Here is a 72,089-nt window from a genome sequence, read left to right on the forward strand (position 1 = left end):
AGTAAAACACAAACCAGGTGCCTGCTGCACTTAGTAAAACAAATGCTCGCTGTGCAATAGAAACTTGCCCGTTTTCCCAATTGCGAAGCTACTGTGAAATACCATTGACATTACTATGGTTTGTGCTTACACCAACACAGTTTCATAGCAATTTCTTGCGTAATCTGACTTACAAAAGTTCTGAACTAGGAACCTGGTGCATATTTTGTATATTTCAGTTTTTTTTACTATCAGTACCTATAATAAAGATAGCAAATTATTATTTTAATTCCTGTTCCTTCAGAAGTTTTTTTTTTATTTCGTATAAATATCTTCAAAACTTGTCCGAGCAATTATTATTTCACTACATTCATTAAAAGCTTCTGAGACCAAGCTATAATTTTATTTATCGCATTCCCAAGGCCGCAGGCTGCGGCCTTGGGAACATCCTCTGCAGCTCCTCGCACACGATCGCTCTGATGGTCTCGCGCAAGTCGTAGGTGCCAAGTGCTTAAGCCTCGCACTTTGCCGTAACTATTTCGCGATCATATTTCCTGGTGCGCACTTCCAGTGTCCTTTCGATGGCGGTTACTCCGAGGAAGGTTAGGCGATGGTCTTGAGTATGTTTCGAATTATTCCAGCGAACAAGTATTGTTTCACAGCGCTCATCAGGAAACGAACTTTCTTCTGACATGACGAAACAGGCGGGTCATCTCTTCCGTGTAGATGACGACGTACTCTTTGGGCAGCTGCACTCCGGCCTCCAGCAGGGTTTCTTTCTTTGCCTTGAGGGCGACGCTCGTGGAGGTCTGCAGGAAACTGTTGAGAAAGATGTCGCTAGGGTGGACTCTCGACTGTCGAACCAGGTCCGATAGCGTCACCCAAAGAAGCGTAGAGATTGAGCAACACGTCCTCGCAGCTCCGGCTGTTGAGCGTCTTAATCCTCTCGTATATATCCAGCCAGCTCTCGGGATCTTCAAATCCACCTAAAGTTGGTGGGTACATAGGCTGTTTGAGAACGATGGCTGCAGGCAAAACTGGCTCAGTCATCGTAACGGCAGACTTGGCCTTTGGCTGGTCGGGTATTCTCCGTGCTCCGGCGGCCAGTTTCGTAGCTGCAATCTAGCTCGATGTTGCACAGCGACGCTGGTGTCCTCTTCTCGCTTTAGGGTTGGCTCATGGCTTGACAGGAGCGCAGAAGCCCTCAAGGCCAAGAGCTATGTAACAGGGGAGATATTGAAGTTTGTGCATTGACATACCAAGTAAACAACACATAAATGCAAAGAAAACGATTACCACCATGGTACGTATCAAAGTGCAGCTGCACTTTTGGTGTTCCTGCTAACAGAATGTTGTCTACTGCATCGCGAAGATGTCCGTTATTGCTGATGGTTATAATATCGGCGTCAAGGCGGTTCCGCTCTAGAGATGTGCGGAATAGGAATGAAAGAAAAGCAGGTGTCTTAACCCCTACATTATGAGCATGCTCAACGTACGATGATGAGATATAGTGCTGTTGAGGGAACAGATCATCATGTAGCATTGAATCGTGAAACAACTTATGAAATTGGTTAAATGGCCCATTTCTCCACGAGAGATAAGTTAGCCGTGTTAATGCTTATTGCTCTGATTAGGTTTCAACTCACGGCGCAAGTCTATTTAAACGCAATGAAAGTGGCAGGGTTATTCCTTTAATTTTACAAATGTTTATTAGTTTATTGTGTCTAGTGTACAATACTGAAGCAGCGCACTCATATTTACAGCGCGCTATAGTTTTATAAATTAATAGTTTCACGTAAGAAAGCTCGCTGGAGAAGTTACGACGTAAGTACATGGGGATAGCGTTGTTTTTTATGTAATTGGTGCGTACTGATTAAGGAATATGAGATGTCATATAATCATCTAAAAAATAAAACTGTAACGCTCTCTCATTCGAAATAGATACATGCGGTGCGAATATACTCGCCTTAACTGAAACCTGGTTGCCCACGCATGCGCTTGACTCGGAGATATTCCACGATGCACACCAGTTTACCGCTGCGACCGCACCGAGCGTATAGAGGAGGAGGCGTGCTTCTTGCGGTTTCAAAAGACATACCATCATCACCTATGCCAGTTAACAGCGCTCTAGAAATAACATGGGTTATATTAACCCTAGGTAACTCTAAATTGATTCTTGGCACGTGTTATCGACCACCTTCTTCACCATCCACATTTGTTAATGAACTGCATGACACTATCAACATAGTATATTCTCGTTTTCCTTCTCGTCCTTCGTTTTTGCTAGGAGATTTTAACTTTCCTAACATAATGTGGAATACCCTGCCATTACGTCTTTCCCCATTCTCGCAACAGGCTGATGAATTTCTTAATTTTATGTTCCGTTTTTTCCCTCACACAGTAATTTACTCAGGCCACCACACCCTCGACTTCATTCTTAAGACACATGCTGACCTTGCATCTCATATCACCTACTTACCAGGAATTAGTGACCACTTCTCGCTCAATTTCATAATTAACGCTCCTTTCCCTAAAAAGCCCAAACACCGAAATACCATACGCGACTATCGGAAAGCTAACTTCGTAGCAATAAACAATGAGTTGTCTCATTTCTATGATGATCTTATCGAAAAATTAGATGATCGTTCAGTTCGATCTAACTGACATTTCTTCACACGTACAGTTCACAGATTAACTGAGAAATACATCCCTAACCACACAATCAGTTCAAAAGCGCAAGCGCCATGGTAGTCCGGTCATCTAAGACGCTTATCGAACCGAAAAAAGCGCTTCTATCACTTAGCGAAATCATCCCCCCATCACGCGCGCTGGAAAACTTATCACGCGCGCTGGGCACCAATCATCACGCGCGCTGAGCCACTTATCAATCCGCCTTAGATAAGTGTATTATTTGTATAGCAGCTCTCAAAACTGCTAAAGACAACTACTTATCTAGCACACTACCTGAAATACCAAAAACAAAGCTTCACATGTTTTGGCAAATAGTAAACCCAACAAGTTACAATGCTATTTCATTAGAAGATTTATCTCGAAATGCTCTTCCTGAAAACATATGCGCGACCATTCTTAATGAATCATTTACAAGCCAATTTTCGTAAACTGGCAATGTAGAATTTCCTATCGCATACCAACACGAATACTTACCAATGGATCCTGTGATTTTTGAGGTACACGAAATTAATAAGTTAATAGATAGTTTACCGTATCATTCATCACCTGGCTATGACGGCATTAACAGTACCTTGCTTAAAAGCACTAGCCTATTTAGTTCCACGATACTAACAAAACCTTTCCGACAATCCTTTAACTCATGTGAGCTTTCAAAGGAATGGAAAATTGGGAAAGATGGTTACAATCTATAAATCTGGCCCCAGAAATTCACCTCTTAACTATCGCCCCATAACCCTTACAAGTAGCTGCTGTAAGTTATTAAAACATGTAGTTTTCATGAATCTGTCAAGCTTTCTAGAATCCAACTCATATTTCACTAACGCACAGCATGGTTTTCTAAAATCAAATTTCTGCGAAGCACAACTACTATCATTCACTCATGAACTGCAACGCATCTTCGATCACTCATCGTTCGCTGACTGTGTCTTCTTGAATTTTAGCAAAGCATTTGATAAAGTATGCCATAAACTACTACTTTTTAAACTAAGCTTGCTAAATATTGACCCTAACCTTCTAAAATGGATAGAGCATTTCCTTACTAACCACTTATGTCATATATTTCGCAACCGGGCGTAGTTTCTGTGCTGCTTAATATGAAAGCTAAATCCTTACCTGGGGCCCTATAACGTAAAACTATTCCAATATGTTTCTATTCCAATTTCCTGACGTCAAAATTGCGTAACCACCGACGCAAGCACCGGGCGGTCACCTACAGGGTTGTCTGAACAGACCAATCAAACGCTCTCCTCGTTCATAGGAGGTCACTTTTGTTTGCTTGAAAAACGAATAACATTGCCTACACTGAGCGGCTTGTCGTATCTAATTGGCTGACAAGAGGCGAGGAGAACGCTCAAGTGGAGAGGGATTCGATGGGGCTGAGCCACTGCACTGAAAGTCGATAACCGGATGAAGAGGGTGGTGCCGGCGGCTACGATTGGTCGGCTTTCCCTTACTTAGCTTGCGGTGGCTGGTCGAAAATCGCGGCGGCATGCAACGGAAGCTCAAGAATGACGCTAAAACGGACCCTCAGCAAATAAAAGTTGGCAGAATGAGGGGGTAAACGTGCCGAAAATGCTCGAAAACGTTACACGGCCACGCAAGAAGTGTTATTATACGCAAATACACCCATGCTCTCCGGCAGGCGCGAGTAGCCAGCGTCTGAGCGATCGGCGGCAGCCGTCTTCTATTCCTTTCGGAACGGGGCAGCCTGCGGCTATTCCGAAAAAATTCAGTTTTGTTCGGCATATTAATACATCTTTATCGCATACACGTCACTTTGACGCGGTGAGTTCTTGCGGTTTTGTGACGTCGCGTGACAGGCAGGTGAAGTGGGTGCAGCCCGAAAACTTTTTACCAATAGCTGAGGGCTAATGGCGAAAAGGGGTCGAATAAGAAATAACTGTTTTTCTTTCTTCTGTCAAATCATGCATAATCAGTGTGTACACATCATATCAGATGGGGAGGTATCGCGGTTTTCGTGACGTCGCGTGACAGACAGGTGAAGTGGGGGTGGTCGAAAAAAGTTTTTGACCAATCGTGGAGGGCTGATAGCAGAATTGGAATAGAAAAGTTTGGAATAGTTTTACGTTATAGCGCCCCTGGACCGGATGGTATACCAAATTTGTTCTTGCGCAGATATGCAGTAAAAGTATCCCACTTTTTAGTTATCACTTTTTATGCATCATAGTTCTTTGAAGTCCTCCTTCACCACTGGTTAAGGGTACCTGTTCTACCTGTGCCAAGGAAGGGTGATGCTGCACTTTTCACAAATTATTATCCGACATCCCTAACGTATTCTTGTTTCAAACTACTAGAACACATCATAGCCAAAGAGATTAAGAAATTCCTTACTGATTGAAATTTTCTCTCTAACGGCCAACATGGATTTTGTACACACTTTTCTACTCTTACCGAATTAACCACCATCGTGCACAACTTGGCAAATGCTCTGATAAATCTGGGCAAACCGATGTAATTTTCTTGGATTTCACTAAAGCATTTGATCGTGTTTCACACTCGCTGCTTATAAAAAAACTCGAACTGGTTCACCTGCCAGATTGATTGGATAACTGCGTACACAACTAACCGTAAGTAGTTCGGTAAAATTGACAGTAACTTTTCAAACGAGCTCCCTGTAACTTCAGCTGTCCCACAGGGCAGCGATTTAGGAACCTTATTCCTTCTAATATTTATTAATGACATCGCTAACATAACATAAATCAGACTGTTAGCGGATGACTGAGCGCTGTTTAATGAAATAAATTGCAGTGAGGACCTAATTGAACTTAATTCTAACCTTCAAAACATAGTATCGTGTTGTTGTAGGTGGAGTATGGAACTAAATGCTAACACATCACTTTTTATGAAAGTTAATAAAAAACTAACAATTTATCCTTTCCTTGCAGCATCGCTTCAAAGCCTCTCACAGATGTTAATGAATAGGAATATCTAAGTGTCACAATAACTAATAACTTATGCTGGAACACGCATGTTTCCAACATTTGTAAGTCAGCTTTTCAAGAACTTTGCTTTCTGAGAGCTAAATTGAAACAGTCTCCCCCTAACACTCGATTAACAGCTTATCACTCGCTCGCCTGTCCTAAACTTGAATATGCAAGCATTGTCAGCGGTCTTTTCACCAAAACTAACACTCACGCCTTGGAAACGATACAGCTCAATGTGGTAAGATTCATTTTTTTTAATGCCCCTAAAGTGACACTCCAACCTTCCTAATGCTAACACATAAGAATTAAACATTGCAATTACGACGAAAAATTAACAGAGAGAAATCCGTTTTCTCACTTAAAAACAACCATTTCTCGCTTAGCCCACACCCTTTTCTTAAGCCACTTGTAGCACGCCGTACAAGGCATGGACATGCTGATTCTTTAAAACCTTATCCTGCGAGCACTAAGTTTTTCAAGTATTCCTTCTTTCCCCGTACCATAACAGCCTGGAAGAACTTACCTGTAGCACATCTATTGAGCATTGGCGCTATTGAATAATTAAGATGTTAAATGTGTTGTGTCTTTTTTGTACGTTCCTGTCATACAGTATTTTAATGTGCTATTTTGTGCTATTCATGTGCTTAATGTGCTATTTTGCATTAGCATTGTTGCGCATTTGCAGTGTGGCTTCTTCTCTTAAGTTTTATCTGCTTATTTAGCGCTGTGTCGCACATCTTCTTGTTTAATTGTATTATTGTTCAATCCTGTTGCACATTTACTTTTGTATTTATGTATCTTGTCATTTTGTATGCAACCCACAACCCTCCTGCATGAGCTCCTACTGAAGCCTGCGGTACGTTATAAATAAAAATAAAATGGCGTTCGCATCCCCATGTCCAATCGTCAGAATCGATACATCTGCGCCGATACTATATCCGGTACTCGTTGACGTGCTACTTGTTTCATGCTTAATTATGGTGGATGCGAAACACTATGAAGCAAGAGTGCGCCCTGGAAGGGACACTGTTTATGTGTCTCAAAATATGTGCTCGCACCCTTTTTGTGCCTGGTGTCCGATATGCCTAAACCAGGCTCTCTTGAGGCAGAGCAGTGATACGATGTCAACCACGCAGGAGCCCACCGACACGGCCGCCGCCATCCTACCAGCCGCCTGCTGGACCACCGGCCAGGCCACCGTGAGTCCTGCGTAACACATCTATTAGCACTGTTCAGATACTGCAAGTTAAGCATCGAAAGTGCTCACGCATGTCATGCTGTCCAGAATTAGGCGGGCCCGAGAATAAACGAGAATTTCGCGCGAAACTAGTGCAGTTGCATGGCCCGAGATAAGCCGCATCACTTTTTGTTAACAAGCTTGAAAACTTTGGGCTAGCAAAGCGGCACATGCTGCTGGTGACGACAGGCGAGGCACGCGAAGCCAGATCCATTCTTGCTGCCGCTGCAACTATCTCAATGGGAATTACAATCGAGAACCGCCACATAAAAATCAGCTAAATATTCTGCAAGGAGACTAGTTGGAGTGTTGGAGCAGCAACATTTTCGCTGGCCATCCAGAAGACTACCCAAATGCCCAAAGTGCTCGTCAAATCTTACAACCAGAGTAACCTGTTTGAGGTCACCGGTGCAAGATACCTTGCTGTTGGAAACCTTTCCGGTGTGCGTCAACGTGGTTCACAAATATGGTGCGAGTTATCGATACCTGAACGACCCCTCGAAATCACCATGGTAACAAGTAGATTATGAGGGGCAGGTATTTCTGTTTTATATTTTTCACGCCTGTTTTGCACCCTACGTCATCCACCCTTTATCCCCCTAAACATTTCCACGCCTAAGCTAGCTACATTGTCCAAATGTCTGTGCTTACAAGATAGCGAGTCCGGCTAGTTAGTTTCAGTCATAATGAACGGCAGAATTCGCCAGTGCGAAAACATAACAATGCAACTATGTCCGTGTGTCGAAGAGCGAACGGCCACAGTTCGACGCCCTGCTGTAAATAAAGGCAGCTCGGGTGCTCCTATCTAAATACACGTAAAAGGAGAATTCGTTTTTCTCGGCAACCACTGCACCAAATTTGATGACGTGTTTTGCATTTAAAAGGAAAACTTCAAATCTAGTGACTGTTGGTTTCAAATTTTTGAGTTAGATCGTTAATATTTTGTTAAAAATTTTAAAAAATCGAAGATTTTTGAGAAACGAGATTATCAAGTTTACAACTCTGTAACTCAACAACGAGAAAAGATAATACAATTCTGTGAATTTCATCTAATAGTGCATCTAAAACGGACGAAATTGATATGTTAAACATGAATATCAAAACATTTAGTGATATGGAAATACAGCTTTTGCAGAACCCTTGTAAACAACGTAACAAATTCATGTAAGATGTAAAATGACGTATAGAATTTGTCCACTTTGAATGATCTAATGGATGTCTTTTACAGAACCGCGATATCTGTTCTTGATGCAGAGCTATGAACTTGTAAACTTCGTGTTTGTATTTTTTTCAAACTGTCGAATATTTGAAAATCTTTTTAACAAAACCAAAGCCCTAAATCGAAATTCCGCTTCCAACAGTCACTAGAATTTAACTTTCTCTTTAACTTAACGAAATGCAATAAATATCATTAAAATCGGTCTAGAGGTTATCTCATAAAAATTTTTTTGCGTTTTACATGTATTTGAATAGGCCGCGTAGGAGCTGGGCCCGAGCTAAAGCTTCCTCTTAAGTGCTGTGACTGCAGGTACTGTTGTCAAATGGCTTCTTTACGTTAGCGCCGCGCTTTGCAACGTAAGGTGTCCAGTACGTCGCTCGAGCCCCGAATTAGGCTCATTCTTGCTAAAACAGGTATTCAGGAGGCTGATACGTCCAGAAGAACGCGTTAAACTGTTGCTAACGTTTTTGTTACATCGAAATGTGACATTCTCTCTTTCTGAACAGATCACCACCTGCAAGGCCTCCCCCACCACCGTTCAGGCCACCGTGAGTTGTAGCGGCTAATATTATTCGCCTGTTGATTAACTGAAACGCGGGTTCCCTTGATCACAGGTTGTTTTATAAAATGCACGTCTACGCGATGCCAGCCTCTAGAAACCTTTTCTTCTGAGTGCGTTATTAACTGCATCCACTGCTTGGGTTAACCACCGTATCGTCTGCATCGGCGTGATAATCCGCAGCACCTTTTATCGCGGAGGCCCGTGTACGCATACGCGTCAGCCACACCACGCTCGGTAGGTGGTGTGTGCATAGACGTTCGTGTCGGACGCTAAGAAAAAGGGCAAAACTGGAACGATGGGTCGCATACAGGGAGGCTGAAGTTGCACGCTCAGGGCTCGACGTAAATACACAACAAATAAATGTATATGCTGTTGCAAAAACTAGTCTAATTATTTGGAGGAGATCACGGAAGGCTACATGTCAGAGGCGTGCAATAGGAATATAACACCAAAAAGAAAACAAACAAGGGTTCTATGCACATTTCTTAGAAGTCGTACTGGCTGAGAAAAAAAACTAACTTCTAAAGAAAACCTGTGTAATGCAATTATATGGCTTGCGTACTGTGGACGGTCCATAATAGCAGCCAAGCAAATTACAAGTTTGTACCTTTCTACATGAAGACATTTATTGTTTGAATATATTTAATTGAGGTATTTGTTACTTATGAGGCACACGAACCAATTCAGGTAGCTTTAATACATGAATGCACACATTGGAGACCATTGTAGGCGGACTGGATACTCTTGCTTAGTCTAAGCGCAACTTGGTGATGATCATGTCTAACGGTACGCGAAAACCGCGTGGCAATCCGGAAACATGCGTTATACTAGCATGTCCAAAGAAATGTGCAATAAGTTAGATAAACGATAATGGATGAATAGAAACGGGAGAATGCACCGCTCTAAATTTAACCAAACACAGCAAACATAGCCGAGTACACACGGTGCAGTGAACTGAAAGGGGATTGGTATTGCGGCGAACTTGACAGTGTCGTCATGCAAAAGTTAGAGAAAGAGAATTTCAAGCGGAGAGGACAACGAAAACCACGCAGTTGATGAAATACCACAAGTGCAGGCGCAATACATGAGTGGCTCCGGAGGACATAGAAGATCAAAAAAGGCAGAACCGTACAATGGTGGAGAACCTATTGCTGTAAGAAACTGGAAATCCAGATCCTGATGAAAAAAGAAATGCTTAAATAACCCCTGGCACTCAGAAATGCACGAGAAAAACAAAGCAGAGCAAAAAAAAAAAACGTCACATAGCTCGATACCAATAATGAAGCAGTCTAGTATGATATCCAGAATTCAGTCAGAAATGCGATGGAGGGCTAGGCGCACTGAATAACGCTAAATAATGTAGCCGAGTCCTTCCAAAATTGTAACGCGGCGATCCACCGTGAGCGTCACAAAACAAACATTACAAATGCACAAAAGAGATAGTGGTTATCAATTGGAGGAAGTTACAAGAAATGAACATAATTTGCAAGGCAAGGTCACTAGATATTTACCGTTGTAAGAATACTAAATTTGCTACATTATCCAAACTCTCCATAATACGAATATCAACCCATATTTTACTATTTACAGACTGAACTGTTTCACTTTTTCAAGCATTGATGCGCCAGTAAGAATAGTAAAATCTATCGAAGGGCACAATTTTTGTTAGTTACAACGATGTGAAGCAGACAGGCACTTATAGAGCATCAGTAAACAACTGCGAGGGAAATTAGACTTTTTGATATGACGGGTAGATGATCAAGTTTGACCTCGTTCGCAGCGCAAGATAGAATGGTGCTAAATCCTAATCCAAATAAATTAAATTCTTATAGAAACCCAAATGAACACTCAAAGTAACGGAAATCATAAACTATCTTTGAGATCAGTGACCTGAGCCAACCGTATAAGTTCCTTGCCACCTGCACGGCGTTAACCGCCTTTGGTGCAGCAACATCTATCCAGATGAGGCTTATAGAGCCCGAAAGGACGAGGACGTGGTACCCACACAGGCGCAGCAGCGCCTGTGCCCATGTCTTTTTGTGTCCTCGTCATTTCTTGGGCCTCGTCCTGTCACACCAAGACACCCAAAACGCTGCATTACTGATCTTTCCAGACTAGTGTGAGTTATTTGTTCGAACCTTATCTCAGGTTTGTTTTTTCTGCGGCATCTCAGGCCACTACGGACGCACTGTGACCGTAAAGCTCGCGTTTTATGTCAGCAGTAAAGAGTGAGAAATCAAGCGGCGGTCCACCAGACGGGTGTCCAGTTTGCCGCACTGTGACTGAGGAGTAATAGAAATGAGATAGAGTGACAGAAAGACTACATATGGTCACTGAGGCTGGTACAGTTGGGAAATTGCGGAGAATCAAGAGATTGTGGCTCACTGCTGATGCGTTTTTTTTTTCCCCTAGCCATGATTTTTTTTGTGCATTTTCCCGTCTAACATCCCCTTACAGCAATGTAGGTGTGTAAATAAATAAAAACAAGTAATTATGTGGTTGCGCTATGATCCGGTTTGTCCACCTGCAAACTGCTGCCAGCTTTCCCGAAGCATGCTTCCTTTCGCGCAGCCTCCTCGACCCATTCGGCAGCCTCCGTGAGTGTGCACAGCATATACCAGCTTACGTTTTGTGAAAGTTAGCCATTTCTTGAACGAAGAAACGCTTGCAGTGCCTACGCTACAATGGCATATTATAGTTGTCGAAGTCACAAACACGAAGTCTCTTTTTTTATTGGCATATAGTGGCGCTGAATTTTCAGGCCAGAAGATGCGGCCGTGAATTCTGTTCTGGATTAGTATTCACAAAACTTTTCTCGCGTAAGTGGGACTGGCCAGGCGATTATCTCGCCGTGTGGCTGACTGGTGCTCAAAATTCTTCGCCGTCCTGAATACGCGCCTTGCCTCTTTTACTGCTTGTGATATAGAAAACTGCAATCTCGCAATGTGGCCCGAAACAAGCATATTCCTTGGATTGTGCAACCAGTGGTGAAGTCGTTGCCTGCAAAGGCTTGTGGCGACGCTGTTCAATCGCAGGCCACCCGCCCGGCCTCCGACGCGACGGCCCCCTCCGGCATACACGCCACCAACGGCCGGACCTGCACCGCCTCCTCCTCCTCCTCCTCCTCCTCCTCCTGGGTACCAGCCACCTGTGTACCAGCCGCCCGTAGTGGTTGGCCCACCAGTGGTCGTCGGGCCACCAGCTGTGTACATCGGAACACCTATTGGAGTCGGACCACCGTACGGAATCCCTCAGGTTCCCACGCCTTCTCCGTGAGTGTCACACCGGGCGCTTTGGCTAATTCCTCTGCTTCTACTGTCTTACGACCAGCCTCCCCGAACCGCGGCAGCCAGGAGATGTATAGTGCTTCAACGAAGCTAATTGAAAAGACACTATGCGGATCTCACACAATGTCGTAATCAATCAATCAGTCAATCAAAACTGCGTTGCGTCCACAAGCCTGTTTCTTTTTGTGTGTGTGCCGAAGACGAGGGCTCAAAATAAAGTGCATCTATCCACGCGAGAAGCTTCAAGGCACCTTTTACATGGCATACAGGGAGAGCGTACAAACACTTTGTAAAATGTTTGTAGAACACTGTATGATGATGAATCACTCACGCATTCACGACAAGAAAAGACGTCATTCTTTGATACAATTCTAAGAAAGAATTAAAAAATCTAGAATAGGATTTCCCGTAATGTCTACAGCTCTCACGCAAAATGAATTCGTCAATCCCTTTCAACAAAAAATGATTCAATTGCACAGTTCCCAGTAGTTGTTAAATTGATTCCGTATTCGTGAATTTCGCTTAACAGTTTTTCAAATGTGTAACCAAGTATTTGTTAACATAAGGTGTGTAAAGGCCATTTTCCAGATATTTTTACTGCGCGAATTCCTTGTTACTTGTGTTAATCGTGAAAATATTCGCAGAAGACCATCTCAATCGCATATATACTTCCTGGCTATATTTAGTAAATGCAAGTTATGCACGTACAGGAGATTGTATTTTATAAATAGAGTATTTGTGTGCGCACTTTTTTCAATGCACGCCGTGTGACGCCTTCTGTTGCAATATAAGCAGCTGGTTCACGTTCGGTAAGGGGGTTAGGTCCCAGACTAGACAGCATTATTCTAAATGCATAAAAAATGGTTGCGTTATAGATATGCAGTTTTAGCAACTATTGGTAAGTGAAATTTGAATTTTGCTACAATTCGAACCGACTTTGCTATCTGCGTGGCAACATGGTTAACGTGGAGGTCGCAAGCGATATGCTTTCATCGACGATTACGATACTCCCTAACTATCGTTATTGAAATGACGAGCATATCCCAAAGGTGGCTACCTGAAACTACTAAGCTTCCATGATGTTGCCCCACTTGACATGAACGACAAATAAAAAACGTAAACGCCGGATGAATGCTCCGAGCTAGGCATGGCACATAAAGCGAAGAAACGGGAGTGAACGGGCATGCTGCGGAAGCAAAAAAAAAAATAGGAAAAGAAAAACGTCACACAGTACACTTGCGCTACTCGAAGCGAACTGTCAATAACAGAGAATGGCAGCCAGATAATGCTTCCCTCACTGGCAACGATGTCCTCGAGGCGTGCAACGCCAATGCCCAGCTCGACGAGCAGTTACTACAAGTGCAAAGTATTGCTTTTAACTTCACTGGCGCCAAGGTTTTTTTTTTCTTTTTTTCTTAAGTAAGCGTTACTCACAAAACACTACCAAACACTAAAGCGTGCACCACAAGCGAGACAGATTACTTCGTTCCCATGCCTTATAGAAACTGGCATTTGTGGACGCAGTAAGACTGGTCGAAAAATTTACTTTTTAGACTGTAGTCGTGCGGCTATTCTTATGCTGCTGAATATAGAATAAAAAAATTTACTGCATCTCCTTCCCTCAATGAGCCTAATTAAAACCCCAACAGTGCGAAAAACGAGGCGCTTTGAGGTATTAAAGGTTGATCGTTGTTGTTTGTTCATGGTTCTTGTACTGAAGCACTGAAAAGAAACGATTCCCTTATGAAGAGGGTTGAAACTCTTGCTTGCTTAACGAAAAAACATTTCAGAACGTACCCTCGCACTTGACGTAAACGGTGCTCTGTAGATGCTTCGCAAATTATTCAACAACGAGGTAATTTTAGCCGCCTTTCACAGCGCCAGGTGCGGAATATCCCTGATACTAAAAAAAGGGGTAAATAGATCACATAACTTTGTCTTTGAGTGCAGCCGCGGTTCTAGATTTTGTTTTTATCGCTCTTGATGTCGTTGATTGCTCGGAAGTCAGTGCTGGGAGTGCAATCTGCGATTGATACCAAGATACGGGAAGGCACGTGCTGCTGCTATGGCAGCAAGCATGATGGCGTGAGCGCAGTCACGAGAAGGCTGTCGTCTGCTCGAGCTTCGGCGCCCATCGAGCCGGGAAAAGAAACCCCTGCAGTGGGTGAAGTAACGTCGGTGCTTTTATTGTACAGGCACATTTTAGCCGTCAGCGTTGCCGTGATGTCCTGCATAAAGTGCGTAACATGGTGGATGCGTGCCGCATGCAGTGGGTGCGAGTGATGCCAGGTTGAGCCGAGGATGTTAGCTTCATGTTGCACGCGCAAGGGAGGAAAGCTGGGAGGGGGGTAGTACTTCTCCAGCGGCGGCTGCTTATGGCGCGGCTGAGTGCGGCCGCGCGGGCCCGCTCTTCGACAATAATATGGCATTAGTGTGGAATATAGGTGCGCCGACGGCTGATGGCTTCCTGTGTCTTGTCGCCGTTAAGTTTGCGTTGAAGTGAGAGGCAGTCCGAAGGCCAATTCGCTTGCTGCTGCTGCCGCTCTTCCTCACGCCAGCGTTTTCACAGCGAGCGCCCGCAGTCATCGAATGAGATGTGTTTATGTTTGCCTGTGCGTGCGCGACACCATGCTTGTTAATGCAATTACTTAGCGATTTTTTACATATTTATACGGCTGGCAGAACTACTGACCTTGCTTCGTATAGCTGTCCAATAATTTGCTATCACAATCGATGCTTCGCCTTTCATGCGAAACTGGGAATTATTTCTTGTTTGTAGATTCTTCGTTTGAACGCACTCTCTCGTACGATAATGGGCAGCGATGATCCAACGCAGACAGGAAGGGATGTGGACCAGATAAACAAACAATATTTATAGCCAAACGTTTGCATGTAACTACATGACAGGCTATGCAAATGAATTACCACTTAAACAATAGAGTAAGTGGTATCTCACCCTTCGACTATCTGAATGACTCTTACAACCCATACAACCGTACAGTGCCTCACTGGTTGATCGGCTAATCTTATTACAGACCAGACTCCTTTAAGCACACATAGCACGCAGCCTTACAGATCTATGGGTGATCCTGATTACAGCCCACACGGAGGAACAGGATATCATCCGGATCTTTATAGCTGAGAATAGACGAAAAAGAAGGGCGGCAGGGCCGTTGACGCGTCCCACGGATGCGATTGCGAATGAGAGTCAAAATTTCGATTGGGGAAGGGCCGAGTCTTATAAGTAAAGTTGTTGCAAAACAATACTGTTTGCTTTCTTTCTACAAGTTTGTTTTCTTTTTCCACGTAATTAGCCACGGTGTAACAAAGGAACGCTAGGCACGCACACTTTATCGACAAGCCGTTTCAAACCTCTCCGCGGCATCCCTAGCCAGCAAAACGTTCGGGAGACCGCTCCGCAACACCACGTGCACCAGTCTCACTTGAAGTTTGCTCGTGGCCGTGACGTGTGGCCGTCCACGGAATCCGAACTTGGCGTTTACAAGACCGCACCCGCGCTGCAGCCCGACGCCGCGCATGGCGGGTCGTCGCACCACGCGGGCTTTTCTTGGCACTCGGAAAGAGAATCCGAGCGGTTGCCGCGCGCAGGGGGGGAGTGAACCGTGCGCCACTCGCGACGCTGTGAAAGTATGCGGAAGAGGCACGCGACCTTACAGGTGGTACAACAATCGCTTACTCTTGGCCATGCTGGCTTAGAACATCCTTGCAGGTTCTTCAATTAACGTTGAGGAAGCTCATTACATCCATTGTATGTCATTAATTAGCCTCACTTATCATCCACTCTCGCCACTTGGGTAGTCTTTGAAGCTCTACAGAGAAAAGCAATTGTTTGTACTCTAAACGAGAATGATTTCGCGTGGTCACTGTTACGTACCACATACATGAGTACGCGGAAGTGTCGTGGCTGATACATGCATGCCCTGCAATTTACGTAATAAACTTAACACGTTGAGAACGTAAATGACTCAACAGCTCTAAAGAAACATCGTGACGATAGTGGGGGACGCTAAAAAACAATCAAATATTAATAGAATACGCTCCAGAGTGCTTCACAAGTGAAGTCGTTTGAATGTTCCACCATGGTACGGCAGCATCTTATTTCCCTCTCGTAATCCGAGTACAAATTTGCGTGATTTCCAAAGCGCTGACTAAATGAGATTTATATGTGCCATTGGCACAACGATTCGCATATCGATGCGAACGTGAAAAACGCCTCGAGCGGTCTACAACCGTCCTGGAACCAACGTGGAGCGCACTTTCAGGGCTGAAGCAACGAAGACAGGTTTTATCTACTCCCGAAAAACAGAACAGCCTCCGCGCGTCCGGCGTTATCAGTCTGGGTGTCAGTTGTAGCAAGGGACTTCCCTACGTGACGCATGCTGTTTCACCTGGAATGTCAGCCTAAATTTATCGCAACTGCGATTGGCCCAGCTTCAGTACCGCTGCTTTAACTTGTGAAAACCAATTAAACGCTTTGCTCTCAAGTATTGCGTGCTCGACGTTTCCGCGCACACAGGCGCTCGCGTTAGAAGCAGTGCCTGGGCGGGACACGCAGAGAGCGCAACAGTGTCCCCGTACACCGTTTCAGGGCACCGCCGAGGCCAGCAACCAGGCGGCCAGGTCCTGCTTACACTCCGCCCCCAGCAGCAGCGGGTCCCCCTGCTTACCAGCCCCCCTCTTTCCCTCCTGCCGCCCCCCCTCCTTCCTACGAGCCGTACCAGCCCCCTGCGGCAACGCCGGCACCGTAAGTAGACATGTGGGCTCGATTAATGTCTCTCTCGCGCGCCGCAATGCGCAACATCTTGTTCATTGTGTGCGTATATCCCAGCTAACGTTGGCCGAGCTCCTGAATATACGAGGACGCAATCAGTGGTGTTCTTTCTGCCAGCAGTGATGTACCACACCAGGAGGATTATATTTTTAACAATTGACCTATAGCAATAAATAAATGACAATAATTAACCAGCTTTTTCTCTACTGAATAAAGGGCCCATAGTTTGATAGAAAAGTAATAACTGCCTTTTAAAACTCCCGTTCGGTTGTCTTCAGCCATGGCTCGTGCCAGCGGCGCTATTCAGGACTTCGCGCAGTGCCCGCGGGCAGCAGGAGGAGGGCGCATCTGCGCGTTACGAGCGTCGGAAAAGAATATTTACGCGAGGCATGGCACGCTCGCAACAACTGAATCGTGCGTATTAAAACGCAATTATTAGTTTTCTATACAATTTCACGCCCGCAATTCGCTAACTGAAAAGTTTGTTAATTATTCTCATCTCATTATCGATAGTTACCTTATTTTCTTCAAAAATCGTCCAGTATGTTAATGGTGGCAGAATACTAGTGATCGCATCCTCGTATGTTCCATATTTTATTTTTAAGCCCTTGGCTGATCTCAGTTGGCACACCCTGTATATTTTGTCTTTTGGTACGGGTCAATTAGGCACAAGTCATGGTTCGATGATTACTGCTCTGCACAAGTTCATTGAAGCATCCGGAAGGTTACGCTGCTAGGGTGCCGACCGTGGGACATATTTTTATTTTTTATAATTGCTTAGTTTATTTTTATTCTTCATAATTGTTTAGTTTACCTTTAATTTTTTTAGTTTATGTATGGGTCCTCTGATTATCTGTGTTGTCAGCTGCCAAGTGCTTCGTTCTGAATGTTCGCCTTTACCCATTTTGGGTTTCAATCTGTCCAGTGTGGCCAATCCCCCTCGTGGGTATACGAGCCAAGTTTTGAGGCAATAAGAACAGGACGTTGGCGCGAGAGTCTCACTTAGCTGTTTGGAGGGCACAAGTTCGCTCAACGTAAATTAATTAAACTACCTTTACTCAACTGTGTGTTACAATGTGTGTACTTATGTGCGTATAGCAATCGGGTTGCTGTCTATGCACATGAAACGTACACTCGAATGTAGGCTTCTTTCTGTTCACAAAAAGCATTGGATGAAGAGCCGTTTCTTCGTTCCGTAAACGATTCTGCGAGGGTGAGAGTCCAATGAGGCTCGGCGACATGCACAGCTCTTGCCATCACTACGAACGCGCACCTGACTACGCACGCCATGCTGGCGCAGGCATGGGCAGTTGTCCGCGTTTGCTGCTACAAGACGCGAAGCAGAGAGTATCTTACGAAGCATCGCTATGAATGCCTTGCTACAGCGTAAGCGCAAGTGAACGTAATATCTGATACCTACAAAGACGCGTGATGTCAGCAATGGAAGCCACTTCCAGTAGAAATATATGCGCATTACGGAATCGGGAGAAAGTCTGTTGCTAGTACTACGCACGCTACTGTACCAGTGAAGTAGCAAACATTAGTTGAAAGCACATTGTCCTTCTTGTATAATGTAGCCAGGAGCTTCATGGCACCACTGATGCCTGGAGACCTTATCACCTTGCTGGTCAGCGCACCGCAACGTTGGATTTGGGGCGAGGGACGCGCAACCATGTCAAAAAAGAAGGACTGCACACGTGACAAACACACGAGGACGTGAAAGGACTTCTCCTGGGATTAACGCTATCATCCTGCAGCTCAGCTCTTTAACATTAAGCTTTAATACCACTAGCAGGAGTGTGCAATAGAAGTCGGTGGTAACTCCGTTAGACAGGATACCAGTAAGCTATGGCAGGAGACGAAAGATCTCATCAAGAAACGCCAATGTATGAAAGCCTCTAACCCTACAGCTAGAATAGAACTGGCAGAACTTTCGAAGTTAATGAAAAAGCGTAAGACAGCTGACATAAGGAACTATAATATGGATAGAATTGAACATGCTCTCACGAACGGGGGAAGCCTAAAAGCAATCAAGAAGAAACTAGGAATAGGCAAGATGTATGCGTTAAGAGACAAACCCGGCAATATCATTACTAATATGGATGAGATCGTTCAAGTGGCTTTACCAGATTAGTATGATTAGTAGATTAGTATGATTAGATTAGGATGAGATCGTTCAAGATTTATACAGTACCAGTGGCACCCACGACGATAATGGAAGAGAGAATAGCCTAGAGGAATTCGAAATCCCACAGGTAACGCCGGAAGAAGTAAAGAAAGCGTTGGGAGCTATGCAAAGGCGGAAGGCTGCTCGGGAGGATCAGGTAACAGCAGATTTGTTGAAGGATGGTGGGCAGATTCTTCTAGAAAAACTGGCCACCCTGTATACGCAATGCCTCATGACTTCGAGCCTACCGGAATCACGGAAAAACGCTAACATAATCTTAATCCATAACAAAGGAGACGCCAAAGACTTGAAAAATTATAGACCGATCAGCTTACTGTCCGTTGCCTACAAACTATTTACTAAGGTAATTGCAAATAGAATCAAGAACACCTTAGACTTCCGTCAACCAAAGGACCAGGCAGGATTCCGCAAAGGCAACTCGACAATAGACCATATTCACACTATCAATCAGGTGATAGAGAAATGTGCGGAATATAACCAACCCTTATATATAGCTTTCATTGATTAGTAGAAAGCGTTTGATTTAGTCGAAACCGCAGCAGTCATGGAGCATTGCGGAATCAGGGTGTAGACGAGCCGTATCTAAGAATATTGAAAGATATCTATAGAGGCTCCACAGCCACCGTAGCCCTCCATAAAGAAAGCAACAAAATCCCAATAAAGAAAGGCGTCAGGCAGGGAGATAGGATCTCTCCAATGCTACTCACAGCGTGTTTACAGGAGGTATTCAGAGACCTGGATTGGGAAGATTTGGGGATAAGAGTTAATGGAGAATACCTTAGTACCTTGCGATTCGCTGATGATATTGCCTTGCTTAGTAACTCAGGCGACCAACTGCAATGCATGCTCACTGACCTGGAGAGGCAAAGCAGAAGGGTGGGTCTAAAAATTAATCTGCAGAAAACTAAAGTACTGTTTAACAGTCTCGGAAGAGAACAGCAATTTACAATAGGTAGCGAGGCACTGGAAGTGGTAAGGGAATCCATCTACTTAGGGCAGGTAGTGACCGCGGACCCAGCTCATCAGACTGAAAGAATCAGAAGAATAAGAATGGGCTGGGGTGCGTTTGGCAGGCATTCTCATATCATGAACAGTAGGTTGCCATTATCCCTCAAGAAGAAAGTGTATAACAGCTGTGTCTTACCAGTACTCACGTACGGGGCAGAAACCTGGAGGCTTACGAAAAGGGTTTTACTTAAATTGAGGACGACGCAACGAGCTATGGAAAGAAGAATGATAGGTGTAACGGTAAGGGATAAGAAAAGAGCAGATTGGGTGAGGGAACAAGCGCGAGTTACTGATATCTTACTTGAAATCAAGAAAAAGAAATGGGCATGGGCCGGACATGTAATGAGGAGGGAAAATAGCCGATGGTCATTAAGGGTTACGGAATGGATTCCAAGGGAGGGGAAGCGTAGCAGAGGGCGGGAGAAAGTTAGGTGGGCGGATGAGATTAAGAAGTTTGCAGGGACAAGATGGCCACAATTAGTACATGACCGGGGTAGTAGCCCTGCAGTGAGCGTAACCGGGCTGATGATGATGATGACCACCAGCAACCAATAAGGTGCTCGTATATTTCTTTCTTTTAGAGAAAGCTTCATTGGTCGCAGGCCCAATGTATTTCACCTTTGCGTTAAAACAATGTCGTAAGAAATTCCTGATAGTAAGCATTCATCGTAATACTTCTTTTTGATGCCAGGTCACTTACCAAGTACAGTTATTCCAAGTTTTCACTGGAAAGAGATCACACTGCGAAATAGCTTTAAAGAAGTGGGCAGGTAATATGCACAGTGGCAATAGGTTCATTCGTTATAGTTCATGATCATGTCCGGCGCAGTCTTCATCAATCACCGAGATATCCGAGGCAATTCTCCTCGCTACATTCTTCCCGCTAACCTGAACTATCACAATACGAGTGGTTATCGTGATCAGAATATTTTTTTCCAACTCCACGTTGAGTTTCCTGAGTGAAGAGTTGTCGAATCAATCTTGACAATCCCTGGGGGCCCACACAGTCATCAGCAGCTCTTGACTTCAAGTATATACACAAAGTACAAGCAGCCAAAACTAACAAATGAAGGCCAACTTTCGCAGAATGCAGACAGGGCGTACACGAATATCACAGCCCAGTATAAAGTGTATGTATGCATTTGTAATGTACACAAAAACAACTAGTATACTTTAGACTCATTGGCAGATAGCACAATAAAAACACGCAGAATATGTATATATATACTTTCTTATAATGAAACTAGGCCAGTGCACAGGAGGACCAGTAATGAAAGCATGACTGTAGGTGTCACACACGCTCACGTGATCAGCAGACGGAGCAAGGTCCATTAGCGTCCCTTCTTCTTGCTCCAAGCAGCGCAACTTGCGTCATGCCTTAGCAGCTAGCTCCCGTCGAAGCTCCTTAATGAAAGGAGAATAATGTTATGGAGAACAAAATCCGGTAACACGGCTGCCCGATGCCCAGGAACAATTTTAAATAATGAATAAAACGTCCAAAATGTTTGCGTATTGGATTGTCAGTGCCACTAAAAGCACTTGTAGGGGCAAAAACAATGAAAACCATTAGGTACAAAGTTGGCCAACATTACGCAGGGGCGACCGATGCTCAATAATGTCGTCAGCTGTGGGGGTGTTGCTATAAATGCAGAATGCTGTTCCCTTTCAGAACGTGGGACAAAAACGGTCATTTAGTTGGGTACGCCGCCACCCTCGTTGTTGCGACCCAGTTTGTGTCTGGCCACTGGCACCGTTTGTTGTCGTGATTATCTGGCGCCTTGTTCTTGCCTGCTTGCCATAAACGCAACAGATAAAACTTTGACTCCATGACTATGATGCCCCAGCTTCTGGTAATTATTTCATAACTTCAACGGCGCCGATGAGCGAGAATCGTGTGCATGGGAGAGGATAAATGGCGACCATATTCATGCGAAGGGAACGCATGTGTGTAATATTGCCAAGGTGCATGTCGCTAACATGATCATGTTCTGGAGCAAATGCTTTTTTTTTTTCGCTTTCTCTCTACAGCGTACCACGACCTACATCAAGACGCGGCTATCGGCCCACGGCAAAACCTCGGAAAACGCTGCCGTATGTTTCGAGCCGTGCAATGCAAAATATCTGTCAGGAGCATGCATTAGACAAGAGAATGGCCCGGCGAAAAAGATTCATTTAATTCAGCCTATTTAAACGGCGCACAGATTTATACAAAGCTTTTAATGTGCCTCAAATGTTGAAAACAACTGCTTTAGTTGCCGACTCATTAGCTGAGCTGTAAGAAACGTCGTAGCGTAGATGTTTGTAACGACCTAGAAAATATCGGTTTGTTCGCGTTCCGCCTCCATAGGATTACGCTCAGATAGCATGGAGGGTAAGCGATAATGAGGAATAATTCACGTTACCAAGTATAATTCGCGGGGACTGTCCATATGAACTACTCAGAGTCGGTGTGTCCTTCTCGAGTCATATCATGCTCCTGATGCAAATTGCTACCAAATTTCTGTGTTCCCAAACACCATGCATGCGACTGTTCATCACTGTGAGGAATGTCCTGGTAGGAGTTACGAAGTGAAGAAATTCAGAGACGCGTTAAATGGCTGGCCGGTAGAGAGACACCAGAACGAAGTGCCAAGCTGAAATAGTCAAAATTTCCACTTCTACTGATAATGTGGCGTTTACGAGTGCGAGGATGTCTCAAACTCAAGATAGCACTTGTGCAGCCCCCACGTGACTGTGGTGCCAGCACATCGTGCGCCTTTTACCGCTAGTCAGTCTCGAAACACCTGCGGTGCACGTGGACGTGACTGAAATTGATGTTTTGCCTAATATATTCAAGTTTCCTGCGAAAAATATCTCTTTGGTGTCTTTTCCCCTCAGTCTCAAACCTTTCTTTACGAGAGCGACTTAAAGTATGGAGCAAGGCGCCTTAAAGAGAAACGTCCGAGAGAGCAGGCGTGGTACAATACTGGTCATCGCCGGCGATTTAAATTATCAAACATTTATGGCGGCGCTTTAAAGTTCTGCCCATCTTGAAGGCTATCCTAACCAAACCACCTGTTCGTTCCTTGCATTAAGTGTCTTTTTAATTCGAACCTTCCAGCTCTGACAATCGTTCAATTTCAGCCCGAAACGCACTTAGTAACCGCGCTAGGACGTTCCAAACACAGTGGCGAACGTATTCCATGCTTGCTTGCAATAAATCAGGTAGCTCAATCCACGATTGATCACTCCAGTTTCTGATGTGCTTCTCACGATCTGTGCGGTTCCCCTGTGAACACCTTCAATGTACCAGTCATGGCGGCCTGTACAACAGATTTCATGTGGATCAGCTGTTATTGTGCGAGGAACAAAGCGTTCTTGATTTCTCTCTCTCTTTTTCCCAACCCGTCTAGACCCAGAGGCCCTTCACCCTCTCCTCCCTTTGCAACCAGACCTCCGTAAGTGTGTGATGCCTTATTAGCACTGATTCTATGACATTAACTGGCAGTGTAGAAGGGGCACCAACATTCTCAGTCTAATGGCACGGAAGCGAATGTCAATTTTTGTTCAGCACAGTGTGAATAAGGAAGTTTGTAGACAAAATCCGTTCACACGAGCAATAACCGGGCAGCTTAAACGCATTTTTCTTTGCTTGCTTCTGCTTACTAAGACATTTTACGTCAACGATGCCCAACTTCTTGAATCCAGATGAAAAGCTCAAGTTACGATAACCTGACCAAGTCCAACTGATGCGCTATATCCAACTTGTTTTTAATCTGAAAGCATTATATTACCTATTACGCGGAAATTCATCGTATCAAGCGTGACCGAAAGATGGTACCAAAACGGGCGAATGGCGCAAAGACTAATAACACGTAAAAGAAGTCTCGCATTGACGTCACATTCCTCAGGGTGTTTCCTATAGAGGAAATAAATTAATGACTTCGAAAGGAAAGTTTCGTTCGTTTCGGTCTGGGTGGCAATGGAGCCTGGGCGCCTACGGGGTGCGAGACAAGCACGACGCCATCACGGTTCTCGCTGTCGAAAGGTGTCGCCTAGTGCGTTCACCACTGGGCACGTGACGGCGCAGCCAGTGAAGTGGCGCCACGTCATGAGTGTATAAAATGAGCGCGTTCGTGATGTTCCGAGGTCTACAAATGGTATAATGCTTTCGCATTCTTACACGTAAGCAGTCTTAAGGGCCTCTGCCCATTTTTTTTTTTCATTAGAGCGATTGGGAACTCGGCCACAGGGATGGCTCTCGAAATATAACTCACAGGTGCTGACTTTTAAGGCACAAGCACAACACACTCTAGACATTCGACGAAATCGAAATCGAAACCTTTAAAAAGTTAGACACGTGTCACCGTAACATGCACAAAGACAGCTTACTGACAACTCATTCCAATATACGGTAGTCTTCCCGTCACGAGTTCTTTCTTGGTGCTGACCATTTTCTAGCGTTAGAAAAGGCAGGGCAATGCACACCTTAAACATTCCGGCACCATTTGCGAGGCTCGACTAGACATGCAAATATTTTACGGAGTAGTTGAATTACATTCCTCCGTGTGCCTTCGATTGCTGTTGAGGAAAATCAGACACTTAATTAGTTAAATGCTTCCCGAATTGCACGACCACTCATGCTCTGTAACCTCACTGCGCACCACTGCCACCTGGCGGCCCACCCCTGTGTGTTCCATCCTCCTCCCTGCACTATAGTTGTCCAACAGTCACTCTTGCAGTGCACTTTCACATTAACGCATTACTAATGAACACCTTGTTCAATTCACGAAAAGCGTAATCACCGCAGTAAAGCCAACTTCGCAATGTACGGAGAAGAGCGTGACGGGGCAGGCGGGGGGGGGGGGGGCGAGGTGCGTTTTTATTCCTTACCTTTGTGAGTGATCTTGCGAGCTGTTCGTAAGCGACTAGACCTTTAACATGCGCAATAAGGCATTGGCGGAGGAAATGGCAAAGAGTCTCCACGCCACTGCTCCCTATCCCGCGAGCGATATATTAATTCGGCCAAATCCATGCTACTCATGCATTCTTTAATTAACGCCAGTTAAACTCCGTGGCGCGCAAACATTGCTCGTTTAACATCAAATTTTTTGCCTGGTTGCGGTATTCGCTGCGACGGTGAACCTTTCGCAACCATTTCCAATGCGATGGCGTGCTTTGGCGAATTCAATGCATTACGCGAACTACCACTTTGCCCCGTCTGGTCGAAAACTTAGCTGCACTCAGAGACATGCTCTTTTATCACAACGGTGTTGTATTAACGAGTCCTTCAAATTGCGGATGACTGCTTGCCATTTCCCAGCTAACGCAACTGGGACACTCGCTTGCCACGACCAAGAACGCGTAATCATATCCGTGAAGCGTATCTCTTTCCGCTTGTCCTCGTTATCATTAGGTCCATGTATTGATTTGTGCTCGACGCCACTGCGGTAGATGTTCCTACTATTACCAGAAGCACAAAGCTTATTTAATTCAACTAAAGCACTTCAGCACCTCTGATTAGCTTTAGTAGCAAAAAAAAAAAAAAAATTGCGGCGATGGCCCGAAGCAGCACAACAATAAAAATTTACAATGCCGGTAGTGAACAGTGGTACAAAAGACTGCTGGTGAAGCTTCACCAACTCGCAGTGCCGTATTATGCAATCTGTCCGCGTCCGTACAACAGCTTAGCAAGTGCAATATTAGTTTGTGCAATATTTTTTCCAGGACAAGAAGGCCTTTCCCCACATACCCTGCAGGCCCGCCAGCTCAAGAGCCGTAAGTATAAATTCAAGTGGCTGTATAGAGGCCACCTTATACCAGCTGCCCAATATCGTACACGAGCGTTCTAAATGACGTTATATGAAAAAAAACGAGTGATGTTAACTTCAAGGGTTCGTCTTTAAGAACCATGGATTTGCGGACGATGGTTTCTCATTAAATATGTTACAGAAAAAAATTTTCACAATGATGTAAAGTTGCGGGAGATATAGAGCTCAATGTTTTCTTTATTTCCCGTCGACACGTTTCCTTTAGGCTGGCTACCTCCTTTATTGCTTTTTCTTCACTCCGCGGTATTCCAGAGTGGCATCTCACGAAGGAGCGGTAACAGTACGAGCATTAACAATTGCCGCTCCATGATTCGATTTTTACATGGCTTGTCACGCGGTCTATGACGTCACAAGCCGCGCCAAAAGAGCCCAAGCGCCGCAGGAGAGTCCGAGATTGTGTGCTCTCTCTCTCTGTTCAAAAAGTGCTCCACTGTGCTTTTAACAGACAATTTCCTTCATATACACTCGCCTCCTTGTAAAATCGGTACGTCTTTTTACAGAATCAATTTTAAAACGTCAAATAACACAAAACATAATTTTATATCGCGCTTGTTCAAGTTGTGACCAAACGGGCCAATACACGTGAATCGCACCAATACACCTTTCGAGAACGTGATGTAGGTGAATAAAAACAGGTACAGAGCTTCGAGGGTGGTTGTCGTCGGTGCGGTAGTTGACTGCACGTTGTTTACGTAACAGACATTATAGGAGGAATGTTTTGATGCTGGCGCAATGCACATTACTTGTCAGGGGTGCGTTTAGCAACGAAAAATGGGACAGACGTATCCTGAGAAATTCACAGTTCCAGTCAAGAGAAAGTCATGCTTGCACTAAGCTCTTCAAGAGAGAACGAAAATACAGTGGGCTGGCTAATATTTTCAGATTTCTTTGGATTACCAGTATAATAGCAAAAGAACACTGACCTACACTGAACGATTCCTAATGACAACTCGAATACAATGCCTGCCTCAAATAGGAACGCATCTTTCTGTACGCGTTACCTGCTCAGGGCAGCACATGCGAGAAACAAAGGGAGGGCTTTTCTGGACCAGCGACCTTATCTGTACGAGAAACAGCCGCGAATGTGATCAAGCTACTAGGCATGCACGAGCGTAAAAAAACTTACGCACACTTGTTTTCTCCTGCCAAGCTGCATCGTTGTGCATCGGATGCGCTATAACATGGACGTCGTTGTCCACGTATATTCGAACATCCCGAACAAGAGGCGGGCTAGGTCTTCGCTGCTGTTGTGAGTTCACCTTGCCTGCGTAATCTTTCCTGGTGTAAGTTTGTGGGAGTCACTTAGTACTACAAGAGGGGGACTTTGCGCTTTGCTCCGAACTGTGCAGTGCAATACGAAGAAACTGTCCGCTTTGCGTGCGGGGAGTATTATGCATAACATTTCTTAAGAATACTAACCTTCCATGGCTTCTAGCAATAACAAGCCAACCTTAGGTCAATGCCGCATAAAATGTTCCATGCATAAATAATATTTGTAACATGCCGCGTTGTCAAGTAACCATGACGAACATGACAGCCCACTTTCATCTTTTTGCGCTCCTTATCAGGCGTTCACGCGTGGCGACGTACGTGCGCTCAGATCCGAAAGTCTCGTCGCTGCGAACTAGACGAAATTATTGAGAACCGAAGGTAAATCGAAGCAGCGCGATGAGACAGAATGTGTATTTGTGGTTCTCGTCTCACTTCGATATATTTTTCAGATTAACCAACTCGCTCAGATCAAGTTCTTGCTAATCATACAGTACCGTGCCTACATCAAAACCTTACGCTGCGGCAGAACCTGCGCTGGTATCAGCTTCGATCTCCGGAGTAGGACAAATATTTCTTCTACTGCGAAGCTATATTTCTGAGAAATTGCATTGCTTTCCTTCTGACTACTTCCGGGTACACGACAACGTAGCCCTTCCGCGAAACTTCATCCACATTACCGCAACAGCGCCTCTGCCAAATTTCAGAACGAAGCGCCAGCTCGCGTGGCCAAGGCGGCACCGAGGCCACAACAGGCTTATATAAAGTCGAGTGTAGAGCTTAACTTCTCGTATGCAAGTGTCGTCTGCGGTGATTTATTTCTCATTCTAATGAAATTCATTATGTGATTTCCGATACACTTAGCAAACAGAATAAATTACCCGCCGTCTACCTAAAAAAACTTACACTCAAATTTTAAAGGGCCCCTCACCAGGCCCCATAGCAAATTTTGGTTATACGCTGGGAGTTGTTGCGTGTCCTCTAGGGAGCGTTCTGCCGCAAAAAACATTTTTTTTCAGATCGGCTCATTAGTAGCAGAGATAGAAATATTTCAGTGCCGTGAACCCTTGATTTCGGCAGGCGGGCTCAACTGCCCAGCATAACGCTCTCTCCACTCGCCCCGTCTAGCCTACGCAAGCGAATTTTCTTCCCTACGTTCTCCCATACCGGACCTCGAGGATTGCGTGACGCATACATCACAGGCCCCGCCTTCATTCTTTTTTTCGCTCCTCGGTTGTTTTTTTTTCGGCGCTACGCGCTTCCGCCGACGGCGTCGCGAACGAGCTGTTGTCTCGTTCGCGCAGCGCACGATTTTGCGCGCTATGCACCATGAAACAAGACTAGCGGTATAATTCAGTGCTACACGAATACTGAGGCAGAACAAGCGAATGGCAGAACGTGATCACGCGCTGCAACACGGTAGAAAATGCCATAGTTTCGGTACCTGCGCACCTGACCGCACGACCGTCTGAACATGCAGACGAAGCGGAAGTACATCTCTCTTGCTTCGGCTCGAAGTAACACAAAAAACACGCAGACATTTCGTTTGTGTGTTTTATTATTTCTCTAAACTTCAATTCGTCAATTCAAGCAACAGATCGCACAGATAACAGGTGTTGTCTTGAATAATTCTCGAAGTCACGTGTCACCACGAGCGATGTCACACTGTAGACACGATTACGTAGCCGCAGGGGCACGATTACGTCACCGCCCGGCGTGGAGCGCGGCGGCCGCGAGTGAAGAGGGAAACAGCGTTCGGATGGAGATTTCAGATGTTTGCGCGGCGCGTAGCGATGTAATACTTTGCAGACACCATCGGTATCACGCATATGGTCTGCACTTGTCAGCTCAAAATGGGCAGACCTGGTAAGCGGCCCTTTAAGCATAATGTCAGGCAGATTTTAGTGTCGGAATGTGAATCCCGTGGGCGCCAGCTACAAAACACTCGGTGCATGGGAACATATCTAAACTGACGTAATTAAAGTGAACAGATTTGATACACAATCGACTTTATAGACGGGGTACAAAGCAGTGCCAAAACAGAGGAAAACGGGGCAAGAAAGGATATCTAAGCAGCAGCGCTCGCCCTTTTTTGACCTGGCACTTCTTGGCGGTGTTTGGGCTTATAAATTCCACAATTACGTTTCAACTAGCTCGCTTTTCAGCTTGAAGGCACACGCGCAATTATCAGAGGCTTGCAAATCTGCTGGCATTTCGGAGCATTGCTGTTTCGCGCTTTCCATGGCGGGTCAGACGACAGGGACGAAGCAAATAGACCAGTGGTGACGCTTTATGTCACTTTTGCTTCCAACATTTTGCTTCCAACACGCTGGCTATGTTTTACACTACGGAGCCTCGCTGTCCTTGCTTACGATAGCCTCGAACCGCGCCATTAACTGGGAACTTGTTTTCCCACTGCATCGCAGCCAAGCACCTGCGTTCCCGAGACCCCCTCCTTCCACGCCAGCCCCGGGGCCACCTCCTGCGGCAAGACCGCCTCCGGCTTATCAGCCACCATTCCCTCCTTCGAGGCCTGGGCAGCGGCCTCTGCCCCCACCGCCGGTGCCGAGGCCACCGGTGTCCGGCTTGCCTCCGGCATATCCACCGCCTCCTTCCCTGAGACCCGTTCCTCCGCCCACACGGCCACCACCCACAGTATCCAGGCCACCTCCGCCACCTGCTAGGCCTCCCCCTCCGCCTCCGCCGCGGCCCATTCCTCCTCCTCCCTCTCGAAGGCCGTCGCCGTAAGAGCTCTTCTGCTTTGTCCTCTAGAGCGCAGCGCGTGAGGATTCATTTTATGTGACCAGCACTGCTTCAAAGTGTCCAATTATAAAGATGAGCTGGAAAAGGGTCCTCATCGCCTTCGGGAGAGGGCAGAATAGGTTTTCGCCGACAACGTTCACGACACCTGCTACAGGCGTACAGGTCCACAATTTTCGAGCCGAGTTGACGTCAGTAATGTGAATCACAGTGCCTGCGCCAGAGTGCAGTTATGTCGTCTAGAACGCCACGCCAACAATGAGCACTCTTAGAAACGATCTTCTAAGCATCACAGTTCAAAATGGACAACTTATTGCAGCTCGGCCAATTTTCCATTTTTCCTAAATACAAATCCCCAACTGTAGGTCACCTGGGGTTTGAAAAATCAGCACAAGCTGCGTTATTGAAGCCGCTCGTAGCCACCTGCGTGACACGCTGGTCCTGCAACGCTGCCGGTGCCAACAAACTGGCAGCTCCGAGTGCCATCGCATTTCTTGTCAGATGAATCAATTGCGGTGATCCTGCAAGGATGGAATAAGTGGCATAGGATAGGTATAACTGAAGTATTAGTACTATCTCTGCCTCACACAAGTGTTGCGTGAAATTCAGCGGCAAAGGATGGAATTGTTCAAGTTCCCACAATACAACGTATTTAATGAAGAGTTCGAAGTTAAAGGTGCGTCTGTTACGAGGCAAACACTTGTGCTTTAAGCCCTTACTGCTGGGAGCATAAGCGCGACTGAACGAGGACGTAGCAAAAAACAGATACACAGAGACAGCGTTTCGCTCTGTGTGTCTGTTTCTTGCTACGTCCTCGTTTAGTCGCGCTTATACACTATATCATGGATTCTAACCAACTAGCCCGCCAACGTGTTTTAACTGCAGGGAACGCAATATAGCGGGGTAGACAAGGGAAAGCCGATTTTCATCACATTCTGTACTTATGCTCTAAGCTCCAACCACCTGGCGATTGGAAACTCACTGATCTCGAGCGATGGGAGGCTGCAGTGTCCAGCTCTGATCCTGCTTTGCAATAACAGCTAAGAGATTTGGCTTTAGCAATCGCTGAGAAGCACCAGGTTACAGCCACTACGCGCAGCCAAGAGCCAACCCATTCCTACGATGTAACCGCGTAACGCTCAAACGACTTAATAAAGTTTTCACCACCAGCACCTTATATAGGTCAGAGCAACATCATCTGCGCTCAAAATTCAGTCGTAGAAATCGTGTGCATACGATGGCCAAATCAAACGCTGTGTGAATAAGCGCCTGAAGGAGCATGAAGACACGGGTGCACTGCCACGAAAGTGGGCGCTGAGAATTTTTTTATAACGGTGCTGTTTGCACGAGAAGCTGTTCCAATGTAGAGGCAGCAAAAAGCGCATGGTGCAAACGCAGTCCGTGAAAATGCGGTTTCTATCTCGCTCACAGAAAGATTTGTTTATTTGGGAGTGGCAACAGGGTGCTTTACTTTTTTCTATTTTTTTTTTCATAATAGACGCGTGTTCATTCTTTTATCAGTTGTATCCTTGTGCTCATCATCGGTTTCTTGTTTTCCCGTTAGTCTTTCACTGTCTGTAGATTCGTAGCCCGATCGCAGTGCTTGTCACTTGAGCACGGCTTTGGGCCACGGCATTTGACGCGCTGCTGTCCCCCTCTCACCCAGGCCTCCATCCCGAGTCCAACGACCCCCTGTAGCGTACCTACCTCCGGACGAAAGCCCCGACTACCCACCCTTTGAGGGACCACCCTCTCGACCACCTCCTCCAAGGCGCCCGTAGGTCCCACATCTCTTATAATTGTGGACATCACAAAGCGAGCTAAATGTCCACGAGCCACAACTCTCTTCGAGAAAAAAAAAGGACAAATCGGAAGTGGTTGTGACAGGGAAGAAGACGAAGCAAGGTCCAGGGTCTCACTGCTTATAACTCTCTTACGCGAAGAAATTGAATGCCATATCAAGAGGTGAACGAAATCGCCCCGCATTTATGAAACGCTGCAGGCGCCTTTTGTTGCATCAACGCGACCTAAAAGCGACACTTTCTTGCACATTGTCCGCGAGGGAAATTGTTAGAGCGCGGTATACTTCTATGTATATACCTTTATAGGTGGGCCTTGCCTCTACGGCGTCACAATAACGTGCGTAAGCAGTAAGAATGAAGAAGCGTAAGACGAAGCTAACAACATGCCACCAGCGACCACGTGGTCTCGCGATTTCAAGAATCTTACAGTGCTTGAAAGAGGGGCATTTCGTATCTGAGGGCGGACAAGTTTGCACGATGACACCGTGATCATGTGGTGTTTATGCCGCCGCATGTCGTATAGTGCCGCGTCGATGACAAAGTGTGACCTCGTTACTGATCAATGCAACTAACTTTGAATGAAATAAAGATAAAGAAATCTAAAAGACCGACGCGGTCACGTTACCTTATATGCAGCTCGAACGCTAGTCAGCCAACAGGCATCATGCAGTTGCGTCTCGAAGAGGCATTCGTTCGATGTATGATGTCATGCTTCTCGTTTAATTGCATTGTCAGTACTCTCAAATGTTTGCAAAGCAAAGCGCTTTTAGCAGCAACCACATGTTCCGGTTATGGATGCGACTTCTGCGCATAATTCGCTTAAATGAGAAGGAAAACAGATCATAAACGAAAATTGGGCACAGTGCTACCAAGATTATTGAACGTGTCTGACAGCGTGGCAAACTCTCTGCTATGATGCTGCCATAATGTCGTGATTTTTTACTGCAGAGTATCCTGCTCGTGTGTGGAATAATTGGGTTCGAATCTCGCGGTATTATCTTTTATTCTTTTGAGCAGTGACACCTTTATATAACTAATTACATTCATTCGATATAGCTTATGGAATCGGCAGCACTACCCGGGCTACACGGGTGGCAGCACTTTTCGGCTGCCGACTCAGAGCTGACGATTGCAATGGAAAGTACGCGGACAGACGCCAGTTGAAAGTTACTTACACATAACGAAGCAATAAGTGATGCCAACAATCTGGTCGGTAGGCACGCAATGCCGAGGGCACAGCGACGCGGCGTGCGCTCCTTTTCGCTCGTGCATGTGGCGCGAACCTTTCGCAGCGCGCGAGGTTCGTCGTAAAACTTCGCTGCATGTACCCCAGGCCTTAAAGCTCTCTAGTGAAACGGAGGCGCCTGTCCGCGCTCGCGGCTTAGCGTTTGGTGCATGCGCACTGGCACCGCCCACTCGCTGGGATAGCCGAGCGGGGCGTAGGAAACAGTCTGCTAAAACTATCTGATGAGAGCTGGACTTAGCAGCCCGCTCAAACTAGTGTACTACGGTGTGCGCAAATCTCCTTGGGAGGAATGTCAGCGCCCACAGAACCAGTTGAGCGTGACGCTGCGCCCGCTTTTGTAGCCGAACGACCTTCCATAATCACGGCCGGACTCGACTCACTCGCGGAGGAGAGTCGAGTCCGGCCGTGCCATAATTGACCCCGCGCATGCACCGTCCATTCGAGCAGAGGGAGACTGCGGTGGCGGGGCGAACGCGCGTCGTGGTATCATTGCTGTCGCAAAAACAGAGCACGCACAATTTTTCGCGCCTGTTGCTGAACCATGTCCAAGATAACATTCTCTCGTTGTCATTATCACAATCCTTACATGCTATCGGAGAAGTTTCGTTCTCTTTACGAATGATTGTGCTCCTGCTTTTCTGCTGTCACTTTCAAGCACAGCGCTCATTGTTCGATACCCTGTTGTTTTTCACTGTAGAGTCCACATTTCCGTCAACGCACAGCGTGAAACTTAATGGTGTTTGTGATGTCTGTGCTCATATGTCTTTTGCCAGCCCCTGCACTGTAAATAAATGTAAAACGCACCACTCCCTTCCCAGGCCGCCAGCGGCCTATCCCCCAGCGCTACCTGCACCTCAGGCACCGCCATCGTACCCGTCTCCACTGCCACGTCCGCCAACACCAGAGCCGTAAGTGCATTCGCATAGAGGATCGCGTGGATCAATATGACAGAGCACCATGCTCAGTTCCACTGCTTGCCGAAGAAGGCGAAATGATAGCTGAGCCGCCATCGTCAGTCAAGCTCCAATTCTGAAAATATCGGCAGAGCTTCACGAGGACAGCATCCAAATAAAAACTTTGCTGTCGAAACAATATGGCGACTGAGCAGCATGCCTAGTAAATCAGCAAAAACGTTCGCCTGCACACACGAATACGTGTTTGGGCTGTATTTCGCACTTAAATCACACTGAGTCTTTGTTTTTATTTATTTTGCGGTGGGGGGCGGAGGGGGGGTCACAGCGCAACGCTTAACATGTAGCGTTAATATTTATTTTTCTTAGTCTTTTTTTTTTTCGATGTGACGTCGTAGAAAGCCGCAGTTCCAATAGCTAAAGGCTGGCTTCTTAGCTGTCTTCAACGCTGGGTAAAAGTGGGACACACAGCCTTCGGCCAACCTTCCAGGCAGGTTGCTCAGGCGCTATTCGGACAACTAAGTACTTTGCATAGTTGTGCGCATTGTTGCAGTCTTAGCAAAGCTGTCTTAGCAAAGTCGGCTTCGTCAGAGTTGGAGCACGGCTCAAGATGGCTCCTGTCCGCTTTGCTGTCAATTTAGCCGTTTACGGAGAGTATTCAAACGAAGTCTCAGTCTCAGCAAGCAGCGTTTCGCTCATACGTAGCCGTTCTTATTTTTTCGTCGGAAGGGCTCACATACCGAATGCTGTTCGCGACACCGCTTTCGGCGAAAGCGGTGTCGCGTATTGGCTACAAATAATACCAATACTTTGATATTGCGATGTCAGATTACATTCTGAGCGTTTGTGGTATAAAGTTTGTAAACAGGGATGAAGTGCCTCAGACAGGCTGTCTGAGGCTGTCTGAGAAAGCCTGTCTGAGGCACTTCATCCCTGTTTACAAACTTTATACCACAGTGTGCTATTCCATCTGTCAGCCCCTTTCTTGTTTTTGGACATTCTGAGCGTTTGAAATAGAGATAATCAAATTTCTGTGTTACTTTATGTTATTTCCATAACTTTTCAATTTTGATTTGCTTGCTATACGACCGCCGCTGACGACATTCCTCCAGAATTGCCACTTGTGTCCTAGCGAAATATAACGCATTTCTTTCCTTTATATTTACCACGTTGAAATGCCTACCTCTAAAGGTGTAACAGTCCCTCTAATGGTGCAAAATTACATAATTTACGCAGTTCCTGTTGGAATACAGATCAAATTAACTGCGAGAAAGCTGAAATCTGGGCAAATTGATTTTCCCTGTAACGTGCTATGACTCTTCATATTGAGAGTGAAATTCGCGAGAAATCGTCTTGTGCATACCACGTGAGAACTGAGGCTGTATGCATACCCAGTGCATTTGGAATAACGAAATTGCGCACTACCTAAGCTCTGGCTTAGATGTAAGCCCAAGTCCAACAAAGGGTCTCAAATAGCTTCAAAGTAGCAAAGCAATAATAGAAAGAAGTACGGAACAGTTGTTACAGATTAACAAAACGCAACAAGACATTTTTTTTTATATCACTGCGCGTACCACAGTTTAATCGACGGTTATTATTGGTGGGGAGAATCATCCACGGTGAACAAATTCTTTGCATTATTCCCTACCAATTTTCCAGAATACGCTTACATTCTTTCTCAGGACACAAGTACAGCGCTTGTAATTTCTCTGCGAGCCTATTTTCCGTACACACATATATTGCATTACCGTACAAAACTTGGGTGGTTCTGCAAATGACAAGAACCTGACGACATTTACAAGGCAATGCCTAAGACCGCTTCATTTATACTTCTCATAGTGCGTCATTGGATGGCTACGTCGTTTAGTGCACCTACTGGTGTTTCAGTAATGTTAGCCTTTCATACCATGACACCCAAAATGTATTGAAATGAAAGAAGATTGAAATAAGATAAATAACAACACGTTTCACAATAACTTCCCTGCAAGCATTGATAACATATCCATAATAAATTGTACAGTACATGAAACCTGTCTGGGAATTTAGGAAAACATAGATACTGCACCAGGAAATGTATTGCTAGGCCAGTGGATGTTGAGCACAGCCAAAATAGCTTTCCACCCTGTCAATCGCGCGCAAAGCATGAACTAGCGTGGTTTACAAAATAGTTAATGTGAGCGCTGTTGCGTTTTCATTATTGCGCTAGCATTATGAGTGTCAAAGTGGAAATAATTCTGTGTGTGATAAGCCAGTCACACGCACTGCATAGAGTTGATGGGAGAGCGCGTATGCGTAATGCTGATATATACATATATACAGAGTGGGTGTTCCAGCTATGCTGCATGGCGTTTTTTAAAAAGAGACGCCAAGATAACCAAGTGCGTATTGTTCTCAGAAGAGTAAGGCAACCGCCAATAAAGTTTTGTCGATGCCAATTCATTAAAAAATTATTTGCAACTAGCTAACTTTTTAATTTCTGCCCTGAATATCATCTTGTCAATGAAGAACTGGCACGAAGTTGAAAGAAACCTAAAGCCAGGTATTTTTGGCCAGTCTGTTTTTTACTGGCTGACAAAGAAAGCCGGCGAACAATGAAAAACATCGTGTGGCTAACTGTCGATCCGCATCAAAGAGCAGCGCCGTCCATTTCAGCTACAGTCGAGGGGCTTGATGTGGCGGCTGCGCGGCACCTCGGTGTTGGTGAGGAAAGAGTGCCGACATGCGGTTGCTGATGCCTCGTGGACAGAGTGCACTCACTAACTCCTGTGGAGTTTGTTTGAGGGCATTATTGTCGCGTAGAATGCATTGTCTTTTATTTAGAAACGTGATGCATGCAAGCTGGGACATCCTGTGCATATTCCAACTTACGCTGGTCAGCTCCGAACCACTGTCAGTCACCCTTCGCTCCTCGAAGAGGCAGGACGTGTGTAGAGTGAGTCACTCAACTACCCTTTGCGATGTGGTGAACGTGGTGTAAACTTTAAATCAGCGACCTCAAAGTGGTGCGACATAATGCTGACGCATTTCTCTGCATTAACCATTAAATCGCAGCTGTTTTTTACCACGTAGAGACTTGTATGCTCTCCTAAAGAAATTCTTTTTGCTTTTCTCGCCCCACCATCATTTTTTTTTCAGGCTACCTCCGCTAAGAAGGCCACACCCGGTTTATCCGCCTCCTAATAAACGACCAATGCCGCCTCCTCCCGTCTTTTTCAAGCCGTAAGACTCAGAATACGGCGCGGTCCTTTCAAGTACAGTACATGATAGTTCTTTTTTGTTTATTTAGTCATTCTGTATGCTTGCACTTCCTCGAATAGGCAAGCAATCGTAAAACCCCTTATTTCCAAACCATTGCCCTTATAAACATCCCGCCTTTGGAACAACGAATAATGTCCCTGCATTTTCTATTAAGTCTTCTATCCGCAGACAAAAGTATTTGCATGCTTCATCTACACCCCGGCTGTTGTGATCCAGTAAAAATGACTGACGAATAATATTTCATACTTCCAACACCACTTGTTTTGTTACCTCTGATTCACATGACTTCCCGAAGCTTTGGTTAGTGACAACTGCTGGTTGGCGGCCTTTGCTAATAATATGCGGGACATCAGTATTGGCTGCCACCTGCTTTTAGATCAATACTAGCGTAACGACGCTTTTGTGAATGTGGGCTCTGAACTATTGTCACCATTTTTTCAGGAGGCCGCCCCCTCCCCCGCCACCACGCAGGCCACCCGTTCAGCCTCCACCGGCTCCCCTGCCGAAACCACCCGCGCCTGCACCACCGCAATACCAACCCTCACCACCACAATACCAACCTCCCCCACCGGTGTACCAGCCGCCACCTCCAGTTTCGAGACCACCGCCACCCCCTCCTGCGCCAAGGCCACGACCTCCTCCTCCAGCTCCAAGGCCTCCAGCTAGACCACCACCATCGTACCTGCCACCCCCTCCGGCCCCGAGACCACCACCACCCCCTCCTGCTCCAAGGCCGCCACCTCCTCCTCCGGCCCCAAGGCCTCCAGCTAGACCACCACCATCGTACCAGCCGCCACCTCCGGTTCCGAGACCACCACCACCCCCTCCTGCTCCAAGGCCGCCACCTCCTCCTCCGGCCCCAAGGCCTCCAGCTAGACCACCACCGTCGTACCAGCCGCCACCTCCGGTTCCGACACCACCACCCCCTCCTGCTCCAAGGCCGCCACCTCCTCCTCCGGCCCCAAGGCCTCCAGTTAGACCACCACCATCGTACCAGCCGCCACCTCCAGTTCCGAGACCACCACCACCCCCTCCTGCTCCAAGGCCGCCACCTCCACCTTATCGACCCCCCCCTCCTGCAGCACGGCCTCCACCCCCACCACCACCAGCACCAAGGCCGCCTCCTAGAAGGCCACCTCCATCATATCAGCCACCAGCCCCAGTGCCCGCTCCTCCTCTAAGGCCAGCGCCTCCTGTTCCAAGACCGCCTGCACCACGACCACCTCCGCCCTCTTATCCTGCACCTGCGCCTAGGCCAGTGCCCTCCAGACCCCAGCCGCGACCACCACCCCCTGCTCTTAGACCCCAACCCCCCCCATCTCGACCCGTGCCGAGGCCTCAACCACCGCGCCGACCACCGCCGGCTTACGTGCCCGGACCCGCCCCGGGTCCCGCGCCTGGCCCTGCCCCTCGTCCAGTTCCGAGACCCGTTCCAAGACCAGGCCCCTCTCCGACGCCTGGATTTGGACCTGGACAAGTCGTGTACCAGCCACCGGCGGTCTATATACCATCGACTGTGTATGTGCCGTCTGTGATACCGGCTCATGCACCACCGCCCTCATATCCGCCACCCCCACCTCCTGCTGCTGCTTTACCGACACCGGCACCACGTCCGCGACCTCTGCCGAGACCCCCACCATCGTATACGCCGCCCCCAGCTGCTCCGAGGCCGGCACCGCCCCCCCTTGCACCGAGACCGCCACCACCGCCACCACCGCCTCCAAGGCCGGCACCCCCTCCCGTTTCTAGGCCGCCGCCAGCGTACACGCCTCCGCAGGCGCCACAAGCGCCTAGACCACCGCCGCCCCCTCCTCCAGTTCCGAGACCACCCCCGACAATACCTCGGCCTCTACCACCACCTCCGGCGCCAAGGCCTTTGCCCCCAAGGCCTAGTCCACCTTACCAGCCTCCTCCCCAAGGTCCTAGACCTGCTGGCCCTCCTGCTCCACCGAGAAGACCTCCACCAGAATACAGGCCTCCTGGTGGCTCACCGGAAGAGTGAGCATTCCAATTGTTACTTTTCATGTCATTATTTCTGTGTCATGCCCGTATAGGTACTGTTCCGTAAGTGCTCTTCCCTATGAAAGCAAAGAGAGCGCATGCAGCTGCCACTTCCCTGTGGAATCACCTGTAAAGCAGGATTTATGAGTCACTTGGGGGAGGAGGGGGGTGGGTGCACTTGGCTTGTAGCGTACTCGCAATTTTTTTTTTTTAACAATTAGCCAAGAGGTGCTTCAGCTCAACTATTCACGCGCATGCTCAGCATACTGCAACTCCCTGATGTTACATCACTTATAAAGCGGCATATATCTCTAACAGGGCCCCTATGGTAACATCGTGCATTATATCACAAGGTTTTCGTAATTACATCACAATATTAATTTTACATTGCATGGCAGCCATGCCCACATGAACATAAGAAAACAAGAACATTGCAGTTGCAGGAATGCGGCTGTTGCTCTTTGTACCGCAATCACTGTCGAGTTTGTCCTTCAAAATGTTTCGATGTACGACAACAGGCTCAGTTAATTTATGCAAGTTCATCGTCTTCTGAATCAATTTACGCATTTACAAAAACATTAAATTTGACACAATATCATATTTTCTACGACGATAATGAAGTCCTTGCCAAGTATCAGTTAACTTAGGGTATGCGGTTAAGAGTTGGTTGTTGCAACATAAACTTCTAGGGTGCACTTAACTAAATTACACCGCAGCGTGACCCCCCAAAGAATGATACGCACTTTTAGTTCATCCTTAGTGGTCGGCTCAAAGCGGTGCATCCCAACATTTTACAAACGCCCTCGCTCCCTGCGAACTCTAGTGCGCGTGCGCACAGGCACTCATGCCGGCAACGTAGATGAGAACAGCGCTGCAATACAGAGCGGTGAGCGCAGCGTGGAAGTACCTCAACTTCGTTTCGCAGTGCCTGCTCGCCACTCCAGGAGATAACAATCCTGGAAATAATGCAGTTCCACGCAGTGCGCGAACTGTGAGCAGAGCGTGGATCAGCTGAAGCTGTCTCATAGACGATGAGAGTAATGTTTGACGATACCTCTTTCAGTGCGTTTGAGCCAAGGTCGAGCGATTAGTCCTTTATTTCCCGTATAAAACTTCTTTGGGCTGAAACATGTATTTCCTCTTCTCGACTTCCTTAAAACGGTGTGCATAAAAATGCTCCAAATGCTGTGTTTGCTATAGCGGGCTGGAAGCATAACCGTCGACATGCAAGTTCCTGCTCACATCGATCGTTTTGAACAGGTTGAAAAGCTGAATAGTAAATGTCATAACAGTAAGGCAAACAAAAATGGATTTTCTCTTGAAACATATCAACCAAACATCTCTTTCTGCCTTGATAAAACATTACTTGTATTTCATGTCGAAACAATTTGCCTTCCTCCAAATATTGACTGTATACTGAACCTAAATGCGTCCTTTACAATCGTATTTCTGAAATGATATTGCGCCTGGCAGGTCTTCATGTATATATTTTTCAGTTCTTTCAATATGAGCTAGCTACACAATGCTTCTTGTAAATCAGAAAACGAAACATAGTGATCCTCTGGATCAGTTCATGTTCTATAAAGAGACACTAAAGACCATCACTAAGTTAGCATAATTTGGTCAACTATCCTTCGAGTACTCATTCACGTAGAAAGAAAGACTGGTTATTAGTGGAGAATATAAATGGCGCTGTTATCCTTCGTGAATTTTCTGCCCCAGCTGCAACGCCCATACATTCATATGAAAGATTTCAAATCATTAGGAGTTGATCTACAAGGGTGGCATCAATTTGGAGCGAACGTTTCGGAAAGGGGACTTTATTTATTTAGCACTTGCTTCGTCATTTCAGCCATTACAGCGGGAGAGTACTATTCATGAAACAAAACGTAAACGAAATCAATTTCCTAAAACACTACTCACATTTGTCCGGAGTGAACACAAACAGCTATCGGCTCGATAACTTTGTAATCCATTTATATCCTTGTAATTTAAAAATTAGAACATCGTGAGCAAGAAAAGCGAAAGATTTTCTTCAGTCATAAGTTACCATGTCAATTATATGTTTCTTGTCGATTGCGGAGGCTAAATCGTGTCCGAGTTCAACCAACTATGTAGCTCTAAAAAAACTGAGTCGTTTAGTCTTCGTTAGAGACTTGTCATAGACTTATCTTTGACTTCATGCATTTTGTTAGAAGGTTGGCTCCAAGGCGGATACTTTTTTTTTCTTCTTTTTTTAGCGGCGCGAGAGGAGTGGGACGACAGTGGGGACAACTGCTGATTACTATTTATTTTTGTGACCACTAATTGTTTTGTACAAATTCAAAGTATCTTTTCGCATTTTTGTCAGTTTTCAAGAGAAGTTCTCGACTTCTTAGGCTTCAGTATTTTGGTCATTTAGAATGCAATGTAATCCTTCTTTATCGATAACCTATCCGTAGCTCCGAATAAATGCTGTATGAGCAAGACAGCGTCCCAATCAGGTAGCACAGGTACTTAAGCCTGTCTCTCTGGTTTCTTCCGGTAAGCCTTATTGTAGTGCAGAAACGTGATTTTCTAGTCCACCTTGACATTGCTCTTTTGCCATTTCTTTATGGCAAACTAAGTGTGCTCGTCAATGCGAACTGGAAGAAACACCGATGTGCCCGAGAGAATTGGTGTGGCCCTCCCAGTGACTGCCACTCGTTTCCTTCCAGGCTGCCTTTGCCTCCCCCAACCCAACCCTTCGTTCCCATTTCGCCTCCACAGTAAGTTGACTCTGTGTGCTCTGTTGTTTGCGCAATTCCAGGCATCATCCACCGGATGACGATTTGTTCCTAGTTGTGTTGCTTCCGAACGAAGGCGGAGGTGACGGCGACGAAGAGCTGCCCCCAGAACGACCCGCGTATGTCAGAGCTCGTCTTCGTGTCAGTGCTCTCGCACTTCCTGACCTGCTCTGTCATGTCTTGGGAAATAACAATAACATTTTCCAAACTTCTTCTACTCTTCCAACACCAGTAATCCATTTTCGTGCTTGCATTTTTTGTCTTTTCTCAGACATAACCACTACAAAAACCTATCATTTGTATAGAAAAGGCCAGGCAGACGAGCGAAATTATCTGAAAAAAACAAAGAAAAGTTAAATAGCTTATGCATGATTCATAGCATAAGTTTCAGAGAACCGCAGCTTTCGAGAGGCGTGCTTTAGTATGCGCATCTTATGTTGGCTGCTTATGGCTGGCTATACAACAGGCCCCGCATCATGGCACAAACAGTCGTTGTATTGACGTTGACATCGTTCACACCACCGTTCTCACAAAGCGCGTGGCGCATCATATCCAAAGAGCTTAATGTTTATTATATTATTCTTTTTTTAAATCTTCGGTAATGTGAGTAGAAGACACATTATTTAGAGCCATGGCTAGGGGAACGAATGTTTTCTTTTTAGGTGACGGGCACGTAGAAAAGCCTTTCAGTACTGTGTAGTGTGAACTACGCAGTACTACTGAGGCAGCTTCGAAACACAAGCACACGCACAAGATCTCAAGGAGGGGAGGTGGGGAATATTCTGGGAATGTCCACCGAGTCGACATGTCTTTTATGTCGGCTGCTAGAGTGCTGATTGGTTGGTCTGAGGTACCAGCGAGAAAGAAACAGCAGCCCACAGGCAGCTTCTTTTCCATGGTTAGCTCCAGCTAATCAGTGGAAGCCGAAATAGACCGTCCACTAGGTGGACGCCTACTAAATACTCCTCCTAGTTACAGGCAGTCCGAGTACAATGTACATGCATATATATATGATCCTAGAACTAGTAGGTAAATTAGCTTGAGCATGGTTATGTAGTAGTGATCATTGTTATACAAGGATTAAAAGCTAAACTGCCGCAAAACAGTGAAGAACGTCAACCATTTCTTTGAAAAAAAGGCAAATAAATAAATAAATAAAGGCATCTTTACAGGAATGTGAACATGCGGCAGAAGAACACATGAAGCATGCGTAGACAACGAAATGTAGTGGCTCGCTGAGCTATAACTCTCTAATGTGTACGCGCTCATGTAAGCAGCGGAAGCCAGAACGCTGCCTTTGCTCCGGCACAGGCAATGGAGTAGAGCGTGGTGGTGCGCCCACGTCGTTTCTGCAGGTAGACTCCTTCGCATCTCTACAGGAATTCCAATATTCAGTTCGAGGTCCACGCGTGTGCCGTTCATACCGCATGAAGTCACGGAGGTGACCACGGCGACGGCGAAAACGTGCTAAGGAGGCCGTTTAATTGCTATCGCAATAAAAAGACTGAAAGCGTTATCCTGACACTTATTTTATTTAACTGCGCGCTCGTTTGTAAACGTACTTTCACCGCGCACATGTTCATTACCGCTGATATTGTGTTCGATAAGCGAATGCGCAATACTGCGAAGAAATACTCCGGACGTAAAGAAATGAGGTACACATGAAGCGCAGACTGTATGAACTCGGCTTCCAGTGGCTCCAGTGTCTCGGTTCCTCCATTGCTTGCCCCAAAATTATTGCTTTAAGAAAATACTTGGCATTTTACGTGCCAAAACATCGCTATGATTATAAGGCGCGCCATAGTGGGAAACTCCGGATTATTCTCACCATCTGAGGGGGGGGGGGGGTTAATGTGTGGCCAATGCAAGGTACATAGGCGCTTCTTGCATTTAGCCCCCATCGAAATGCGGCCACCGCGGCAGGGATTCGATTCCGCGAGCTCGGGCTTACCAATGCAACGACAAAGCCAGTACGCCACCACGGCGGGTATCACTGCTTTGCAGCGCAATGTTCCCCCATGCCATAGAACCAACATTAGGGTAACTCCACAAAAGATGGGAAAAACACTCCCACAGACAGGCATAGAAAAAAAATTGGACGACGCTTAAGCTTCGCCTTCAAGAGCGGAACTCGATACCGTTATCACACCCCGTTCGCACCGCCAACTCATTCGCTCGGCATGCTCTTGAATCACACAAAGACATAGTTTTCACATACAACAATTCTAAGTCCACAGCACAATTTTGGGGCATCCTCGCACCGGTCCCCGCACGACCCCAATTCGCTCAAACGAGACGAAGGGGATAAGCGGGCGAGTGGCGCGCCACCTGTCGGGGCAGCGCCGTACATTGCGAGGAGGGGGCTTCTGTGTTTGCTGCAAGATGGCTCTGCGTCTGCGCCAAGCGCAGAAGAAATGTACAGGAAACGTACTTCGCAACTCGTTTAACTGCGACTTCAGTAATTTACATGGTCATAATTACCGATATACACCGCAGTATAACTTTCTACGGCACGTTTTTACGGCAACACCGCATTCACTAGAGGCGCTTTTGTCCCGCTTTGAACCATCGAACTCATGGCTGACTGGTAGCGTCTCCGTCTCACACTCCGGAGACCCTAGTTCGATTCCCACCCAACCCACCTTGCAAGTTGTTTTTATTTATGAATTGCTTTCGACGACATCGACTTTTCTGCGACACGAGCTCCTTGACGCTGTCGCGTTCAAAGCAGTCCAATATCAGCCATAGCTGCGCCGTTCCTGTAACTCATTCTCTGTTAATGTCACAGGCAAATATTTCTGGCGTAAGTACGTAAATGATAGCCACATTTAGTTATTTTCGTGCTTTCTTCTGTTCTATAATACGTGACCTCCATGGCTAATGTCCCGGAACAAGGAAATCTTACGACACAATCATAGTGGTCGTGGTTTAAAGAGCCCATGTATTGAGCACCTTTTATAAAAGCCCAAAAATGCTGCGGTTCGCGAATTTCTGCGCTTAGACCTGAGAAGTTAGGTATAGACCACTTTACAGATTACAGTTCCATTTTAACAGATTAAATCGGCAGACACATCAATGTGCAGTAAAAATAAAAGGTTCATGTGTGGTGCTGGTGAAATCCTTTGTCTAACAGCGCCGTTGTTGAGCTGCAGTTGTGTCAACTGAGTGACGTATCCGGTCCAGGCCGCCCCAGAGGCGACCCGTCCCTTCGGGAGGACCTCCTGGACCCCTGGGTCCTGCCAGGCCGAGCTCTGGCTACCCTCCTGCAGGAGAGCCCCCAACTGGCCCACCCGTGGTGGTACCGCGACCTGACAGGCCTGGTCCGGATGGCGATTTCCCGCCTTGCAAAGTACAAGGGGAAAACTTCTGTGTCCTCACTAACGACTACCCATCGTGAGTTTACCTTCTTTTCGAAATTTTTGTAGATAAAGCTTGTCCTTGAATGACACGGCAGATAATGTCTGCCCGACAATGGCCAAGCTACCTATTAATTAAATTGCTCATATTTCACTGCCAGCAGAGCTACGTATTTGGAAAGCATCAGAGATGTATGATTCTGATCCCATACTTACAAACGACTTGGTAAGTTTAGGCTCCCTCAGCAAACGGCGTCCGCCAATCATGACATTAGCTAAGGATGCTGCTGCTGTAGTCAGACGGTTCTCGGGTTCATGGTTCAGACTCGGGCGTCGCTCAGAGGGTCACCTGCCTACGCTGTCAGGGTGCCCAAAACATGGTAGCTGCCCTGCGCTGCACCAGGGCGTCACACTAAGCTGGCTTACGTGGACCCACGCCGTCGTCCTTTATATCGCCGAGAGTTGCCTGTAGGCGACGAAATGAAGCCGGGTGGTTTGAAGAAACGAATTGGTTTACTTTACACATTTGCAACTGACATCACTCCATGGTAATGGGAGCACAAACCATGCCGGAGCACTTTAGATGTCTGATCTCACTACGTGTCTAAGCACACAGGTCAGCACTCTCCAAAAGTGTCCAATTCTAAAACTGTCGTGTTCCCTAAGTAATTAGACTAGGGAATGTGATGACCATGTCTCGGTCAATCATAATTATCGAACTGTTCGCAATATCTGGCGCATGACCCCGCACCATTTCGCTGGACTGCGCCTCCGATGTTAGGCGATCGCCCCCGCATTCGTCGCAACCACGTGGCAATTGGGAAACTAATGTCGACGCTGTTCCCACGGGAGTCATCAGCGTTGCCCTCCTAAATCAATTAGTGGGCTTTCTTTGGCGGTCAGCTTGCACCGATGTGAGAAGCCTGGCCTTGATGGTCATTACCGCTTCCACAGAATGCGGGAGTCCCTATCACTTCAAAGGGTGCTCCTTTGTTGATCCGTTTATAGTCGGAGCCGGCCTCCGCCGTCGTCTAGGTGGATGCTGCTAAAGGGGTCGCTTCGTGGGAAGCACCCAAAGAATGCCCATTGCCGTTTTGAGACGTAACATTACCGACAAAATGTTCCTACAAAAGAAAACTTTGGAGAATCCCCAGCCTGCGAAATTTAAGATCTCGCTTAGCTTTTCACGGCGCGACTGCGCGTGTGCCCTGTCCAAGTGGATTAGTCGTAAAACGCTTTGCAAGTGTGGCCTCCGGGGCTCGATCTCGGAGGCAAGTCCCTTTTGAAAAAATCACACGGATGTACGCGCACTGCTTCTAGCACTCGTGCCAAGCAGCGCGTTGCAGCTCCAACATTAGAGCTACGTCGATGCGTTGATGAATACGTGTGTAGCGTATAACTGCAGCTCCACGTTTAAAGCGGAAAGCAGCCAGGGCTTCGTTCGGCCTACACCGTGAACCAGGTTACGTAGCCACCTTTCATTGATGGATGGATGGAAAAACTTTATTGAGGTCCGTTAGGCCGCGCTAGTTTCCTAGCCCGAAGCGGGTGACGGCTAGTAAATGTATCGAAAAACCTCTGCATTACACTGGGGGACACTCCAAAAGCATCACGTTGCTGACGAAGTCTTCCTGCAAGGTCGGGCTTTTCTAGATGATGGTGCCAGTGCGTGCCTGACTTCACGTACTCGTATAAGGAGTGATAACACTGGGTCAATACGAAACTGACAAGATGCCGATGACCACAATTGGTTAACCATTTATCACAGTCTGTCCATGAGAGCATTTTAACATACCAGGCCGACAACGACGCAACTGACGAGTGCGCGTTGTCGTAATGTGGACGGCAGCAAGAAAATCAGCGGGCCGACCAAAGTTTGACCGATACCCGTGCGATTGTCCACCGAGCCGAAAAGGCGATAACAACAGCGCCATTGCTTGTATATATAGTTATTCGCACTCAAAATGAGCCTAAGCATGTTTTTTGAAGTTTAAATGCATGACCTTCAGCCCCCTCAAGCCATGCACATGATTTTTGAGCCGATGTTGATCGTGTTCAGCGAAGGTTAGGTCTAGCGGAGCCATTGATTTCATGCACCGGCTACCGGTGGACCTGCGCTGAAAAGTAAGCGGTTAGGACGGAGGAAATTGCTTTTAGTTCTGACCTTTGCGATTTGTAGTATACTACTCTTCACTTCGCCCAGCGAGCACACACGAAGTGGGAAGCAGCGACACAGCCCTGTGCCAGCACCTGTGCCAGCATCTGTGCCAGCACCTGTGCGTGTCACCATTGCTGACGACTGCCAGTAGTTTTGCCACGAAATGCACAACCGACGCACACTCAACCTGGGCACAGGCACACAAATCAGCCGGCGAAAGCCCCGGCACCCTTCCAAAGCGTTTCCAACAGTCTGCGGCAGACCGCAGCACAGAAAAATAAAAAATAAAGCCAGATTCTCTAGCAAAGATATTCGGCCTTAGGAGCTATCTGTCCAAGCAACGTCCTCGCGCATTTTTTGTCTCTATTTGTTGAAACCATCAATTAAAAAATGCTGTTCCGTCAAGATGAGTATTTTTCTCACCTGAACCGCAAGAAAAAGCGGTCAATGAAAGGTCATCCTGAGCAGTTGAATTAAATTATTTAGACTGGCTGTGACCTTTTCAAATTTCTTTTACAGTGAAGCTGTATATGGCTAGGATCCCGGAATTCATTCGCGTTACTCGACAGAAAACTATCATCATCAGTGGCTCGTACACCCGTAAGATATGGCTCATACCCCCGTAAGGCAGAGACTACAGGCACTCAGCAAAGTAAAGCGAACAGTGTATACGTTCTTTCGAATCATGCATACAGCATACAGAACAGCATACTTCTCAATGAAGACCAAGCTGACAACTATCATGCGAACCACATTATTGATAATAAGGCGCTCGTCAAAGCAATGCGAAGCGCTCCCCGCTTACATTTCCCGGCAGAGGTCGCGCAAGCTGCCGTGGCGACGCCAGCCGTCCCTAGCCTGTCGTGTATGAAATCACTAGCCTTACGAATGATTTAAGTGTTGTTGCAGCACCACTATGGGCGGCGGCGTGCTGTAAAATTACCCTTACTCCCATTCCTACCATTACTCTAAAATAGCACTACTACCGTTACTATAAAACCATAAAGCTTTGCTTACCCCCTCGGCAGTTCCAGTGGTCGCTCTCAACGGCTTCGCTGGACATGCACATTCGCAGGGCCGGGACGGAGAGTTTTTTTCTAGTGTCACAAATCCTTCCTGAATGCTTCTCCACACAAGGCAACATGGGCGCGAAATTTCCAAAAGAGGGAAAGAGCTTGAAGAAAAAAAGGAAAGCGCATTCGGTCCGGTTGACGCTCCCTTCTGCGAGGCCATAATTTCAACATACTGCTCTCCCCGAACGCGTGGTGCAAGTCGTTGCAATCAGCGCTGTCAGCCGTTACACTGAAGGATGAGTAAATACACCGCACTAACTGGTCGGCAATCACGCCTCCGAGACATGTTTTACTGTATAAGCAGGATTTATCATAGCCATTGGATATTGTGCGACATTTGTGCTTTTTAGCTTCAGGTACTTGCCATACATTCAACAGCTTTCATCAAATGATCTTATGTTATTCTTTTTCTGAGGGGAAGAGAACCGCGCTACACGCATTCACGTGACACCTTTACGTTACGTCATTTTGTCCGCATTATGGGCCACTGACGTTTTCAGATGAATTTCTGTATGACAACTCACTTGCTGTTTTTCTGGCGCAACACCCGCTAATCTGTTGCGACCGATAGTTTCCTCGTTGTGCAAGTTGCGTGCCAATCAGCATACAAAAGTAGCTTGGTAGAAGTTTCGCTATCATGAGACATGTGAAATTTGTGAAGACCTTAAGTTAACTCCCCCCCCCCCCCCCACCATCTTTTTTGTAACAAGTCCGAGTGCACTCTTTAAGGTTTATTGGTTACGGCGTACTACTTTTCCGAGAAATATGAGGTGTACCCCTGTAGATCCAGGGTGTAGTTTATTCCTGCTGTGTTTTCTTTATCAGTTCTCACATACTTTTCCTGTACCTTATATACATAACCATCGCTTTGTCATAAAATCTGAATCGAACGCAAGAACTGAATTTTGTGGCGGCATGCACAGCACTCACGCATACGCTAGAAGCAGGCGAAGTCCCAAAACTAAATTGTCAGTTCATAGTCAGCACCCGTTTTTGTGTCTATCAGACTTGGACATTTTCTTGCCGTTGTTAATGATGCAGTATAAGCATCACACGAAACGCAGAATTGTATGCAGGCCTCCCAGTTCATTTAGAGCACTCAAGTACTGCACTGTGCTTAAATGTGGTGTTAAGAATCCTTTGACAATGTATTCAAATAACCACTTAAAAAAAGTGCAGCAGACTTGAGCGATTCCTTCAGCTCTCAACTCATTTACTGGGACAGCAGGATACTCCTACTGTGAAAACCACAGTTTTATTTTTTCTTCCCTGCATTTTCCACCTCTCTGGAGAGTTCGAAAATAACCTCTGCCTGCATTTATTGTTTTGGTATTGTTCTACGTGCTATTTTTTTGTGGGTACTACTCTTTCAGTTGCTCTAAGTATTGTTTTATTTTGTGCTACTGTTTCATTTGTACTTGGTTATGACTTTTGCCATTTTTCGTTTTTGTTTTTAGTCTTCGTGTTAATATGTTATTTGTACGCCCTTCTTGAATGAACTTTATATTCATTTTGTGTATTTGCCTTGTAGCGCCTCTGTTGTACCGTTACTCTTGTTTATTATTTCTGTACCGTATTTCTATTGATATGCCCCCCCCCCCCCCCCTCACCGAATTCTCGTCGGGGTCTGTCAGGCACAAATAAATAAAAAAAAACAAGTAAACTATCACAGGATCACGGGCACGACGTAAGTGGCTGCAGGGTTCTTGGTTGATGTATGGGATGGGTGCGGTCGTGAATAACGTAATAATTTTAAGTAAGAAATTCTAAAACGGACATATTTATTATATAATAGGTCAATGACAATTATGAATTCTGTGATAGTAGAAAAGTGTCATTGAAGTAAGTTGCGGCTTTAAGTAGGTCCCCCCCCAGCAGATCGAGGTTCATCGTCCATTTGCCCTTTTGTCCTGGATACTTCATTACCGCGCGGTGCATTTCAAGGAGCACTTCTGCATGCTCGGCGTTTGACGCGAAGCTCGCGCAGCCATGGTGCGCCGCAGACGTGAGAAGCATGGATGGATGGATGGGTGTTATGAGCGTCCCCTTTGGAACGGGGCGGTGGGTTGCGCCACCAAGCTCTTGCTATTATACTGCCTAATAACACGAACGCGTAGGACGCCATCTTGCGGGCAGCTTGAGTGCAGAGAGGAAGAGCGCGCGTTCTTTTTTTTTTAGTAGTCAACTGTACTATCTGACTACATCAGCGTAGCCTTGCGATGCCCGGACCTGTTCATGGACTTTCCTACGAGTTCTCGTACAGGCCTTTGCTGGGTGTGCGCCCTCTTTCCTCTCACGCACGTTGCTGCTTCTTTGACTTTATGCTAGTGGTGCTTACGGTTGTTCAGTTTTGCTGTAGTGGACTGCAGCTCTGCGCCTAGCGCTTCGAAATGATCACGCGAGACAGTGCGGTCGATGTGAACGCCATGGAATGCAGACTCCTGTTAACTTGACCTTACAGCGACTACGTGGGAAAGATGGTGGAGCGGGACCTGAAAAAGATCAAAATCATGTACGAGGAGCTGCAGACCGTCGGCGACCCCGAGCTCTTCCCCAACCACCTGGGCACCGGGCCGGCCGCGCGCGGAGCGTTCGCCTGCGAGACCGACGCGAAAACGATGCGGCCTGGCTGGGCCAAGGACGCCGTCTCCGGGGAGTGGATGCTCGTCATCAACACGGACGCCTTCCCGCAGAAAGTGCGAACAGAAAGCTGCAGGTGGGTATTTGATCTCCGCGGATACTCTTATACTATGCAGTATAGTCACTCACAGCGATTTTAGCTCTGAATCACCAATACTAACCCAAATAAAATGTTTTTTTTTTTTACAGATGTTAAATGTTTTTAGAAAGCTAACAACTCGAGCATACAAATTAATTGATAAAAAAATGCAGGACACAATTTGTGTAAACAGACATGCTCTGTTATCATAGGTAATGTGTATGATATGTGTCGCAGATACCTTAGTCTTGTGCCCGCGGTCTTGTCCGGGCAGCTTCGTTAACTGAATGACGAAATCGCGCGGCTAGTATGTGAAACACCATGTCTGCATGCACAAAAGACAGATTAGGGGCGTCAAGAACCTTGCCTGTTTTCTTATCACTCTTAAGTTAAGCTGCGTGTCTAAGCGCGATGAAATCGTAATTGAAATCTTATCGTTACATTACACAGTACAACACACATAACCATGTAAGTTTCATCCTGTACATATCGCTTAGAATAAGTGGTATGGCATTAGTGAGCCCACCAATAAGACTTATCCTTAACACCCGAGAGCTCCATACTCTCACAGCAATACTTAAGGCGGCGTTCCACCTCTGCGGCCACAGCCGGGCGTGTCCTGGTCAATTGTGGCCATTGCTGCGCCTCCAATCAATCTTTTGAGAAATAAATAACATCTGCACTGTCGGGATATAGTATAGGTGCACTATATCTCAACAATACAGAAGTTATTCATTCATTCATTCATTCCGGTACTTTCGAGGCCGTGAGGCCTTACAGAGAGGAGCGGGGGTATGAACAACCATAGAAACGTCAAGTGTTATAAGAGCACGTGCACTTCACAGCAAAACTTCTTCAATTGCCGACTTGAAGGATGCAGGTGCTGCTAGCGAGACAACGGAGGTAGGGAGGTGATTGCAGTCGACGCTGGTCTTTGGGACAAAGGATTCGTAATAACGTTTGCTATGGCAATTCGGCCCGCCAACTTTGAGATGATGGCCCACGCGTGATGATGCGTAATGAGGCACGGAGAAAAGAGATTGCTTCAAGTTTTCATGGAAGTAATAAATTTTGTGAAATACGCATAATTGGGCTAGGCGGCGTCATGCAGAAAGGTGAAGGAGATACGTCTTTTTCATTTGCGATACGCTTGATTAGAGGGACGTGATTTGGGATTTCGTTTGGGGATCCCAGATAGAGGAGGCATATTCGGATCGGTCTATGGCCTTGTATATGAAGCAGTTCCAAGGGGAATAGTGCTTGGCAGTTGCGAAATATACTTACGTTGTAAGTTGGGAAATGTATTTGTGATACTTTACCGAACGCATTTATCCTGATCGAGATACAGACAGAATGCTACCTGCGTCTTCACCGGTAATTCTGCGTCGCCATAATGGCGTGTTGGAAATTTGACCGTAGTTTTTCTGTCTTATTCTTAAGCTATGTTTTTCCAAGATTTCCTATAATAAATGACCACCTTTTTCGAAAACCCTAAATCGGCTTTATTCTCAGCATACGTCCAACGCAAGGACATTAGAAAAAATTGAGTGATCGTAATTTGCAAAATGGTTTCAGTTAAAAGAAATATAAAGCGGGTCCGCATCTGCGATTGTTTTTACTTGTCTAAGAAAACATGTGCCTTCCATTCCCCTTCACCTTAAACGGCCCTGCAACACGCCCGAGAGAACTTTTATTCCTTGGCAGCCATCCCACCGTTACAATGCTGTGACTTTTTGCACCAAAGTAAACGTTAAACTTGACACTGTGTGGGGTTTTCATTTTTATGAGGGTATGTCAGGCAGCTTATATTCATGCGGTATTTAAAAGTTTACGTAGAATATGCGCTGCTTTGCAAATATGTGCAAACAAAGCGAATGTCGCCAAAAGCTACAATTTTGTATACCGATAAAGTTGCCCACAGTGGCCACCGCGGCGAGCCACTTGGTCTGTTAGCAGCGCAGCTGTTTTATCTGCACACTGTAGTGCCATTGAAATGGCAGTCGAAGGGACCCGAGCTTAGAGCAGCTATTCATTGCTTTGAAATTTCTTGAGCGTCCAAGGGCCGAACACTCGTGCGCAGAAAACCCGACGAGCCGTGCTCCTTCATCGCCCCGTTCTACGAGTCGACGTGCCAGCAGCGCTACAGCCTGCACCGGCTGCTGGCGCTGCACCCGTGGAACCCCGAGAGGAGCCCGCAGGTGACGCTCTTCAAGTTCCCCGCCGGCTGCTCGTGCCGCGTCGACGCCAGCGGAGGTGCCGCCCAGCCGCAGTCGTACAAGAAGTGACCGCGGCTTCCTGCACTCTCTTGCTTAGAGGACGCGCTCACTCTCGACCTGAAATGAGTTTGCTCGTCACAGATCCCCGGCTTTCGATCAAAGAACGTGGGCATTCTCCAGCCTTTTTCCCGTTCAGCATTATATACCGATGTGTCCCTGGTTTCGGTGGTATGCACGATTTTCTACCATGGGTAGGCGCACTTGCTACCTAAGGTGCGACAACATTGTCAGATCGAGAAGCATAGGCAATGCGAGCTTCTTAATCCGTCGCAGGATGGCTCAATTTTTGAAAGCAGTAGCAACTAATGAATCACTTTGTAATCCGGCTGTTAGCACCGGGCACGGCTCAGTAGTACGGAAGCTGCATGCGAGCTGAGTTTTGTCTATCAGGTTTCTTACCGGAGCGCCAACCTTATTATTCAAGCACAATGTTATTCAAGTACGAATAATATTCATCTATGACTTCGTAAAAACGATCTAAAAAGCCGGGTTATTCTAATGTGTTTCACTATCACAGAAAAGCATGCAAGCGCGTGTGCTGGACCGCTAGTATTCCTCCGGAAAACGACAGGCTGAAATGTACAGCATTCGGACACATATTCCGTGTCATTGCAATATCTGTACCGTAAGAATTTCTTTAAACATGTTTTAGATAAGCGCAAATAAGAGGTACTGCGCATATAACCGCAGGAGTTTCTTTCACTCATAAGCCAACATGCTCACAATTGGGACAGCCAAAGTAATTATTGCATGATTTGTTGAGCATGACCAAGAGCAGTGTCTTCCTCATAAACTCAGACAGTTACGAACACTTGTAGTAGAAACTTTGGCAACGCCTAAGTTTCACGATCGAAAGAGAATTCCTGCGAAGAAATATGGGCTCAGATAAGTACCATTTCAGTCCTGCAGTTATCGACAAGCTTTCGTTATGTATGTCTGTGGTGGCGTGTCATGTGACCAAAAATTGCGTGTGCCTTCTCTGTGATCAGCGACCTTTGAACCGATGATGGTCAAAAATTGTTGCTGTGGAAGACCCGCTTGCACCTCGCAATGTACGTCTACGCTTCCTGTGTCCCTGTTATAACTGCCTCTTTTCTTCATGTGCCTATATAATCCATGCGCTGCCTGAAACCGTGCTAAATCTCGCTGTATCAGCTGTTAAGGATTCCACCCGATGCTGCATGTTCCTTCCCGGAAGTGCTGTGTCTGTGCTCCTTTGTAGTTTTTGTTTCTTCCTACTTTATAACAGGGGGGACGCCGTGACGTCATAGAAACAGGAGGGGGAATGCCTGGGACTTGCGCCACAGTTTCCATGCTTACCAGCAGGAAACTATTTCACTTGCATTTGCATGCCCGCTAACGGCCACTCACTCTGAAATGCATTCTATGTGGCAAACCTAGAAGTTTCCTCTGAGATGCCAGCTTCTGTGTGTCCTCTCTCTGCTTGCTGAGGTAGTAAGCAGAGGCAAGCGTAGATGCGGCCCTGCGTCAAGGGGGGTGACGCAATGCTGTGCACCCTCCATGCTCAGGGCGCTTTCCGAGTGTGCAGTATCCCCTTCGCGTTTCTATAGAGCCCACGCGAATTGCGACGTCCCCCTCACTCTGCCCTCATCGCGATGCGTCCCAGTATTTCTTTGTTTCACGTTACAATCGTGTATTCAGTGGACGCCAGATGGCCCTTTCTCGTGGTTTTCAGACAAGGGTGCAAGCAGCGCGAATGACTCTGATCTATGAATGTATGTTTTTCCTTTCAATGTAGCACATACTGCGCAAGTCGCGTCTAATAAACAGTCTCGGAAAACGTGGTCTTTGCGTCATTATTTGTGCCTTTCTTCACTGCACCGATTAATTTATCGTGAATAGCGTTCACATGACCACGCAGTGCCATGAATGCTCGTACATTTAAATCATGTCGCAATCACCTACATCTAGAACAACAAACACATATTTTTTAAGCGCCATCGAAGCAAAGATATAAAATGTGTTCGCAGCTTTTCTATCTTGGATACGATTTGGTATGGTGCGCATGACGTCGTAACGGACGCGGTGCCAAGAGTGTGTTTGCCGACAGCCGTCAGGCAAAGCGAATGCTGAACAATGGCGCTAATGCAGAGCATGAAACGGAGCGGCACCGACGCAAGTGCACGGAGCAACACCATCGTGGGCCGCGAGGAGGACAGGCAATGATGCCAGCGTCGGCCAGAAATGAATGCAACGTCCTGAAACACGACTCTGGCCGCGCCTGTCACTCATAATAAGCAGCCATTCATCTGGCGCTGAGCACATTCGCTGCACTCACTGCGACAACAGCAGCTGACAGCGTCCTTCTTGTGATATGCACGCTATGCCGTGCTCACCCGACACCTGTCGCGCCTGCGCAATACGTGCACAAGCGCCACAGCCCATAGAATGTTTGTGTGGAGCTCGGGCCACCTTGATGAAGTTTCTAAACGCAAACATTGCTTCATCGCGCAGTGGAAGGCGCGTATCGCTCCAAAGTGCGCATTGCCGCAGTGATATCAGTTAACATCTCACTGGAGTTGGGCAAAATTTTGAGCGCAGAAGCCCTTATTTGACTACAATCATTGGCTTGCCTTCGTTCCAAAACCTTATTGAGCGCGACATTGTAATTAAAGAATGCTAATCATATTTTTATTACCGCGCAGGTGTGGCACGTGACGCCTCACAAATCGCGAAGGGTTATCGTCACGCAGTTTCCGAATCGCCCGGTGCATTCTTATGCCCATATTGAGAAAGCACTCTTGCACTCGTGTGAATTACAGTGGCACAACGACAGGAAACGACCTAGACAAGTGCTGTTAGTTCCTGTCCCGGCGTGTGCTGTAATTCAGAGAAACATGGAACACTGAGTTGTTGAGTTGAGTTGTTGTAGGCTACTGGTGGGATTAGCCTTGCAGTTGCTGCCGGCAATTGCTCCACCGTAGCGACACTTAAAATAAGTAAATCACATAATCAGACACAGACCTCACAAAATACAAATGGTCACTCCTCAGTTCACCATGTGGAGGCCAAATCTGTGTCCTGTAGGTAATATAAAAGAAGGCGAGAGACCTCCTTCCTACACAACCGGTTCCCGCGCGGGAAAACAATGTCTTGAAAAGAGCTGTGAGGAACTCCTGTCTTCTTGAGGGACCCGAATAACACCCTCCTTTCCGCGTTATACACAGTACAGCACATTAGGTAATGTTCTATGTCACCGCACACACCACACGTTGAACATAATGGTGATAACGCCAGGCCAGTCTTATACATCCACGCAGGGGTTCGAGCAGAGCCCGTGCGAATGCGGAGCAGTAAGGTGGCTTGGTTTCTTTTGAGGCCCTTGATCACACATGGCTTGTGAAGTGAGCTCCACAAAGAACTGAGGTGGCACAACACTGCTTCTCTGAAGAGTCTGATGTCGTCTTGAGGCACTCTTCTCAATGGATTCCCAGACAGCGCTCTATGGGCGAGGCTGTCCGCCATCTCGTTGCCTATGATACCTGTGTGCGAGGGCACCCATTGGAAACGTATGGAGAAGCCTTTGATATGGAGGTTGTGCACCGAGCGTAGGGAGCTAAGACATAAGGCATCAGTAGGGAACCCGTGCTCTAACCTTTGAAGGGCAGATTTTGAATCTGTAAGAATAACAACAGGTTGAGGCGTACAAAACCGTAGTTTCTTTAGAGCTGCCTCAATGGCAACGCTTTCGGCCGTTGTGGAGGACACGACTGCAGTGAAGCGAACAGACCAATCATACTTCAAAGAGGGAATGTGAAAAGCAGCTGCACTAGATCATTTGACCTTGTCCACAGAGCCATCAGTAAAGATTGGAAGATGACGTGCATATTCAGACTCAAGATGTTCCAGTACCAGCGAACGCGTTGCCGCCAGAGGAGAATTCTGCTTAGCGCGTACGTGAGGAATTGTCAAAGAACAATCGAGGCTCGCGAATGACCAAGGTGGTTTCAACCTCTTAGTTCGACCTCTAGTGTCAAGACCCAGGTAACCAAGAGTATTTAGTGCCAAGTACGCTCGGGACTCAGATCTCTTTCGAAGGCGCTGTAGAAGGGCTCGGCCGGCTGCCGTCTGTTTGAGGCGGCCAATTTGCATCAATAACCTTTGTGAAGCGACTAGGCTAAGAGGTCTCGATAGAGATTCACAAAGTACTGCTTTGTTAGGAGCAGTCTGCGGAACGCCAAGAGCCCTTCTCAGGCCCTTTCTGTGCAGAACCTCAAGTCGTTCCAGCTGTGATATCGAGGGGGAAATTAAAGGGAGCTGATACATTATCCGACTCGTCACTAGTGCATCGTGCAACCTGATCATTGAGGAAGGGTGATTTCCCCATTGCTCACTCGCAACTCTACGGATCACATTGAGACGCGAAGATATCGATGTCACAACCGAGTCCACAGCTCGTCGCCACTGTAGACGGTAGTCAATAATGACACCCAAAAAGCGCTTGTGTTTCAATTGTCGAAGGCAAGATTGATCAAGGTCTATCTTCAGCCGCGCATACCTTTTTCCTCTACCTGGAAACATGATGAAGAGAGATTTTTCCACCGAGAGAGTCAACCCAACACCTTGAAGGTAATTTTGAACTAAAAGTAATGCCCGTCGAGCTATCAGAGCTAAACGCTTGTGTTGATATCCGGTTAACCAAAGGCAAATGTCGTCCGCGTATATCGACATATGGACATGCCTGCAATGTTTTGCACTTCAGCGGGAAGACCAGCCATTACAACGTTAAAGAGCGTTGGGGAAAGAACACTTCCCTGAGGTACAGCTCGTGACACCGCCCTTTCGGTGGTTCTGGTACTTCCTAACCGCACTTGAATTTTACGATCACTGATAAATGAGTGAATGAATCGCAGAAGATAGCCCTGTACGCCCCTGGCCTGCAAACTATTTAGTATTGAGCTCTGAAGGACGCTATCATAAGCCTTTGATACGTCTAGGAAAATAACTGGTGTTGAAAGACCGAAAGCTCTATGATGTTCAATATGGCTTATCAAGTCCAAGACGCTATCTTGCGCGCTTAAACCTGTTCGGAATCCAGTCATGCATGTTGGTAGAGCCCTTCTATCTTCGAGCCACCAAGATAAACGCTTACTTGCCAGCTTCTCTATGAGCTTAGCCACGCACGACGTCAGTGATACAGGACGATACGAGGCCAAGTCTGTCATTTCTTTGCCGGGCTTCAGCACTGGGACAACACAAGCCACCTTCCATGAAGGAGGAACGTCGCCAGTCTCCCACACTCGATTGAGATAGCTTAGGAGCATCTTCCGGTGTTCCAGAGGTAGGTTCTGCATCATCTGATTGGTGATGCCGTCAGGACCTGGTGCACATCGACGCCGCAGGCTGCTGAGTGCTGTCTGTAGCTCTCGAAGTGTAAACGGGGCGTCCATCACCGACGTAGATGTTGCAGGCGGAGCGCAGGGATGAATTCCTGAACTTGCACTTACGAATGCATCTGCAAATTCCTCTGCCAAGCACACGAGAGGTTTCTGCTTGCGCAGTGCAAGCGCTTCGAAAGGTTTACTAGGACGAGAATCACCAGCAAGACTGCCAATGACTCGCCAAATTCTCGTCATTGATGAGAAAACCGTCAAGCTAGCGCAGAAGGACGCCCACTGCGACCTACAGAGCTTGTTCGTATGGCGTCGAATAGCAGAGTTAAGCCTATTGAAGGTCGTCTTCAAGGATCTGTCGTCCTTCTTCCGCATCAGTTGTCGCTCCGCCCTTCTGCGCGCTGCGCAAAGGTTCCTGAGTTTTAAATCCGGAGTCGGAAAATGATTAGGCAACTTGACCGCTGTGGTAGCAGCCATCTTACCAGAAATCATTTTGTCAATCAGATCACCAGAAACATATGCAAGTTTCTCCCTGTATTTGTCCCAATTAACAACATGGCTAATTTTAGAGTCGCGCATGTGGAAGTCGGCAGTAAACACAAAAATTGGATAGTGATCACTTCCCATGCGGTCAGCTGCAGTTGACCACTTCACGCGGACGTCAGATGAATGCAAGGTTAGGTCTATAGATGTGGCTGAGGCTGGAGGCCGGAAGAAAGTGGGACTTCCGTCATTGGCGACGCACAAGTCCAAACTATCAATAACTTCTACAAGTTTGCGTCTGCGGGAATCTGTGTTCCTGTCACCCCAGAGAGAGTGATGGGCGTTGAAGTCCCCGGAGATAATTCGGGGCGCTGGACAACGGTCACAAAGCTGCTGCAGAAACAAGTCCATTGCTACCTTCTTCCGCGGAGACACGTATACGGATGCAACAGAAAGAGTTCGGAAGCCAAGACGTATCCTCACAGCCGCTACCTCAATACTATCGGTGCAAAGATCGGTGACGTTTAAAGCCACATGAGGAATCTCTCTTCGTATGTAAAGGGCGGCACTTCCCGCGGGAAATGACTTTATGCTGCAATTCTTATGGGCGACATATCCAGTCAGAGATCTCCCGCTTGGTAGGCCAGCCTCCGAGAGGGCCAATACTGGAACACACGTATCTTTCAGAAATAATTTAAGTTCTGCTAATCGACTTATAATCCCAGCGCAGTTCCATTGCATAATAAACGGCACTTTTCGGTGATTTTTAGTTGCACGAGGTTGAAGAAGACTAGCCATATTATAAGGTAAAGGTCGCTGCGAAGGTGGTAATCATTGACTCAAAGGAAAGAACGAGCTGTAGAAAGTTCTTTAAGGGGCCAGTCTGCATTGCCTGAACATATGAACGCAGGACTTCAAACAAAACTCGCAGAAGGTCGGACAGGTCCTGATTTTTGAGCTCCTTATTTTGCTGTACGCACTGCCTCACAACTTCAACAAAAGTTGCGGATGGGGACCCACTCTTGGCCATTGCCTCTGGTTTCTTCATCCCTTTTGAGGCGAGGGAATGTCCTCCATGTTGTCGAGTCTGGCTGTGATCTGGTCGCTGAGGAACTTGGACACTTTTTGCTGCAGCAGATCGAACAACCGACTCACCCACAGATGATTTTGCCGTCTTGCTAGGCTCAGGTCGCTCACTGACGTTGCTTTTTACCATGCAACGAACTTCCGACTCTAACGCAGGGAACTCAACTTCCGAATCTAACGCCGGGAACTCGTCACTTCCAGGTATCCGCTTCTCAGTAGGTTGTGGTTTGGGACCACTAATGAAGGACACTCGGCGGTGTAAGGCGCTTACACGGAAGGGGCAGCCACCGAAACTCGCTGGATGGTCACCACCACAATTAACGCAAGCAAAATCTGCCTTGCAGGCTTTGTAATCGTGGGCGCCACCGCATCGTTTGCAACGTTGATATTTGATGCAAACTTTGGCTACATGCCCAAAGCGTTGGCACCTAAAGCATCGGGGAGGAGGTTCAACGAATTCTTTGACTGCATGCTTGGTAAAACCGAGGTCAATTTTTTCGGGGCGCTCGGTGTTGGGAGCAAACGTTATCACAACAGAAGTAGTAGGTTTCGCTGCCCATTCTTTTTCTTGAGTCTCCACCCGGCGCATCAGACGTTTCACGTGCAGAACACCTTGCGGTTTCAAGTAGTCCAGAAGGTCGCTTTCCGAATACCACACTGGTACTCCCCTAATAACACATGTGTGAGTCATGTAGGAGTGGGGCAGCCGGGCTTTAACTCTTATATCACCAATTTGAGAGCACCGGAGAAGAATGTCAACTTGCTCTTCCGTTGCGATATCTAAATAAAGAGCACCTTGCGTTGTGAAGCGGCTGCGAATCGGGGCAGATCCCAGCAGTACTTTAATGGCTTCGAAGAGCCTGATAGGGTTCCGCTCTCTCAAATCAACACCTTTCTCTGTTGGCAAAACTACCACTGGGACTCCGACCGTTCTTTGCTTGCGATGACTCACCACCTTGAAGCCGTCGTTATCCACTTCCGCCATATAAGCCACTTCCTCGTCAGGGTCGACGATAGTTGTGTCGTCCCCACTGAGCGATGATGACGCACTGGCCTGCTTATCGTCCCTGATGTCTGGGAGCTCCACACCTTGCGACGCCATGGCCGCCTCCGCCACGCTGGCTTCCTTCGGATGGCGCTGTCACTTTAAAGATGCCGGCGCCGGAGCAGCCGTACCCTTCCCATAGGGACAGTACCGCCTTAAAGATGCGGCCGTCTTCCAAGGATATAAATAACTCACTTAATGAATAGCAAAACCTATGCAAAAATTACAGAGCTGAGGTGACAACAGATCGAACAGCGTCGTTTTCCTCTTCTTCTCCTGGAACACTGACTCAAACCTGTGTACATGTACTGAACAGTTCACAATGGCACAAGGTTTGGAACACTGACTCAAACCTTGTGCCATTGTGAACTGTTCAGTACACGTGCCTCTAGGCGAATTGCTTCGCGTTCTGCTATCGTTCCCTTAAAACCCAACGTCAATTCAATATTTCATCACGAAGAAAGCACCATAACTTTTTCACGTTTCATCCATGGCATAGCCTCCGTAAGGTTATCAAAACACAAGAAATCGACCGTGTTATGGGCCATCAGATTGGCACTATCAAACGCTACATGGTCAACAGGACAACAAAACAAATTTCGCGCCTTCGAAAACAAAATGGCGTCACTTCTGCTTTTAACGGACATGGTGTCACATTATTTTTTCTTCCGCCGGAAGTGTTCCCACCACATACAGACGGCGCTAAGCCCCATGAACCACCGATGAACCGCCATGTTTTGAACGTATGTGCTCCTATGGAAGCTTCACTACCAGGTATATACCAAGGTAAATATAGGTGGTAGCGAAGCTTCCATAGGAGCCCATACGTTCAAAACATGGCGGTCCAGCGGTGGTTCATGGGGCTTAGCGCCATCTGTATGTGGTGGGAACACTTCCGGCGGAAGAAAAAATAATTCGACACCATATCCGTTAAAAGCTAAAGTGACGTCATTTTGTTTGAAAGGCGCGAAATTTCTTTTGTTGGTCTGCCTTTGAAGCTATATATTCAAATGCCCCGCCATTCGACTTGATGGGCGTTTCGAGCTTTCAGCGTGGAAAGCGATGCAGGAAAAGTCCAGCCGTACGGTTGCCGAAATCGCACCCCTGCAGGGAACATACTTTTTTGGAGGCCGACGAAAGCTTTAGGTGTAGAGCGCTGATCCTATCGTCGGATGCCAAGCCCGTCGACCAGCGCAGTCGCACGAAAACAACCACACAATTATCTGGCGGTCGTAACTCACTACTTTTGACGGAACAGGTTAAGAAGCGATGAAGGTACCCACGTCAACAAATTCAGACAAACTTCGACAAGCAAAAAAGCACAACGTGTCAGGGGGGCGTATTTCAACAGGTGAACTTTACGAGCGCACCTTTCTGCACATTTCACGACGTGCATTGCATTGCGAGTGATAGCGGCGTCAACGCCCCCTGTAACGATGGTCGCTGAAAAGAAGTGTACTTATTAATAATAATAAAGAAATAAACTTGTATTTTCATAACTCGTCCCGAATATATAAAATTGACCAGGAATATTATTTTCGTTGAATGAATCTATGTCTCACTTGAATTAAAAAACGCTTTTTTCTTTCCCAATGTTTGTTCCCTCCAAACGTAGTCGCGCTTCAATCACTGCTCCCATAACCTCGCTTGCTGATGTCGGTAACAATTTGTACTGAACCGCTTTTCGCCCTAAGCTTCGCGACCTATGTGGATCGACTTTAGGTCCTCTTTAAGGGACAATGATGTAACGATGACGGTGCTTCCAAGTTCACACTTTCTCGCTGTATTGATTCTTGAGTGCTACGATGTATTTAAGCTATTGCTACTAACATCGGGCGATGCCGAGCTTAACCCCGGTCCGACGTCAGACTCGGAATCTGATACTCGTCCTAATAACAACTTTCTGAAACAAATTCTGAAAGAGCAATCTAAAACCAACAAAACGTTAAAAGAACTAGTAACTAACCTGAGAAAGGTTGAGCGAACAGTTGATAACATGGAAACTAGGCTTGCCGCAATTGAAAACGACATGGAACGACTGAAGTATTGCGAAGAGAAGTTGGTCGAATATGAAAACAAATATGACACCACGAAAGATCAAATCCAAGATCTTACATTGAAATTGGACGATTTAGAAAATAGAGGTCGACGGAACAACTTGATTATTTACAGCGTAACGGAAAAACCTAACGAAGATATAGTTTCACTCGAAAAGATAGTGAGAGAAAACATTTTAAAAGAAACGCTAGGCATTGAAGTGAAAAACCCTTGAAAGAATTCAGAGGATAGGTACCCGCACAAGTAACCGCGACCGCCCGATCATCCTTAGATTGTTTGATTACGCCGAAAAAACCTAAATCTTATCTTGCTGCTACAAACTGAAAGGCACACCATTAACTGTGCCCCAAGATTTTTCTAAAAGAGTAAGGGAAATGCACATGCACTTGTGGCATTCAGCGGTAAATGAAAGGGCAAACGGAGCAAAAGTTAGGCTAACATTCGACAAACTGAGAATCGATGAAAAAGTGTATACTTGGGACCCAGTGAAGAATATTAGGACTGAATTACCGTAGAAAGCAAGTCTTTCAAAACAGTCCCTTTCCACTTCGACTACGCTGAAATCCTCTAAAATCAAGGAAGTTTCAAAATGACATCCCAGTACCAAAACTATACGAATCGTTTCCCTAAATGCCCGAAGTGTGATAAATAAATTTGATCAATTAGAAAACCTAATCCTGTCTTATCAACCTCACATTTTAGTAATAACAGAAACGTGACTTAACCCTGGTGTACGTGATTCTGAAGTTATTCCTCCTTCATACAAACTGTTCCGTAAAGACAGAGAATCAAGACGCGGCGGTGTCGCGATAGCAATTAAATATAATATAAAGTCCTTACAACTTGATGGCATTCCCGACCATGAAATTTATGGTGTAGGATAACGTATTGTAACAAAAACTTAACTGTAGGGGGCGTTTATTGGCCCCCAAATGCAGCACCTGACTTGATCGATCAGATTCATGATTACCTTTCAAAACATACCAATTCTAGATCAAAACTTATTATTCCCGGGGATTTTACCCTTCTCGGAATAGACTGGAACAACCGCTCACATGACGGCCGTGATGTCGCAAGTTCAGGATCAGTGCTAGACGTGGCGTTTACGTTTTCACTGAACCAAATGGTAACTGATAAGACCCATATCACTTAAACATCATCATCTTTACTTGACTTAGTTCTTATAAGTAGTACATCAGAAGGATCTTCCGTGTTCATCGGTAATGGCATTTCAGACCACAAAGCGCTTATTCTAACCTGTCCCATTTCAACCACGCGAAAATACAAAAAACCACAACCTACATACTTCAAGGGTTATTACACGCGCAAATGATCCTGCTGTACCAGGTTTCCTCGAATGCCAGTTTCATACATTCAGTGAACTAACAAATGTACACGAACTCTGGACACGTTTTAGAAATATTGTTAAGTATTGCGAAAACACCTTCATTCCAAATAAAAAGAAACGCATTAACCGAGAATACCCGAGGATAACACGTGAAATAATCCAACTAAAAATAAAAATAAAACGCCGGCGGAAAAAGGGAACCAAGTGCACGTTAGACGATCTTATCGGTACATTAAAACAAAAAATATCGGAAGCAAAAGCCCGTTCCTTTGACACTACATTAGCTTCGTTTATGGCGCATGACCCTCACAAATTCTGGCAATATTTGTCAGATGAACGAGAAAAAGTAATGCAAATCAAAATCACGGATCATGTTATTCAGAATCCTGAACACATTGCTAATGAGATTAATAACTTCTTTCAGACAGTTTTTACGAAACATGCTACAAATGCAGCGTTAACACCTTACGATGTCAAAATACCAATGGGAGAATTAACTGTAAGTGAAGAGGGCATACTGCCTCTATTGCATAAGCTTGATCTTAAAAAATCTACCGGCCCCGCTCAGATTTCTAACTCATTCTTAAGTCGATACGCAAGCTGGACATCAAAGTATCTATTTAAAATATTCACTCTTTCTCTTCAAACATCAGGGTTGCCAGACGATTGGCGCAAGGCTGCAATAATTCCAATACATAAATCCGGCTCGAAATTAGATATAAATATCTACAGCCCAGTGTCATTAACAAGCTCATGCTGCAAAATAATGGAGCACGTAATATTTAAGGCCATAATAACTCACCTAGAAACAAACGAACTTCTATATAAACAACACGGTTTCAGATCAAGCCTGTCAACTATAACCCAACTAGCGGAGTTAACACATGACATAGCTAACGTACTCAATAATGATGGCCAATTTGATGCAGTTATTTTAGACTTTTCTAAAGCGTTTGACGTAGTTCCGCACCAGGATTTACTCACAAAATTATCGCCTTTTGGTATTAGTAATAAAATAATATCCTGGATCAACAGCTTTCCAACCAATCGTAAACAGAGCGTTGCAATCGATAATCATCTTTCATAACTACTCGATGTCTACTCCGGAGTACCTCAGGGATCGGTTCTGGCACCACTTTTGTTCTTCGTGTACATTAACGACATCCAGTTTTCCATTAAAAACTCAATTCAGATGCGCCTGTTTGCGGATGACTGTGTCGTGTACACAGTCGCACACAACTCGGACGACCAGATAGAACACAATTCACTGCAAACAATTTACTCTTGGTGGAACATTTGGGGCATGATCCTGAACACATGAAAAACACATTACATGTCTTTCACAAATAAGAAACTGCCGCTTAACTTTACATATTCGATCGGAAGGTCAATAATCAACAAAAGCGACCAGGTAAAATACCTAAGCATTCAACTCGCGCCTAACCTTAACTGGGAGCCTCATATCTCGACCACGTGTCAAAAAGCCGTAGGCAAACTATCCTTTTTAAAAAGTAAACTGCGCACAGCCCCACCACACCTCAAAATAAATGCGTACAAAACAATAATAAGACCATGCCTAGAATACGCTGATCTAATCTGCAGCCCTCATCAAAAATGCCTTATAAATAAAATAGAACGCATACAAAAATTAGCAATTGGGTTTGTAAATTCGGATTACAAAATGCAGTCCAGTATCTCAGGTCTGCTAGCAAGGGCGAACCTAAAATCCCTCTCGCAGAGAACAGCAATTCCGCGACTAAAATTCATGTATCAATTATACCATGGTCATTTCCAGATAACACGTTCTCATTACCTGCAAGATCCTCCAAAACGCGCAACACCGGCTAGCGTGAGCTCTTACGCTTTCAACTCCGTACTTCCTTTGAACCACCACGGCACCGAGGCCACGCTACTTGCGTCGGTGTGGATTTCCGTCTCGGCGTCTTTGCCAAAGTGGGAAAGTACTGGCGGAGACTGCTGCCGTGGTCTCAGATGCGTTTTCCTGCCGGGTTTCTCATTTAAAGTCGATGTCGGGTTTTGTGGGATGGGTTAATGGCTGCGCAATGCTTGAAAAGTCTCCTAAGAAGCACCTGTAATAGGCAAATAGGCCAAAGAATCTGCTCACTTCCTTCTTGTCGACGGGCCCCGGTCAATTAGCAATGGCAGCTGTCTTCTGTGGGTCGCCACGGACTCCAGACTCGCTGATAGCGTGGCCTAGGAGCATTAATTCTTTGTAAGCGAACCGACACTTCTACGGCTTCAGGGTGCGTCTAGATGACTTGATCGCCTCAAATACTGTCTCAAGCCGCCTCAGATTATCGCCGAAATTCGTGGCAAAGAATACAACGTCATCGAAGTAGACGAGACAAGAGTGCCACTTCAGCCCTGCCAAGTCCATCGCGCACTGAAACGCCGCAGGCGCAGCGAAGAGTCCGAATGACATGGTCTTGAACTCCAAGTCTGGCATGATAAACGCCGTCTTCTCTCGATCCCTTTCGTCGACTTCAATTTGCCAAAAACCAGTCTTGAGATCCATCGACGAAAAGTACTTCGCATTTACGAGCCGGTCTAATGCGTCGTTCATCTATGGGAGGGGGTCATTTTTCGTGATTTCGTTCAAGCGGGAATAATCGACGCAGAAGCGCAGAGTTCCACCCTTCTTTTTCAATAAGATCACAGGAGACGCCCACGGGCTTTCCGTCGGCTGGATGATGTCGTCGCGTTGCATTTCGTTGATTGTGGCCTCATAGCTTGTGGTTCTCGCTTCGGAAGTAAGCGCTCTAAAGGAGTGGTCGAGCGGATTCTTCGGGTATTGCAATTGATGTTTGCCGACTCATCTATGACATAGAAAAGCAGTCTTTGTATCATCGGAGAGGAATTTAGAGCTGTTGGTGCTTACTCACGGGGAGGCTTGGATTTATGACGAAGACTGGTTCGGGAACTATGGTCGGCGAGGTAGATGCGGCAGAATCCGAGAGAACAACGGCTTTGCTTAATTATTTCCACAAATTCCTCAGGTATGCGATCGTCGTGCCCTTGTTGATGAGTTTGAACTCATGGCTCAAGGTTGTCAGCATTACTTCCGTTTTTCCTCCGACAGAAATTTCACGGTCGAGCGGTAGACGTTGGTTGCCCTCGGTGATTCCTCCTACGTCTGCGGGCATTTCAGTGCTGATGGAAATGGCGATGCTGGAGAGAGGCAGGATGCCGACTTTACCTTGGAGCACACTCATGGCATAGCGATGGCGAGAGCTCTCCGGCGGTATCGCTCGATCTTCGGATAGCTTTATCGACTTCGATTTGAGGTAGATGATTGCACTGTATTGGTTCAGGAAGTGCATACCGAGAACTACGTCTCGTGAACATTGTTGAGGGATAACGAAGGTGGCAAGGTAAGTTCGGTCATGACTGGTAATTCTTACCGCGCACATTCCAGTCGGTGTTATCAGGTGTCCTCTACCTGTCCGGATTTGAGGGCCTTGTCATGCACTCTTGACTTTCTTGAATGGGCGCCGAAGGGTCCACTGATGACGGAGTAGTCGGCCCCTGGGTCCACTAAAGCGGTGACTGCGTGGCCGTCGAGAAGGACGTCGAGGTCGGTGGTTCTTTGTCGTGCGCTGCAGTTAGGTCTTGGCGTCAGATCACGATTGGATCGCATCGACCTGTTGCTGTTACGTCGCGTCATCAGGTCTTCTTTGTCGGCGTATTCTCTGCTTCCAGTATTTCGCGGAATGACGGCGTGTCGTTGCTCTGTCATCGAGCTAGATCTTGAAGCGGCGGCGGCGGTGGCAGAGGATCTTCGGCATTTCCACGCACAGCAACGACACCTCCATCGATTGCTGCTTTTAGTTTTCCGCATACGCGCGTGCGGACAGACCCCGCACTGAGCCAGCGTCTGGTCGGCGCTGCGGCGAAACGTAGCGGCCTCTTGACGGCCAGCAGGATGGTCGTCGAGGGCTCCACTGAGTAGCGGCAATGTAGTCGGCGTTATCACGAGGGCGTTCACCTTGTTGCAGGCACGGAGCTTTCAAGGCGAAACCTCGCAGTCCCATTTCGCGGTATGGGCACCGGCGCTAGATGTGTCCTGCTTCTCCGCAGGGGTAGCCGAGCGGGCGGTGGTCGGAAGCACGCCACACGTCTGTCTTCCTAGGGCAGCTGTGATGGGCGGCGTGGCTTGCAGCGATGCGGAGCCGCGGGCGCAGAGGGGGATCCTGGCGTCGTGCCACGGCGGCGTACGTCATCGCTTCCGGCTGAGGATGCGGTGATTGTGGTTTCACCTCAAGAACTGCAAGGGATAGCTGAAAATCTTAGACAATGTCGGCAGTTGAGGCCACTTGAGGCCTTGGAAAGAACTTTTGCAGTTCCTCGCGAACGACCTCTCTGATTGTCCGGGGCAGGTCATCACTGCTGAGCGCTTGAACATCGGTGTATTTTACGGTCAGCGTTTGGCCGCTGTATTGCCTGGTCCACATATCTAGCGCATCCTCCATGGTTGTGATCTCGGAATCAAATTCAGCAACGGTCTCGGCCGAGTTCCGTATCAATGCGGCGAGGAGCTTTTGCTTCACTCCCCTCATTAAGAAGCGAACTTTTTTCTCTTTTGTCATCTCGGGGTCGGCGTGTCTGCACAGGTGAGTCCTCTCCTCCGAGAAATCGCGATGTCCTCGTTGAGTACTGGGGCGATCTGGCACTTCTAGCAGAGCTGCGGCCTTTCCTTGCGCAAGACGCTCGTAAAGATTTGCAGGAAGCCGTTGCCGAGCAGGTCTCACCATAAGCACCGACTACGACTACTAGTTTTCTGGGGGGGGGGGGCTGAACTCCCTCCCCCGATCGATGCCGAAACCTACCTCCCCCTCACCCCTACGCACACCTAAAGTGTCATTACTAGAGCTTCTTCACTCATATCATTTGAGGTTTCTTTTGACTTGCCTCGACCTTACTGAAAATTTTATTGCGGCTAGTAGCTTACTACATTATTGTTGGCGCGGACATGCATGGCTTTTAATTCACACTTCCGTTTTGCTTCTGCAAATCCTGACAATAGGAAGACAAGCGCATTAGTGGCATCAGCGGCGGCTGCCTCATCCGTATTTTCTCACTCCAACATTGATTTAAATTTACACTTAAACACTATGCATATATATATATATATATATATATATATATATATATATATATATATATATATATATATATATATATATATATATATATAGGACACATTTTATTATATTTCTGAAAGAGAAGGAGGTCGCCAATTCCAGTTATTTCTAATGGTGTGGATAGCCTACGCATAGAGAATAAATTTGTTGCTTTATATATATGTTCACCTCGCTTCAAATTCCTTTGCGTGCTTTCTTAGACTTCAGTTACCCCTTCGGGAGAGCCATTTATCAACGGCATGTGAAATGCACGTGAATATGTGTCTCAGTATTGCTTCTCTTTGCAGTAAAGAATGCTAACGGCTCATCAACAAAACATTTCTAATAACTTATAACATTTATTAGGGATGGAAGCTTCGTCACTTGTATGCAGAGCTCATAAAGATATATAGGGTGTCCCAATGAGTATCATTCACCAAGATTTAAAGAAAAGAGCAATGCGTTACTCGAAGAAAATCTAGTGTGTATTGTTTCCAGTACAGTGGAGTAGCTGCCAGTAATTTTTCCGTTACTGAGATTTAATTAGGTCACTGTAAATAATAATCGATCTCGAGACGTAATATCCTAATTATGGAAGTCTCAATGAGACATTTGTAGGCGCGGCCAAGGGGCATATCTAAATGTGGTAGTTTCAGCGACATATTAACTGAGTACTAATTTTTTACAGTTCATAAATAAACCCTGCGAAATACGAAGAATAACACGTGACTGCTCTCCCACCCGCATCACAAAGCAGCACCCTCGAACAGGCTCCCTCTGAGTTAGCCAGAACAAAATAAAGGAAATAAAGAAAAGTATCGTGGTCGAGCCTTATCTGCCGCAGCCCGGCCGAATTAACACGTCGCGTTTGGTGTCAGTTGGAAAGAAGCTGTGATAGCTGTTGTCTTAGCGTAGATAAAGTGCAAGGATGGTTTTTTGCCAGAAAACCTGTCACCACACAAGCGAATTTACAACGTCATTAGAAATATCTAAAGGTGCGTTTTGTTTCGTCCCAGTCGCCATGTCTTTCCCTAATGAGCTTACCAAAAACATGATCCTTGCCGTGGGAGCTGCAAATGGCAATAAGAGGGAAATCGCAAATACATATCAGTCATAGAAGTGTAGTACTAGACCAAACGCATCGACTTTCATCAGAAATTATGAAAACCTGAGACAAACCATCAACATCAAGAAACAGCGGCGGGGGATTCCATCTTCGAGACCTATCCAACGCACAGATGTTCTACCATTTATGGTCTCAAACCCTCGTGCAAGCGTGTGGGACGTGGCCACCCAGGTACCAATTTCCAAGTCATCAGTTTGGAGGATTTAAATGATGGCCTCTCACCCGTACCACCTTAACCAGCACCAATGCTTGAAAGATATGGACCTGTAGGATCGCCTAGATTTCTCGAATTGGGTCTCACAAATGCGGATGTCACCGGACTTTTTGAGCAACATCATGTGCACAGATGAAGTCAATTTTCGCAGAAACGGCCTGGTAAATTTGCATAATGCACACTATTCAAGTGCTTCCAATCCACACTTGGTCAAGCACAATCGACACTAGTGCCTGTGGTTCTACACTGTGTGGTGCGGAATTTAAGCCGGTACTATAATCAGTCCCATCTTCAATCACACACTGACTGGACAGCGTTGCGTGGACTAAATCCTTGAAGGAGTGGATGATGAGTTTCTCAGCGAAGTCCCGCTGTAACGTCTTTCATTTATGTGGCATCAGCAAGATGGGGCATCCGCACACAGCAGTAGTCGAACACGCAACTGGCTGAAAGCGACATTTTCTGCGCAATAGATTGGAAGGCACGGGTCTGTAAATTGGCCGGCTAGGTCAGCTGACCTCTCCGCTCGATTTCCTTTCTTGGGATTATGTGAACGATCATGTTTACATGATTAAGACGGACGTCAGATTAGCTCAAGGCAAGGCTAACGGATGCCTTCCCTAGAATTCGAGCGTCGGTGATCAAGAAAGCCACTGAAGATGTGATAAAGCGCACTCAGTACTGCGTAGCTACAGAAGGGGACCTATTCCAACACGTCCTCTATAGGCAGCAGCTGGTGTTCAAAAGGGCTTACGAATTCGTAGAAAATAAAGGCAAACCGAAATCTGATGTTTTTTTTTAATTTTTGTGCAGGAATCCCGATTGCCAATTCGGCTTATATAGAAGTGGTATTTTTTTTTCTTGAACGCGCCGTTTCTGCCTTTCCTCTAGATGTGGGTCGCTTCTCGGTCTGTTTATTTCA

At 46.5% G+C, this 72,089-nt stretch overlaps 2 protein-coding genes and 1 long non-coding RNA gene across 3 annotated transcripts; all 3 read left to right on the plus strand.

Annotated features, from left to right (window-relative positions):
- The first annotated feature begins 11,697 nt into the window (after window positions 1-11,697).
- LOC129381852 (uncharacterized) lies at window positions 11,698-25,803 on the plus strand. The gene is made up of 4 exons (XR_011892370.1): window positions 11,698-11,905; window positions 16,530-16,685; window positions 23,301-23,345; window positions 25,615-25,803. It is a non-coding gene; the product is annotated as an uncharacterized lncRNA (long non-coding RNA).
- A 1,096-nt stretch (window positions 25,804-26,899) lies between these two features.
- LOC129381780 (uncharacterized) lies at window positions 26,900-42,007 on the plus strand. Its single transcript, XM_072284117.1, has 5 exons — window positions 26,900-26,967; window positions 29,414-29,482; window positions 37,406-38,962; window positions 41,754-41,853; window positions 42,002-42,007. The coding sequence occupies exons 1-5, from the start codon at window positions 26,900-26,902 to the stop codon at window positions 42,005-42,007; spliced, it is 1,800 nt and encodes a 599-aa protein (XP_072140218.1).
- Window positions 42,008-44,902: 2,895 nt separating this feature from the next.
- On the plus strand, window positions 44,903-55,117 carry LOC126518550 (neurotrophin 1-like; the record flags this gene model as incomplete). Its single annotated transcript, XM_050168331.2, has 3 exons — window positions 44,903-45,123; window positions 50,779-51,033; window positions 53,117-55,117. Coding segments are annotated over 3 exons (681 nt in total), but the record flags the coding sequence as incomplete, so codon positions are not given.
- Between the last annotated feature and the right edge of the window lie 16,972 nt (window positions 55,118-72,089).

Source organism: Dermacentor andersoni, chromosome 1 (assembly GCF_023375885.2).
Source record: "Dermacentor andersoni chromosome 1, qqDerAnde1_hic_scaffold, whole genome shotgun sequence".
Taxonomy (NCBI): Eukaryota; Metazoa; Arthropoda; class Arachnida; order Ixodida; family Ixodidae; genus Dermacentor; species Dermacentor andersoni.

What these genes read in the sequence shown, in the direction of transcription:
- LOC129381780 (XM_072284117.1), top strand. Translation starts at nt 26,900, where the DNA reads ATGGACGTCGTTGTCCACGTATATTCGAACATCCCGAACAAGAGGCGG. An exon ending in CCACCTCCTGCGGCAAGACC is followed by an intron (nt 29,483 to 37,405) that starts GCCTCCGGCTTA and finishes CCATTTTTTCAG; the next exon opens with GAGGCCGCCCCCTCCCCCGC. An exon ending in CCTGGTGGCTCACCGGAAGA is followed by an intron (nt 38,963 to 41,753) that starts GTGAGCATTCCA and finishes GCGCAATTCCAG; the next exon opens with GCATCATCCACCGGATGACG.